The sequence below is a fragment of the Hemiscyllium ocellatum genome, chromosome 26 (genome assembly GCF_020745735.1).
Source record: "Hemiscyllium ocellatum isolate sHemOce1 chromosome 26, sHemOce1.pat.X.cur, whole genome shotgun sequence".
NCBI lineage: Eukaryota > Metazoa > Chordata > Chondrichthyes > Orectolobiformes > Hemiscylliidae > Hemiscyllium > Hemiscyllium ocellatum.
Window position 1 is genome coordinate 2760096 of NC_083426.1, and position 72089 is coordinate 2832184.

General features: G+C 45.5%; 1 protein-coding gene across 2 annotated transcripts; it reads left to right on the forward strand.

Moving 5' to 3' along the window:
* Positions 1 to 1645: 1645 nt before the first annotated feature.
* Positions 1646 to 57513, forward strand: LOC132828292 (serine/threonine-protein kinase TBK1-like). Of its 2 annotated transcripts, none has more exons than XM_060845270.1 (21): positions 1646 to 1736; positions 3717 to 3821; positions 6032 to 6172; positions 7816 to 7945; positions 11526 to 11707; positions 13870 to 14030; positions 14579 to 14689; positions 16489 to 16668; positions 25044 to 25240; positions 26813 to 26871; positions 28147 to 28238; positions 39105 to 39206; positions 40341 to 40401; positions 41252 to 41364; positions 43621 to 43697; positions 44565 to 44604; positions 46289 to 46390; positions 50560 to 50656; positions 52225 to 52331; positions 53446 to 53517; positions 56064 to 57513. In XM_060845270.1, exons 2-21 carry the CDS (start codon positions 3735 to 3737, stop codon positions 56092 to 56094), a joined length of 2142 nt encoding a protein of 713 aa, XP_060701253.1. In that variant the 5' UTR covers positions 1646 to 1736; positions 3717 to 3734; the 3' UTR covers positions 56095 to 57513. The 2 variants fall into 2 exon arrangements, with proteins under 2 accessions (XP_060701253.1, XP_060701254.1); XM_060845271.1 differs by having other exon boundaries at positions 56323 to 57513.
* Positions 57514 to 72089: the final 14576 nt, after the last annotated feature.

Below are 72089 nucleotides of genomic sequence, written 5' to 3' on the forward strand. Positions count from 1 at the left end.
CCAAGTCCCTCCTCCCTACCTTTTATCTTAGCCTGCTTGGCTACTCTCTCTCATTCCTGATGAAGGGCTTATGCTCGAAACGTCGAATTCTCTATTCCTGAGATGCTGCCTGGCCTGCTGTGCTTTGACCAGCAACACATTTTCAGTGAGAGAATGACCCCCAGGATTTCCCCATAAACAGCCAGGGGCTGCCTTTCTTCACCTGAGTCCAGGAACCCTGGGTACCAATAAGAAACGGAAACTGTGAAAGGAGTTTCATTGCTATCGCACCTTCCACGTCCAACAAGACATTCCAAAGTGCTTTATAGTCAATCGGGTGTGGTCCCTGTTGCAGGAGAGGAACAATGTCCACAAACACCGATGAGATCGGTGTTTGTGGGCGGCACGGTGGTACAGTGGTTAGCACTGCTGCCTCACAGCGCCTGTAGACCCGGGTTCAATTCCCGACTCAGGCGACTGACTGTGTGGAGTTTGCACGTTCTCCCCGTGTCTGCGTGGGTTTCCTCCGGGTGCTCCGGTTTCCTCCCACAGTCACAAAGATGTGCGGGTCAGGTGAATTGGCCATGCTAAATTGCCCGTAGTGTTAGGCAAGGGGTAAATGTAGGGGAATGGGTGGGTTGCGCTTCGGCGGGTCGGTGTGGACTTGTTGGGCCGAAGGGCCTGTTTCCACACTGTAAGTCTAATCTAGTCTAATCCTGCCCATGTCAGTTATTGAAGTGAAGCTGTCAGAGGCTCGGCAGTGTGGGGATTGATGGCAATTTCACCAACAGGTTTGGGTGGACGGTGACTCTTTGGAAGATTTCATGATGAATCACTTGCCAGGGGTCAGGAAGTCCCTCTCCTACTGCAACTCCCAGGTCATTTCCTCTGCCCTGAAGCTCTTCAACCATGTCCTGAAACAAACTCGCTACCACAGCCACATTTGACTTCAACCCCGGGGCATCAATGTGGACTTCAACAGTTTCCTCATTTCCCCTTCCCCCACCTCACCCTCATTCCTAACTTCCAACTCAGCATTGTCCCCATGACTTGTCCGGACTTGTCCTACCTGCCTAGCTCCTTGTCCACCTATCCACCCCACCCTCTCCTCCCTGACCTATCACCTTCCTCTCCTCCCCCACTCACCTATTGTACTCTATGCTACTTTCCCCCCACCCCCACCCTCCTCTAGCTTATCTCTCTACCCTTCAGGCTCACTGCCTTTATTCCTGATGAAGGGCTTTTACCCGAAACATCGATTTTCCTGCACTTTGGATGCTGCCTGAACTGCTGTGCTCTTCCAGCCCCACTGATCCAGAATCTGGTTTCCAGCATCTGCAGTCAGTGTTTTTACTGGGGTCAGCACCTTGTCTAACCTCAGAAACCAGTTGAACATCTAGAGGCAGGGTGCAGGCAGACCCTGTAATGGATTGAAGTGATTTGTTCAGAGTGTTAGATGCCTGAGCCCCACACCACTCATCAGTCCATAGTGCAGAAACAAAACTGCCCGCTGCTGGAGGCTGCAGCCCGGGGTTGCGTTGATTTAACCCCCTAGTTCCCGGGAGATGGGAGGATGGAATCTGAGCTCAGTGCAGGGGAAGCTCCTACGCTGCAGTTCCCCAGAAACACACACGGAGGAGTCGGAGATGCGGAAGGTGGAAACGAAAGTGACTGAGGAGAGTTAGTTTCAGTTTGTTTTCTGCTCCGGGCCGGATGGTCCCTGAGCTCAGGGGGTTTGCTAGAGCCGCTGTATCCAGGTGAGACACATTTCCCCCCCAGGGTCAGGGCTCACTCCACACTGGGAACCACACGGGGGCCACTCCGATTCCAATCCTAGCTCAATGTGCTCCATTGTGGGGATAGGATGGGGAGTGGGCTCCCGTCGGGATGCTGAGGGTCCCTCTCGGGGTTGCTGGGGTGGGCTGGCCTCTCCTATTGACAGCTCCACAATTAAACCGGATTCTGTGAAATGGACAGAGCCGGAGGGAACCCAACACCGCAGCCTCCAGCTGATGCTCGGGAAAGGCACTGCATTTCTGTAGCGCCTTTCGCCACTTCAGGGAATTGCAAAGTGTTTCATAGAGGTGTTGCAATGGGGAGAGACACAGACGCGAAAACAAAACTAAGCAGAGTGCACAGTGAGATCCCACAAACAGCTATGTGGTCATGACCAGATCCTTTATTTTTCTCCAGTGAGGACGTCAAACCCTTTCAACAGGGATCACTCCAAGGATAGACGGGTCTCGGCTTTAACATCTGATCTATAAGGCAGCTCCTCTGACAGTGTGGCACTCCCACAGCGTTGGAATGGTTTGCCTTCATGGCTCTGGGGGTGTAGCTCAGACACAGGACCTTAGAGGTGGGAGTGCCATCTATTCAGGGAGGTTATATAGGTGCAGAAAGGGGTTAGTTAGCTCAGTTGACTGGATGGCAGGTCTGCATTGCACTGACTGAGGTCACCATGAGGAACTGTCCTCCTCAATGTCTCGGTGGCCGTTTGGAAAAGCTATGTGTCCAGTTCTGAGCCAACAGTCTCTTCTGGAGTTAAACCACCACCTGTCCTCTCTCTCTTTCTAATGAGAGAGTTGCACTATGGTCCAGTAGACTATGGTGATTTGATCTGTTATAGATGCAGAACATTTTCAACCATCAAAAGGGTAGAGAACAAGAGCACCTGAAGGTGGAGTGAAAAAAGATTTAGAACAGAGAGATAGCAGCTTCTCATACACAGCGTTGAAGGAATATGAAATTCAGTTTGAGGGTTAATGGTTAAAATAGAAACTGCTGATGTTTGAGACTGCACCTGGCAATGGTGCAGGGTGTGGGGAGAGATGGGATAGGAATGAAGGGTAAGGATTGAACCGATGTGCAAACACTAATCATATGCAACTGACTGTAAAATTTGGACATTGACTGGGTCAAAATCATGGAATTCGCTCCGTAGGGGCATTGTGGGTCAACCCACAGCAAATGGACTGCAGCGGTACAAAAAGGCAGCTCACCCCCCCCCACCCCACCCCCCACCTTCTCAAGGGGCAACTAGGGATGGGCAATAAATGCTGGCCCAGCCAATAATAACCATATCTCATGAGTTGAAATCAAATTCTGAAGTTGTGAAAGGTGCTATAGGAATGTAGCTTGTATGTCTTGACCATCCATCTTAGAAACAGCAACAGCAAGACGATCTTTTTTTTGATTGTGCGTGGTTGATCCATGACATTGGAAGGACATCCTGTTTACCCAACATCTTGCCGAGTGACCATTGTATGTGCGTGAATGCAGGTTGGTCACAGTCAGCACCACACCAGAGCCTGGCTTTCTCTATGTCTCAGGGACTGAAGGGTAGAGGGACTGATCTTGGCTGTTTTCACCTTGTAGGAGAAAGTGAGGATTTGCATATCAGAGTCAAGAGTGTGGTGCTGGAAAAGCACAGCAGGTCAGGATGAAGGGCTTATGCCTGAAACGTCGATTCTCCTGCTCCTCTGATGCTGCCTGATCTGCTGTGCTTTTCCAGCACCACTCTCTTGACTCTGATCTCCAGCATCTGTTTTCACCTTGGGTCATCCAGGGATGTATATGTTAGTTATCGTATGTCTCTCATTCTCCTGGGTAAATCTGGGCAATTATTCAACACCAAACATTCACTGCTTTAACTGACCCACGGCACAGATTTAGCAGAAAGTTTTGGGTTTTGGCTCCAGTCCAGTCACTGTTGTGATTTCTTTTGGATTTGACAGGCTTTTCTGAGAGCAGGAATGCAGAGCACCGTTAATTACCTCTGGTCACTCAGTGACATCCTTGGACAGGGAGCAACTGCCTGCGTGTACAAAGCACGTCACAAGGTAAAACCTCTGGTTGAGGGGTTCAAACAGCACAGACTATGAAGAAGTTAGGATGAAGATGTGAAGTTGGGATAATTCTTCACCTGGTTGATAATGGAATAAAAAAAGTTTTGAGACTGGATATATAAATTGGGTCGAGAAACCAATGTTATATTTGAGGATAATAAATAGTCGACAGATGCAGGAGTAGGCCATTCGGCCCTTCGAGCCAGCACCACCATTCATTATGATCATGGCTGATCATCCTCAATCAGTATCCTGTTCCTGCCTTATCCCCATAACCCTTGATTCCACTATCCTTAAGAGCTCTATCCAACTCTTTCTTGAAAGTATCCAGAGACTTGGCCTCCACAGTCTTCTGGGGCAGAGCATTCCACACACCCACCACTCTCTGGGTGAAGAAGTTTCTCCTCAACTTTGTTCTAAGTGGCCTACCCCTTATTTTTAAACAGCGTCCTCTGGTTCGGGACTCACCCATCAGCGGAAACATGTTTCCTGCCTCCAGAGTGTCCAATCCTTTAATAATCTTATACATCTCAATCAGATCCCCTCTCAGCCTTCTGAACACAAGTGTATACAAGCCCAGTCGCTCCAACCCTTCAACACATGATAGTCCTGCCATTCCGGGAATTGACCTCGTGAACCTACGCTGCACTCCCTCAATAGTCAGAATGTCCTTCCTCAAATTTGGAGACCAGAACTGCACACAGTACTCCAGGTGTGGTCTCACCAGGGTCCTGTACAGCTGCAGAAGGACCTTTTTGCTCCTATACTCAATTCCTCTTGTTATGAAGGCCAGCCTGCCATTAGCTTTCTTCACTGCCTGCTGTACCTGCATGCTTGTTTTCATTGACTGATGTACAAGAACACCCAGATCTCATTGTACTTCCCCTTTGCTTAACTTGACTCCATTGAGGTAGTAATCTGCTTCCTGTTCTTTCCACCAAAGTGGATAACCAGATATTTATCCCCATTAAACTGCATCTGTCATGCATCCGTCACTCACCTAGCCTGTCCAAGTCACCCTGTAACCACATAACATCCTCCTCACATTTCGCCCTGCCACCCAGATTTGTGTCATCAGCAAATTTGCTAATATTACTTTTAATACTTTCATCTACATCATTGATGTATATTGTAAACAGCTGCAGACCCAGCACCGAACCTTGTGGTATCCCACTGGTCACCGCCTGCCATTCCGATAGGGACCCGTTTATCACTACTCTTTGCTTCTTGTCAGTCAGCCAATTTTTAATCCAAGTCAGTACCTTGCCTCCAATACCACGTGCCCTAATTTTGCTGAGGTTTAGTGTTTGGAGTGACCAGTGTGCTGACAGGTTGGCTATGACGCACAGCATGATCCCACAAATTGCCATAAGATGGTGACCTATGGCTTGTTTAGTTTTGATGGGTAAATATGAGCCAAAACAGCACTGAAAACCTTCTTGCTATTCTTCAAATGTTACTCTGGATATTCTACATCCACCTGAGAGGCCAGAGAGAAAGAGAGAAGGGGAAAGTTCATCATCTCTGTCACTGGATCATTTATAACTCGGGGAATTTGCAATGAGCTTTCCTGGTCATACCTTCAATAAGAGGAGGCAATGATCTAGTGGTATTTCACTGGACAGTTAATCTAGAGAACCAGAGAATGTTCTGGGGACCCAGGTTTGAATTGCACTGAGGTAAATGGTGGAATTCAAGTTCAATAAAAATCTGGAATTATGAGTCTAATGATGACCATGAATCCATTGTTGATTGTCAGAAAAACCCATTTGGTTCACTAATGTCCGTTAGGGAAGGAAACTGCCATCCTTCCCTGGTATGGCCTCCATGTAACTCCAGACCCACAGCAATGTGGTTGACTCTTAATTGCCCTCTGGGATGAGCAATAAATGCTGACCCAGCCAGTGACGCTCACATCCGTGAATGAATTCAAGAAAGATCTAGTTACCTGTGATGACATCTAATCTATCTTCCCATGGAACTTTACAAGTAAAAGAGCAAGTTTAAAACAAAATAGCAATATAAATGAAATGGAAACTCTTCTCTTGGTCAGAGTTCAGTCAAAGTTACCGGGGAGAGAATGGGGAGGAATGTGGTGATTGATTTTGTGAGTTTCTGCAGAGAGAGAAAGATGATGAGAACATGGGGTTGATAATTAAATTGCTCTTAATGCTTATACGTGACTGTTTCAAACTGCTTTACAGAAAACCGGTGATCAGTATGCTGTCAAAGTATTTAATCATGTCAGTTACCTGCGTCCTTATGAAGTGCAGATGAGAGAATTTGAAATGTTACGGAAATTAAACCACAAGAATATTGTAAAGCTGTTTGCAGTGGAGGAAGTGGTAAGTATCTGCTCCTGTCGTTAACATAAACAGGTTACTACAACTCGTTAGAGACCCCTTCCCCCATACCCAGCCTCAACACCCACACACAGAGTCATATTTCCCCATGAACCTGGAGTAAAGCGAGCCTTCCCCACCCCTCGAGCCGAAATCCTCCTCCCACCTCACCCAGAACCGTTGGCAGTGCTCACAGCATCCAGCTCCCCCATCACCCTCCATCAAATCCATCCAGCAAGTCTATCCAGACCCCTCCCAGATCCATTAAAAAAAAGACCTTCACCAGGAACACACTGGCAAAGCCAAAGGCCTTTATTGCAAGGTAATTGTAATATGGGAATGAGGACATCCATCTACAAAGATGAGAAAACATGTGCTGTCTTTCACTTCATATTGAGAGAAGGCTACATTTGCAGTGGAGCATGTGCAGAGAAAATTCACTCTGTTGAGTCCTGGGATAATGGGTTTTCCTATAATGGTCATTGGGCCTGTTTTCCCTGGATATTGAGAAGAGATGGCATTCTGAGGGGATATGAAAGGGAAGGAGCAGCAAGGCTGATTCTCACTAACTCAGAAATCTAGAATGTGAGAGCACTGTCTCAGGTTAAGGAGGGCAATGTGAGGGCACTGTCTCAGGTTAAGGAGGGCAATGTGAGGGCACTGTCTCAGGTTAAGGAGCCAATCATATAGGATTGTCACAGAGAGAAATTCCTTCAGTCCAGGGGCTGTGAATCTTTGGAGTTCCACATGCAGCAGGACTTAGACAGCATCTGGGTTTGGCTAATAGGTGGCAAATACTATTAATGCCACACAACAACCATCACCAATAAGAGAGAATGTAACCATCGTTCCTTCATACTCAATGGCATTGTCACTGAATCCTGCACTAACAACATCCTGGGGGTTACCATTAATTACTCAACTGGACCACCACATAAACACAGTGGCTACAAGAGCAAGTCAGAGGCTATGAATATTTGAATAACTCACCTCCTGACTCCCCAAAGCCTGTCCATTGTCAACAAGGCACAAGTCAGGAGTATGAGGGAATACTCCCCACTTACCCCTGGATGGGTGCAGCTCCAACAACACTCAAGAAGCTTGACACCATCCCTGACAAAGCCATCCCGATAAGCACCACATCCATAAACACCCACTCCCTCCACCACCGATGCTCAGTTGCTGGAATTTGTACCATTTGCAAGATATACTGCAGTAACTCACCTCAACTCCTTCAACAGCACCTTCCAAACCCATACCCACTACCAATTTAAAGGATAAGGTTGGCATGTACATGGAAACACCAGCAAACTGCACACCATCCTGGATAAAGTTATCGACCGTGATATATACACCCATCCAGAGCTGCCCTGCATGTTACTCTCTCTGCTGTATGTTATAGGTTTGAGTTGTTTCTGAGTGTGGCTGAAAATGTGTTGCTGGTTGAAGCACAGCAGGTCAGGCAGCATCCAAGGAACAGGAAATTCGACGTTTCGGGCCAGAGCCCTTCATCAGGACGTCGAATTTCCTGTTCCTTGGATGCTGCCTGACCTGCTGTGCTTTAACCAGCAACACATTTTCAGCTGTGATCTCCAGCATCTGCAGACCTCACTTTTTACTTGTTTCTGAGTGTGCCTGTTCTCTAGGGAACCAGTAAACAGAAGGTGCTGGTAATGGAGTACTGTGCTGGTGGGAGTTTGCTCAATGTTCTGGAAGAATCAGAAAATGCATTTGGATTATCAGAAGCTGAATTTCTGATTGTCCTGGAAAGTGTTGGTAAGTTTCACACTGTCTCCACATTTCCTGATTACACCAAAGGAGGTTACTTCATTAATCTGTGCTATTGGGGGAATTTGGGAAACGGTGGGTTGTGTTGGGGGCAGTGGTGGGGTCTGAATTAGTCAGTATCCCAGCAGAATGCCCAAACCCGCACCCACCAATCAGCAGCCCTCTGGCTCCAAGGAAGTTACAAGGCACAAGTCAGGAATGTGAGGGAATACTCCCATCACGTATCTAAGTGTCTGAAGAAATAAAGTTACAGGAATAAAAACAGAAAGCTGTGGAGAAACTCAGCAGGTCTGGCAGGATCTGTGAAGAGACAAACAGAGTTAATGTTTTGAATCCAGTGACACTTTTCAAATCTGAAGAAGGGTCATCAGACACAAAATATTGACTCGGTTTCTCTGCTGCCAGACCTGCTGAGTTTCTCCAGCATTCTCTGTGCTAGTCTCAGGTTTCCAGCATCTGCAATATTTTGATTTTATTTGAAACTGTATAATAGCCCAGTCAGGCAGAGTCACCATCTGGGGCTGGGGAGGGGTCGAAAAGTGTGGCGCTGGAAAAGCACAGTGGGTTAGGCAGCATCTATCACCCCTCAGTTTAAAGCTATGTCCCCTCAGGCTAGCCATCACTATCTGAGGAAAAAGGCTCTCACCTATCTAACCCTCTGATTATCTTATATGTCTCAATTAAATCGACTTTCAACTTTCTTCTCTTTAGTGAAAACAGCCTCAAGTTCCCTCAGCCTTTCCTCGTAAGACCTTCCCTCCATGCCAGGCAACATCCTACGAAATCTCCTCTGCACCCTTTCCAAAGCTTCCACATCCTTCCTATAATGCGGTGACCAGAACTGGACGCAATACTCCAGGTGTGGCCGCACCAGTGTCTTTGACAGCTGCGGCATGATCTCATGGCTCTGAAACTCAATCCCTCTACCAATAAAAGCCAACTTACTATATGCCTTCTTTTTTTATAAGAATTTTTATTGAAAAGCTTTTTAAAATCTTTTACAAAACATTTATATATAAAGAAAAAGAATAACACCGTCAAAACAGAAAAAAAGGTAGTACAAAATAACAAGGCCATAACATAGTACTATTGTTAATAAACAACCCACTATTCTACCAAAACACCTATATCTACTTAACTAAACTACAAACATATTAAATAAATACTAGTTTAAACTACATTCAGATAACTTTAATAATATCTCACGACTTTAATCTGTCTGACTCATCACACTTTCACTGAGGCTCCCATCCCTGGGAATACCCTCTACAGTTTTCCTTCTGGTCTCCTCTTCCCAGGGCCCCACATACACCCACAAAGATTCCCACGGCTATACCACAGCCCTGGCTAATATTGCCGACAAGTCAGTGTCAATATTATTTAAAAGGGGCCACCACGTCCTATAGAACGGCTCCGTTTTGTGGTGCACCATGTTTGTGAGGTAGTCTTGGGGGAGATGCTCCGTCTCCAGCCTACGCCACCCCAAATGCCAAAAGAAGAATTATCAGATCCATGTTAATTTCAATTCCCAGGATGTCCTTTAACTCCCTTATTATAGTACTCCAATATCTTTGGATCTTGCAACATGACCAATAACAATGTGTGAGAGTGCCTATATTAATTTTACATTTGGGACAGTCTGGTGACACTGCTCTCTTAAACTTAGCTGGCCTTTCTGGTGTCATATGAGCCCTGTGTAAGATCTTCAATTGCATAGCCTGTGCTCTGTTACATACTGAAACTTTCCTTACACTCCCCCAGATATCTTCCCATTTCTCTGGTGAAATGTCCTGTCCTAACTCTTGGTTCCATATCTTACAGAGTCCTTCCAATATCCCCCAGAGCACGGCCTTTCAGTCTAGTCTAATAGCCTCTGATCTCAGTATTCTCCTTGACCAAATAGTCTTTTTCTAGTGTGAATACTGATGAAAAGTATTCACTTAATGTTTCCCCTATCTCCTCTGACTCCACATACAATTTCCCACTACTATGCCTGATTGGCCCTAATCTTACTGTAGTCATTCTTTTATTCTTGATATACCTATAAAAAGCCTAAGGGTTTTCCTTGATCCCATCCCCCAATGACTTCTCATGAACCCTCCTGGCTCTTCTTAGCTCTATCTTTAGGTTTTTCCTGGCTAACTTGTAACTCTCAAGCACCCTAACTGAGCCTTCACATCTCATCCTAACATAAGCCTTCTTCTTCCTCTTGACAAGAGATTCAACTTCCTCAGTAAACCACGGTTCCCTCGCTTGACCACTTCCTCCCTCCGTAACAGGTACATACTTATCAAGGACCCACAGTAGCTGTTCCTTAAATAAGCTCCACATTTCAATTGTGCCCATCCCCTGCAGTTTCCTTCCCCATCCTATGCATCCTAAATCTTGCCTAATCACATCATAATTGCCTTTCCCCCAGCTATAACTCTTGCCCTGCGATATATATCGATCATCGCTAAAGGAAACGTAACCAAATTGTGGTCACTATCACCAAAGTGCTCACCTACATCCAAACCTAACACCTGGCTGGGTTCATTACCCAGTACCAATTCCAAAGTAGCCTTGCCCCTTGTCGGCCTGTCTACATACTGAGTCAGGAAACCCTCCTGCATGCATTGGACAAAAACTGACCCATCCAAACTACTTGAACCAGTCCAGTCAATATTCGGAAAGTTAAAGACCCCCATTCCTATTGAGAATCATCTTTGCTATCCTTTCCTCTAGATCTCAGGAACTACTCAGAGGCCTATAGAAAACTCTCAGAAGGGTAACCTCTCCTTTCCTGTTCCTAATCTTAGCCCAGACAACCTCCGTAGACGAGTCCTCAAACATCCTTTCTGCAACCATAATACTGTCCTTGACTAACAGTCATTCAAACTCTCGCAATGCAGACTACTACAAGGTGCTGGAATTCTGAAATGAAAACCAAAAAATGTGGGAGATGCTCAGCAAGTCTGGAAGTAGCTGCTCGGGGGAGAGTGAGAGAGTTAATATTTTATCAGGGGCCTTCAATCAGAATCTAGAGCCTATCACCTACCTTCATCACTTAACTCTTTTAGATTTAACGGCAGAGTAATACGGATGTGTAATATTCCTGCCAACAGAAGACTTTGATCCATTGATTTCTGAAGATTCTAATGGCTTTGTGTCAATCTCACAAGGAAACTTGGTGAAAATTACCCAAATCATTTTCAATTTGGAGCAGTTTGGAATCAGCGCAGAAAGGAAGGCTCGAGTCTGTTTATGGCATCGTTTGGTGATCCCAGGATCTCGTGTAGCACTGTGTCACCAATGAAACAATCTTGGCACGTAGCCACTGTTGTAATGTTGGAAACACAGCAGCTTAAATGTGCACAGCAAGATCCCACAAACACCAATGTGTAAATAACCAGATGATCTATTTTGTTTTTTTTTAAATTGGGGTTGATTGAGGGTTGCAGGTTGGGTGAGATACCAGTTTATCAGGCAATGCTGACTCAGCATCTGAGAGAGTGAGATCCCAGACTGATATCTGTACTGGAACACTTTTCCTGCACCTATCACAATCCCCTCTTTCCTCTGTTACCAGTTGGTGGAATGAACCAGTTGAGAGAGAATGGAGTGGTCCATCGAGATATTAAACCAGGGAACATCATGCGTGTGGTTGGGGAAGATGGCCAATCCATTTATAAACTGACAGATTTCGGAGCTGCTCGGGAACTCGAAGATAATGAACAGTTTGTCTCATTGTATGGGACTGAGGAGTATTTGGTTAGTACCCTTGCCAGATCCATCAGATATTACGGAATCACTGGACAGTGTTATCACCAGTGAGTCAGCAGGAAGTGGTCCCGCCTTCGACAGTTCCGGAAGGTTCTTGATTTCACCCAACGGCTTGAAGTTGCTCAATGTCAACCTACAGCCACTGGAGGAAATGGACAGAGGGGTGGGGGTGGGGGGGTGTGGAGCCGGTGGTGGCTGGGGTGGTATGTGTCAGGGTGTGGAGGGTAAACATGAGGGTAGGAGTGCACGTGGGCTTGGTAGGGGCAGGGATTGTTGGTGTGTGGGGGAGTTTGGTTCAGGGGGTCTACGTGTTGGAGTGGGGGAGGTTAGTGTGAGTAGGGTTGTTGTGGGGGAAAGGACAGTTGGGGTGTGGGAATGTTGGTGTGGGGAAGGGGTTTTGGTGGAAGAGGTGAGGGTGTTAGTGTGGGAGAGGAGTGTGGGTGTGTTAGTGTGGGGTGTCAATGTGGGGGTGTTGGTGTGGAGGGGAGAGAAGTGTTTGGGCTGTCAGTGTAGGGGGAATTGGCATGGCAAAGGATATGGGGAAGGGGGTGTCATTATTGGGGGGTTTCACTGTTGGGGAGGGATGTTTAGGGGTATTGATGTCGGGGAAGGGGTGTCAGTGTTGGGGGGATCAGTGTTGGGGAGGGATGTTTAGGGGTGTCGGTATCGGGGGGATGTCAGTGTTGGGGGTGTTCAGTGTTGGGGAGGGTTAGTCAGTGTTGGGAGGTTCAGTGTTAAGGAGGGAGTGTCAGTGTTGAGGGGTTCAGTGTTGGGGAGGGGTGTTTAGGGGTGTTGGTGTGGGGGAGGGGTGTCAGTGTTGGGGGTTCAGTGTTGGGGAGGGGGTGTCAGTATTGGGGGGGTTCAGTGTTTGGGAGGGATGTTTAGGAGTGTTGGTGTGGGGAAAGTTGACTTGGGGGAGGGTGTGTGGAGGACGTCATGTCAGTTTTGGGGAGAGGTAATGGGGAAGGGGATATTGGATTGAAGATGGGTTGTGGGGGAGGGGGAGTGTTGGTGTAGGGGGTAGGGGTTGGTGTGGGGGAGGGTTGTTAGTTTGGGGGAGGTGTTGCTGTGAGGAGGGGGTGTGGGAGATGGGGGTATTGGCGTGATGGAGGGTGTGTGTGAAGACGGGGTATCGGTGTGGAAGGGGGGTATGTAGGGGAGGGGGTATCAGTTTGGGGGAGGGTTACTTGGTGTGAGGAGGAGATGTGGGGGAGGGGATTGTTGGTGTGGGGAGAGTTAGTGTAGGGGAGGGGCTGTCAGTGTGGGGGTGTTGCTGTAAGGAGGGGGTGTGGGAGATAGGGGGTTTTGGTGTGGGGGAGGGGATGGCATGGGGAGGGGATTGTTGGTGTTGGGGGGGAGGGGCTGTCAGTGTGGGACTGGAGGAATGTGATGGGGTGGGTTGTTGGGGAGAGGGGTAGTTGGTGTTAGGAGGGGATGTGGGGGAAGGGCTGTCAGTTTGTTGGGGAGGGGTGTTGGTGTAAGTAGGGGTGTGGGGAGGGGGTGTCGGTGTAAGTAGGGGTGTGGGGAGGGGGTGTCGGTGTGAGTAGGGGTGTGGGGAGGGGGTGTGGGGAGGGGAGTTGTCAGTGTGAGTAGGGGTGTGGGGAGGGCGTGTCGGTGTGAGTAGGGGTGTGGGGAGGGGGTGTCGGTGTGAGTAGGGGTGTGAGGAGGGGGTGTCGGTGTGAGGAGGGGTGTGGGGAGGGGGTGTCGGTGTGAGGAGGGGGGGTGTGGGGAAGCGGGATGCGGGGTGGGGGGTGTTGGTGTGAGTAGAGGTGTGGGGACGGGGGTGTGGGGAAGGGGGTGGGGGTTGTCGGTGTGATGTAGGGGTATAGGGAGGGGGGTGTGGGGAAGGAGGATGCGGGGTGGGGGGTGTTGGTGTGATGTAGTAGGGTTGGATTGTGGCCATGACAGTGATGGGGATTCAGTTCCTGACCGGTGCTTCCCTGTAAACATGGAGATTCACTGAAGCCTGGGTCACTCCGAGCTAAGATCCTTCTACGTTGCAGAACTTCCTGATGCTTGTTGGCCTGAATCTCCCCTTGAGTTAATCCCAGGGACAGCCAGTGTGTCTCCAGGCACAGGGGGAACAATTGAACTGAGTGTTGCTCCCACTGCAATCCTCAATATTCACTCTCTGGTTATGTGCCTGGCAGCACCCAGACATGTATGAACGTGCTGTTCTTCGGAAACCTCAGAAGAAGGCGTATGGAGTTACGGTGGATTTGTGGAGCATCGGTGTGACATTCTACCAAGCTGCCACCGGCAGCCTACCCTTCATTCCATATGGTGGACCACGCAAGAACAAGGAGATGATGTAGGTTACTTGCAGCAAGGCCTTTAAATCTCTCACTTGCTTTAATCCATGCAATTTTCCATCTACAAATGTGTTCATCTTTTGATATTTTCCCACCTCACTCTATCTGTTTTTAAATTCCACCTCTCTGTATCCAGTTCATCCCACCCCATCTCTGTGATTTATGTTTACATCAAGATTATAGTTTTAAATCCCTGAATCTCATCTCCTTCTTTAATCACATCCCAGTGTCTCCACCCTGCTCAATTCCTCAGCCAGACATCTGTCCTGTTCATTTCCAGAAGTCACAGGGCACCAGGTTATAGTCCAACAGGTTTCTTTTAAAATCACAAGCTTTCAGAGCGCTGCCCCTTCATTTGTTGACACAGCAGCAATGCTCCAAAAGCCTGTTATAACCTGGTGGTGGTGGCATACCTTCTGAGATTGTCCATCCCAATCAAACACTAGCATCTCCACGTCATGGCTATTTATTTCCCACCTAACCCTCCCATCAGCAGACCTTGGATGTTGCCCAGTGCTTTTATCAGCTCAGCATGGTTTCATTGCAGGTATAAAATCACAACTCAGAAGCCGGAGGGAGCGATAGCAGGGGTGCAGCACAGAGACGAAGGGTCAATCGAGTGGAGCCATGAGCTGCCAGTCAGTTGTAGACTGTCCCGGTAAGTCCTGCCAATGAAGGGTCACATGGAGCAGGGTCAACTCGAAGTGTATGATCCCCACCTGGCTGGATTTGCACAGCTATCTAACTGGGAAAGTGGTAAAGTGATCACAGCAAGGAAGAGGACAAAGGAGTGAGCATACAAGAAACCCTAGAAGATGTCCCAGACAATGGGACAAGGTGAGGTTATTCAGCCCATTGATCATGGGGCAACTGATCTCTGCCATAAAGATCAAAGTTTATAATTTGATGTGTCAGTGAGTCAGGAGATATTGGGTTTGAATCCCAGTCTGGGATTCATACACACAGCAGATTGCCACTGCACTGATGGAGTGCTACAGTGTTGAAGGTGTTATCTTTACCGCGATAGCAGGCTGAGCACAGGGCCTCTTCAGCTGGTTGGTAAATATATGTTCAAAAGATGACATCCTAGTCTACAGTCCTCCTTCCAGCAACACTGCGATAAAGATCTCATGTGCTGTTGTGGGCTCGGATTATTTATTTGCAAAATTAAATGATGTTGATTCATATATATCAGTTCTGTATTATAAGATTAATTCATTAGAATTACTGGGATACAGTTCCTGAAGGGGCTGACTCCCACTGGGACACAGTTCCTGAAGGGGCTGACTCTCACTGGGATACAGTTCCTGAAGGGGCTGACTCTCACTGGGATACAGTTCCTGCAGGAGCTGATTCTCACTGGGATACAGTTCCTGAAGGGGCTGTCTCTCGCTGGGATACAGTTCCTGAAGGTACTGTCTCTCACTGGGATACAGTCCCTGAAGGGGCTGTCTCTCACTGGGATACAGTTCCTGCAGGTGCTGTCTCTCACTGGGATACAGTCCCTGAAGGTGCTGACTCTCACTGGGATACAGTCCCTGAAGGTGCTGTCTCTCACTGGGATACAGTTCCTGAAGGTGCTGTCTCTCACTGGGATACAGTTCCTGAAGGGGCTGCCTCTCGCTGGGATACAGTTCCTGAAGGTGCTGACTCTCACTGGGATACAGTTCCTGCAGGAGCTGATTCTCACTGGGATACAGTTCCTGAAGGGGCTGTCTCTCGCTGGGATACAGTTCCTGAAGGGGCTGACTCTCACCGGGATACAGTTCCTGAAGGTACTGTCTCTCACTGGGATACAGTCCCTGAAGAGGCTGTCTCTCACCGGGATACAGTTCCTGAAGGTACTGTCTCTCACTGGGATACAGTTCCTGAAGGGGCTGATTCTCACCGGGATACAGTTCCTGAAGGGGCTGTCTCTTGCTGGGATACAGTTCCTGAAGGGGCTGACTCTCACCGGGATACAGTTCCTGAAGGTACTGTCTCTCACTGGGATACAGTTCCTGAAGGTACTGTCTCTCACCGGGATACAGTTCCTGAAGGTACTGTCTCTCGCTGGGATACAGTTCCTGAAGGGGCTGACTCTCACCGGGATACAGTTCCTGAAGGTACTGTCTCTCACTGGGATACAGTCCCTGAAGGGGCTGTCTCTCACCGGGATACAGTTCCTGAAGGTACTGTCTCTCACTGGGATACAGTTCCTGAAGGGGCTGTCTCTCACTGGGATACAGTTCCTGAAATTGTTTCTGAGAGCAGGAACATGGTGCTGAGTTAGAAGATCAGCCATGAGCATTTTGAACAGTCTCACAGGTATGATGGGCCAGATGGCTCGTTCCTGCTGCTGTCTGTTTATTGAGTTTGTGGTTTCTCCTGTTACTTTGGTGAGCGACCTCTGTATTTACCATTGACGAGTGTACCTGATCTTCTGCCTCCTTTTCCTCCTTTGCTGTGTTCCTCCAGGGGTTTGAAGAACTTGTTAGTTCCCATCCTTGCCAATATCCTGGAGGTGGATCAGACCAAATGTTGGGGATTTGACCAGTTCTTTGCAGAAGCCAATGACATTCTCCACAGAACAGTGATCCACATCTTCTCCTTGCAGCAGGCTCTGATGGTCAAAACCTACATCCAGTCCTACAACACGTAAGCCTTTGTGTTTGTCTGTGTCCTCTCAGATCTAATGATCCCAGGTGTAGCAAATTCAGAAAATATTTTGAGCTTGAACAGAGGGACACTGCTTCATTCTCAGCATCTTTTTGCTTTCCATGATCATGTAAATTCACTGATTCCCCAGTTCCAATGGGTTGGTGTATTGGAGGGTGCAAGAGAGACAGAGAATTAATTTCAAACCATAGAAAGCTGCTTTCCTCTGATTGCAGGCTTGTTGAAATTGTCTCTCTTTAATTTGCCTGAATTTATATAATGTTGGAGTTTGAACATTCTTTATTTTCTGCATAAAACTAAGGTCTGCAATGTATAATTTTGAGTTTTATTTCATATGTTTTACCCTATACTATAATTACTGCAATGTTTAGCTTTTAACATTGTTCTTTCTTTCTTCCTCGTTCTTACCTTGGTGCTTGGAGCTGAAGTAGCGCCTTGAGTGGGGACAGTATACATTTTTCACTGTCCCCCTGTACTTTCCTACTTCAGTACATTTGACAATCAAATCAATCAGTTTTCAGTAGCTGCTGAACAACATGTTTTTTCTCGATTAGTGGTGCTGGAAAGATACCTGCCTTGAAGAAGTTTTCCTCCTCTCTCTACATTCCAGCACGATAAATCCAGAATGTGGTTTCCAGCATCTGCAGTCAGTGTTTTTACCAAGATGTTTTTTCTAGTCTTGCCACTTATTAAAGATGACAGTTGAGTCATAGGGTCGTACAGCACGGAACAGACCCTTCAGTGTAACTCATGCACGTTGACCAGGCATCCCAAAATCTTATCAACCATAGAATTATTATGGTATAGAAGGAGGCCATTTGGCCCATTGTGCCTGCACTGGTTCAATTTTCTAGTGACAATCATCTGCCTTTTCTCTACGTCCCTGCACACCATTGCTGAATCATCATCCCATTCCCTCTTGAATACCTCAATGAACCTGCCTCTACCACATTTCCAGGCAGTTAATTCCATACACTAATGACTCACTGTGTGAAAAAGCTTGTTCTTGCTTCAATATGGCTTTTGAATCCACTCCCAGTGTTTTTTATTCATTCCATGAGGGTGGGCTTCGGCAACTGGACCTGCAATGATTGGCCCTGGGGCAGTGGTGAGCTGCCTGTTGCAGTCCATTTGGTGTGACTGTACCCACCATATATTAATGACTTAGAGGAAGGAAGTGAATATTCTGTTGCCAAATTGGCAGATAACACAAAAATAAATGGAAAGGCACGTTGTGAGAGGGATACAAACAGTTTATAGAGAGAGAGATGTCTAGGTTAAATAAGCGGGCAAAAAGTTGACAAATGGAGTTTAATGTAGGTAAATGAAACACTCATTTTGGAAAGGAGAATGAATGGATACAATATTATTTAAGTGGAGAAAAACCTCAGAAAGCTGCATCACAAAGCGACTTGGGGAGAACCTGTGCATGAAACACAGAAAGCGAGCACACAGGGGCAGGAGGGGATCAGGCAGGGCAATGGAACGTTGGCCCTGATTTCAAGAGGGTTGGAGTGTAAGAATAGGGACGTGTTACTGCAAGGTGCTGGGGGGACCACATAGAGTTTTAGAGTCACAGAGATGTACAGCATGGAAACAGACCCTTCGGTCCAACTCATCCATACCGACCAGATATCCCAACCCAATCTACTCCCACCTGTCAGCATCTGACCCATATCCCTCCAAACCCTTCCTATTCATATACCCATCCAGATGCCTTTTAAATGCTGTAATTGTACCAGCCTCCACCACTTCCTCTGGAGCATATTCCATGCACATACCACCCTCTGTGTGAAAAGGTTGCCCCTTAGGTCTCTTTTATATCTTTCCCCTCTCACCCTAAACCTATGCCCTCTAGTTCTGGACTCCCCCACCCCAGGGAAAAGACCTTGTCTATTTATCCTATCCATGCCCCTCATGATTTTGTAAACCTCCATAAGGTCACCCCTCAGCCTCCGATGCTCCAGGGAAAACAGCCCCAGCCTGTTCAGCCTCTCCCTGTAGCTCAGCTCCTCCGACTCTGGCAACATCCTTGTAAATCTTTTCTGAACCCTTTCAAGTTTCACAACATCTTTCCGAGAGGAAGGAGACCAGAATTGCATGCAATATTCCAACAGTGGCCTAACCAATGTCCTGTACAGCTGCAACATGACCTCCCAACTCCTGCACTCAATACTCTGACCAATAAAGGAAAGCATACCAAACGCCTTCTTCACTATCCTATCTACCTGCGATTCCACTTTCAAGGAGCTATGAACCTGCACTCCAAGGTCTCTTTGTTCAGCAACACTCCCTAGAACCTTACCATTCAGTGTATAAGTCCTGCTAAGATTTGCTTTCCGTAAATGTAGCATCTCGCATTTATCTGAATTAAACTCCATCTACTACTTCTCAGCCCATTGGCCCATCTGGTCCAGATCCTGTTGTAACCTGAGGTAACCTTCTTCGCTGTCCACTACACCTCCAATTTTGATGCCACCTGCAAACTTACTAACTGTACCTCTTATGCTCGCACCCAAATCCTTTATATAAATAATGAAAAGTAGTGGATCCAGCACTGATCCTTGTGGCACTCCACTGGTCACAGGCCTCCAGTCTGAAAAACAACCCTCCACCACCACCCTCTATCTTCTACCTTTGAGCCAGTTCTGTATCCAAATGACTAGTTCTCCTTGAATTCCATGAGATCTAATCTTGCTAACCAGTCTCCCATGGGAAACCTTGTCGAATGCCTTACTGAAGTCCATATAGATCACATCTACTACTCTGCACCCATTAATCTTCTTTGTTACTTCTTCAAAAAACTCAATCAAGTTTGTGAAACATGATTTCCCACGTACAAAGCCATGTTGACTATCTTTAATCAGTCCTTGCCTTTTCAAATACATGTATACCCTGTCCCTCAGGATTCCCTCCAACAACTTGCTCACCATCAATGTCAGGCTCACTGGTCTATAGTTCCCTGGCTTGTCCTTACCACCCTTCTTAAACTGTGTCACCACGTTAGCCAACCTCCAGTCTTCCAGCACCTCACCTGTGACTATCGATGATACAAATATCTCAGCAATAGGCCCAGCAATGACTTCCCTAGCTTCCCACAGAGTTCTAGGGTACACCTGATCAGGTCCTGGGGATTTATCCACCTTTATGCATTTCCAGACATCCAGCACTTCCTGTAATATGGACATTTTTCAAGATATCACCATCTGTTTCCCTACATTCTATAATTTCCATGCCCTGCTCCACAGTAAGCACTGATGCAAAATATTCAGTATCTTCCCCCATCTCCTGCGGCTCCACACAAAGGCCACCTTGCAGATCTTTGAGGGGCCCTATTGTCTCCCTAGTTACCCTTTGTCCTTAATGAATTTGTAAAAACCCTTTGGATTCTCCTGAACTCTATTTGCCAAAGCTATCTCATGTTCCCATCTGGAGCACTGTGAGCGGTCTTGGTCCCCTTAGCTAAGTTTCCTTAGATTGCTTCATTGGAGGCAGTTCAGAAAAGGTTCACTGGGATGATCTCTGGTAGGGAGGGATTGTTTTATGAGCAAATGCTAAACAGACTGGGACTCTACTCACTGGAGCTTAGGAACATGAGTTAAGAAGAATATCATTAAAATATATCAGATTCCTAAGGGGTTTGACAGGGTAAATGCTGAGAGAATGTTTCCCATCATGGGAGTGTCTAGGACCAGAGGACAGAGTCTCAGAATAAAGGGGCACCATTTTAAACTGAGATGAGGAGGGATTTATTCTCTCAGAGGGTTGTGAGACTTTAGAAATCCTTGCCACAGAGAACTGTGGGAGCAGGGTTGCTGTGTATATTTAATTCTGAGAGAGAGAGAGTCTTGATCAGTCAGGGAATCAAGGGTTACAGGGAAAGAATGGGAAAGTGGACATGAGGAATGTCAGATCAGCCATAATCCTGTTTAGTGGAGGACCAGGCTCAAGAGGCTGAATGGCCTCCTTCTGTTCCTATTCCTTATGGTCTCATGTTGTTAGGGAAGGAGTTCCAGGATTTGGATCCAGTGACATGAAGGATGGTGAATGGCTGGGAGTTGATCTTGCCGGGGTGGTGTTCCCATGTCCAGCTGTCAGTGTTGTATTAAGTGTACTGTATTTACTGAAAATACACCCAAGGAAACAATACTTGACACTGTCTTAGATGAGTGATTCAGAGTTGTTACAGTTCTGAGTTATGTGTCTTAACTCTTCACAAATCTGAAATACTAGTTGCAGTCTCCATAAGACATAGGAGTGGAAGTAAGGCCATTCGGCCCATCAGGTCCACTCCACCATTTAATCATGGCTGATGGACATTTCAACTCCACTTACCCGCACTCTCCCTGTATCCCTTAATTTCTTGCGAGATTAAGAACTTATCAATCTCTGCCTTGAAGACATTTAACGTCCCAGTCTCCACTGCGCTCCGTGGCAATGAATTCCACAGGCCCACCACTCTCTGGCTGAAGAAATGTCTCCTCATTTCTGTTCTAAATTGACTCCCTCTAATTCTATGCCCATGGGTCCTAGTACACCCGCCTAACAGAAACAAATTCCCAGCATCCACCCTTTCTAAGCCATGCATTATCTTGTAAGTTTCTATTAGATCTCCCCTCAACCTTCTAAACTCGAATGAATACAATCCCAGGATCCTCAACCGTTCATCGTATGTTAGGTCTACCATTCCAGGGATCATCCATGAACATGCTCAGTCAGTTTAAGACATTTCCTGTACCATCCATCCTATAATCTATACAATTCTGCATCACATAATAGTTTGAGCACAACTTCAAGAGAAAAGAAATTAACATTTATTCTTCATCGATAGCTTTAATTTTCCTTACTTACTGTGCGTTATCTTTGAAGATAGCAGGGTAGATTTTTAACATTTGTTTCTGGGAAGAGAACATTACTGGCCAGACCGGTATTTATTACAACAAAGACAGAAGTTGCTGGTGAAATTTTGCAGGTCTGGCAGAAACTGTGGGGAGAAAACAGAGTTAATGTTTCGGGGTCCAGTGACTAATTTTACCATCCTTCCTAAGGACCCTTGAGAAGAGGGTGGTACATTCTTGAGTTGCTGCAGTCTTACTGGTGTATCTAACCAGAGTGTCATTGAGAGAATGATTGGCAAAGCTTATGGGATCTTTGACCTCATAACTAGAAGCATTGAGTACAAAACTAGGGAAGATTTGATGAATATTCAGTTGTGACCTGACCAGAACTTTATAAAAACATCTCTGCAGTTCTGGTCTCCACACATTTTAGGAAAGATACGAGGCTGTTCAGGGATGTCTGCTGGATTGGTTCCAGGGATGAAGGATTTTAGTAACAAGGTTAGGTTGGAGTTAGGCCAGGGTTGTTCTCTTTGGAGCAAAGGAGATTGAGGAAAGATTTGATTGAGGTGCACATGATTATAACAATAACAGATAACATCAATAAAAAAAAACAGTTTCCATTAACTGGTCATCCAAGGACCAGGAGGCAACACTTCAATGTTCTGGGCAAAATATATAAGGGGATATGAGGAAGATACAGGGGATCTGAAGAAGAGTGAAAACTGGCCACATTGATGGGGGATGTAGAGACAAGCAATTCTTCTTAAAAGTAATTGGATGGAGATTTGAAGGAGATCGACTTTCAGGCTTACAGGGATCAATGGCCAGTTCTCTGCGGAACATTCCATATACTTGATGGGCTGAATAGTCTCCTTCTTTACCCTAATGATCCTGTGTTTCCACAACAAACACTTGCCCCCTGCAAGGATCATGACTCATCACATGTCATTGTTTTTACTAGCAAGCCCGTTGTTTCAGAATGAGACTAACATGATCGTGTCCTTAACCAGAAACCCCAGGTAAAAGGGATGATCATTCCTTGTGCCAAATTGGTTTCCTTCACCGTTATCAAGTGATTCGATGCTCGTCTTTAATTGAAATTGTGACTTCATCCTGGAACGGACCGTAGTTGTAGTGTCAGCTCTTCGGATCTGAAATTGTCTTAAACCTCTTTGTTTGACAGCAAAGTCTCAAAGTGAGCAATACTTAAAAAGAAAGTTGAATTATTAATCATGTAAAAGGAATCAGCTTTAGAACAGTCTAATCTTCCAGAATTACAAGTACTCCTTTTTCAGGTACAGCGTATCCATTTTTATGGGCTGTGAGCCCATCATTTTGATCCTATCCCTAATTGCCCTTTATCAGGTGGTGGTGAGCTGCCTTCTGGAACCACTGCATTAGGAAGGAAGTTGAGGATTTTGACCCAGCAATACTGAAGGAACAGTGATATATTTCTAATTCAAATGTCATTTGGAGGGGAACCTGCAGGGGGTGGTGTTCCCGTGTATCTGCTGCCTTTGACCTTCCAGATGGTAGTAGTCGCTGCTTCGGAAGATGCAGTCAGTGGACCTTTGGTGAGTGACTGGAGCACAGCTTATAGATGGTATACACTGTTGCCACTCTAAGTTGCTGGTGGAAGGAGTGAATGTTGAAGGTGGTGCCAATCAAGAGGACTACTTTGTCCTGTGTGGCATTGATCTTCTTGAGTGTTGATAGAGCTGCCCCCATCCAGGCAAGTAGGGAGTATTCCATCACACTCCTGACTTGTGCCTTGTTAATGGTGGAAATGCTGGAGAGTCAGGAACTGAGTTACTCCCAGCAGATTCTGAGACTCTAACCAGCTCCTTGCAGCCACTGTATTTATATGGCAAGTCAAGTACTGTTTCTGATCAATGGTAACCCTCAGGATTTGATTCTGATTGATTCCATGTTGTATTGCGATTTGAATCTCAAGGAGAAGTGGTTCAATTCTCTCTTGTTGAAGGTGGTCATGGTCTGGCACCGGTATGTTGTGAATGTTACTTGTCACTTACAGCTGGCGGCTGGATGTTATCCTTGCCATGTTGCATTTGTACAAGGACAGTTTCATATCTGAGGAGTCACAAATGCTGTTAAATATTATCAGCAAATATCCCCACTTCTGATGTTATAATGGAGGATAGGTCATATATTCATAGAATCCTACAGCACAGAGAGAGGCCCTTTGGCCCAAATTGGTTCATGTTGACCATCGATGAAGCAGCTGGAGATGGTAGGTTCTGGGACACCACTTTGAGTAACTCCTGCAGAGATATTCTGGAGCTGAGTTGATCAACCTTCAGTAACCACAACCATCTTCCTTTGTTCTCGGTGTAACTACAGTGAGTGGAGAGTTGTCTCCTGAATCCAGTTTGGTTAGGATCCTTGATGTCACACCCTATCAAATGCAGCATGGATGTTCAGGGAACTCCCTCTGATTTCATGCCATAGATGTGATGTAAAGTTCCTTTTGTTCTGCCATAACGTGCATCAATAACACTCAAAGATGAGTAACTTTGATGAAGTAATTGTTTAATGTAGACATTGTGCGCTGCCTTTGTCAAAAAAAGTTCTCTTGGAAACTGTTAGGACAGGACTTCTGTCCCCGTGTTCGTTTGGAGGAGAGAGACACCGGGTCTGATTAAAATACGAGCAGGTTTAATGAGAGAGAATCGTACACAGTACAGTGAGGTGTCTAGCTCACTGGAGAAGGCGCGTTCTGACTATATTTTAATTTGTCTATCCTTTTGTTCTCTCACATTCCAGAGTTACATTCTTATTTGGTAAAATGCAGAATTTTAGTATGTCATTGGTTCTCACCTGATAACGTTCTATTACCTCAGTTTGAGCTACGTGCATTTAGACACGGCTCCAATGTCCTGTTATCTCTCACCCTCCCTGGGGCCTCTTCAGGCTATGCCATCAGCTTTTCAGTCTGTTCTTAGTGTAACATAATGGCTTACTGTTGTCTAGTGAAGCTAACAAGTTCCAGACTTGCTAATACTGCCTTACGTGAGCACTACCTAACAATAAAGTTTCTTACACTACCTAACCTTAATAATGGATCCCAACAAAACACAGTCTAAAAAAAATTTTGATCTCTATGCCCCTCTCTGTTCAACCATCATGTTCCCTCCAGACCTGCTGGCTTTAATTTCCAACCTCGTTAATGACTAACCATCTGCTATTTGGTTAGACATAATACTTTCCATTGCTATGGAGCACTTTGATTAAGAACCAACCTGCAATTAACTTTCAGGCCTGGCATTATAAACAAAAAAAACCAGCCTGTTGGTCCACTTTTTAAAACTCAATCTGCTACAGCCAAAGGTCACCTTCAGCTCAAAGTGCGCAGTTTGCAGCTCCAAACCAAAACTGAGAAAATAAAACAATAAAGGTCATGAAAAATCAGCGAGGATTCTAACAGAAGTAGAGATGTTAGTGTCTACCATCTCATCATCTCTGCATCAAAATCTTGCCTCCTTGTTTTTGCAGAACCAACATATTGATGGACGCTCTCTTCATACAGACAGACATCTCCCCTCAGAATCAAGAGTTTATTTATGAGGGTCATCGCTTGGAGTTGGAATTGTCTCAACAGGTGCAGTTACTTCCTAAAACAACAGAAGACAGGCCCATCATCCTGGTGAGCACCAAGCCTGAGGCTCTCATTGGAGTTATCTACAAAGAGCGTAAGTGGCTGGATTTCCCATGTCTAGATTGTGTGTGGCCTCTCGGATTGAGTGAGGTAGACGAGGTTTTCACATCGGCTTTGGTGATGATCCCAAACTCAGCTTCAGTTCCATGGTCATGACCAGAGGTTCCAGTGTAAATGTTCAGAGTCTTCTGCACAAATCATTTGATTTGATCAAAGTTTTTGAAATAACGAGCAGAGCACACTGGGAGAAGTCATCTTCTTTGCCTGGGCAGTCAGTCAAGGAGCAGAGTTTAAGATGAAAGCCAGGTATTTCAGAAGTGAAACGACGAAACGTGACTCAGGATAGGGCAGGAGCAAATAGCAATTATTGCTGGATGAATTCTTAATTTTAAAGCAGAGGTTGATTGATTTATTTGGTTAACCGAAGATAATAAGGGTTGTGGAGCTGGGAACCATGATCTCATTGGAGGGTGGAACAGGCTTGATGGGCTGAATGGCTTCCTCCTGTTCTTGCGCTCCTCAATGTGTGGGAGAAAGTTGCTGAACAAAGCATCAGTTTCTGTGGAGCTGATGATGGTTCACTGTCTTTAAGCTCTCCTCATTTCTGTTTTGGAAACCTCAGGACTCTGTCATCAACATTTGCTGCAATCCATTAGGTGGGATGTGTTATTGGACCCAAAGGGGAAATGCTATAAGATTAAAATTGGCAGAAGGAGAATAACAAGACAATTTGCCTCCTATACCTGAGACAGTGCCCACTCCCTCAGCATTGACCCTCCAACAGCGTCCACTCCCTCAGTACTGACCCTCCGACAGTGCAGCATTCCCTCAGTACTGTCCCTCCCACAGTGTCCACTCCCTCAGCATTGACCCTCCAACAGTGCCCTCTCCCTTACACTGACTCTCCGACAGTGTCCACTCCCTCAGCACTGACCCTCTGACAGTGCCCTCTCCCTTAGCACTGACCCTCCAACAGTGCCCACTCCCTCAGCACTGACCCTCTGACAGTGCCCTTTCCCTCAGCACTGACCCTCCAACAGTGCCCTCTCCCTCAGCACTGACCCTCCGACAGTGCCCTCTCCCTCAGCACTGACCCTCCAACATGTGGCACTCCCTCAGCACTGACCCTCCGACAGTGCCCTCTCCCTTACACTGACTCTCCGACAGTGTCCACTCCCTCAGCACTGACCCTCTGACCGTGCCCTCTCCCTCAGCACTGACCCTCCAACATGTGGCACTCCCTCAGCACTGACACTCCAACAGTGCCCTCTCCCTCAGCACTGACCCTTCGACAGTGCCCTCTCCCTCAGCACTGACCCTCCAACATGTGGCACTCCCTCAGTGAAGGTTTTCTTATTTAAATCTCTAGAGTGAGATATGAGTTTTGACAATTGCACAGAGCAGACTGTGAAAATTCCTAACCTGAAAACCGTGTTTGAAGATGTGTTTCTGTTTGTTGATGTGATTTATGATACTCCAGGAGCTGGAAAGTCTTTGTCTCGTGTGAGGTGCAGATCAGAGGATGTTTCAAATGAGCTCTAACTGACAGCAGTAATTCTCAGAGACTCTGATTCTAACCAAGTGCTGCCGTTTACTTTGTTTGCAGCTGAGATACCACTGTTTCCTCCAAAATTTGATGTTATCAATGATGCAAGTCTCGCAAAGGTAACTGTCGTCATGGAAAATGAGAGAAGGGGTGGGGACAGAGAGTAGGGAGTGGGTGTAGGGAAGGAGAAAGTGGGGAGGGGGTGGAAGAGGCAGGGGAGTGTGTGGGCAGAGGGAGTGGGGGTGTGTGTGCAGAGTGGGTGGGGGTGTGTGGGTGGAGTGGGTGGGGGTGTGTGTGCAGAGTGGGTGGGGGTGTGTGGGTGGAGTGGGTGGGGGTGTGTGTGTGGAGTGGGTGGGGTGTGTGGGTGGAGGGAGTGGGGGTGTGTGGGTGGAGTGGGTGGGGTGTGTGGGTGGAGGGAGTGGGGGTGTGTGGGTGGAGGGAGTGGGGGTGTGTGGGTGGAGTGGGTGGGGGTGTGTGGGTGGAGTGGGTGGGGGTGTGTGGGTGGAGGGAGTGGGGGTGTGTGGGTGGAGTGGGTGGGGGGGTGTGGGTCAAGTGGTTGGGGTTGTGTGGGTGGAGTGGGTGGGGGTGTGTGTGGGTGGAGGGAGTGGGGGTGTGTGGGTGGAGGGAGTGGGGGTGTGTGGGTGGAGTGGGTGGGGTGTGTGGGTGGAGTGGGTGGGGGTGTGTGGGTGGAGGGAGTGGGGGTGTGTGGGTGGAGTGGGTGGGGGGGTGTGGGTCAAGTGGTTGGGGTTGTGTGGGTGGAGTGGGTGGGGGTGTGTGGGTGGAGGGAGTGGGGGTGTGTGGATGGGGGTGTGTGTGTGTGTGTGGAGTGGGTGGGGGTGTGTCAGTACAAACCGAGGGGGGTCTTGCTGAATGTAGTGGTCTGATCCTGCCGCACCCTCCTGCCTGAGCAGGGTGCTTCAGTAATAGCTTGGTCTGTTGGGGCACGGCCTGTAGTCTGTGTTCGGTGGGGGAGGGGGGTTGTGACTGGTGTCATTTACATGACGGGACAGACAACCGTGGCTCATCTAACGGGTGTAGCTGGGGCGCCGTATTGTGACAGCGGTGGAAGCTACACTCTGTACGTCAACCCGTGTCATGGCTGCCCGGCACTAGGACCAATGGAAACACAGGGAGTTGTCCACTCCTCGTCACTAACTTTGGTGTGTGTGTGTGTGTGTGTGTGTGTGTGGTGTGTGTGTGTGTATGTGTGTGTATGTGTGTGTATATGTATGTGTGTGTATGTGTATGAATGTGTGTATATGTATGTGTGTGTATATGTATGTGTATATGTGTGTGTGTGTGTATATGTTTGTGTGGTGTGTGTGTGTGTGTGTGTGGATGTGTGTGTGTGCGTGTGTGTGTGTGTGTGTGTTGGGGGGTGCTTTATATTTCAGACGGTGGCCAGTGCTGTTCACCAGCTGCTGAGGATCACAAAGTCTCTGATGAAATGTCAGGACCTGATTCTGCGAGGGACCTATTGGTTAATGTGAGTAATTGGGGAAGGCGCGAAACGCCTCTCACTGAGATACACTCCCTGCTGGCTCTGTCATTGTCTTTACTTTGTTCAGTGCTGTGATATTATTACCATAATTATTTCCCACTCACAGCTAGGGAATGGATTTCATAACCTGAGGAGGTATTTGATGTTCCTACTGTCATACTTTCCCACTGTGCAGTGTCTGAGATACTTTGGAATCTTTTACTGTATTGAAAGTGCCATTAACACAAGATGAGTGGATTGTATCTGAGTACCTTTAACATAGTAAATCATTCCAGATGCATTACCAGAAAACTCTAACCGCGTGCTGTCCCTTCCTGGGAGTGTTTGATGGGACTGCGTAAAGAGGAGGTGGAACAGTTCATCCACTTTACTAACATCTTCCACCCCGACCTCAAATTTACCTGGACCATCTCAGACTCTTCCCTCCCCTTCCTAGACCTCTCCATTTCTATCTCGGGCAACCGACTCAACACGAACATTTACTATAAACCGACCAACTCCCACAGCTACCTAGATTACACCTCCTCCCACCCTGCCCCCTGTAAAAATGCCATCCCATATTCCCAATTCCTTCGCCTTCGCCGCATCTGCTCCCAGGAGGACCAGTTCCAATACCGAACAAACCAGATGGCCTCCTTCTTCAAAGACCGCAATTTCCCCTCAGACGTGATCGACGATGCTCTCCACCGCATCTCCTCTGCTTCTGTTCCTCAGCCCTTGAACCCCGCCCCTCCAATCGCTACTAGGACAGAACCCCACTGGAGAATCGACGTTTTGGGCATAAGCCCTTCTTCAGGAGACGTCGATTCTCCTGCTCCTTGGATGCTGCCTGACCTGCTGTGCTTTTCCAGCAACACATTTTTCAGCTCTGATCTCCAGTATCTGCAGACCTCACTTTCTCCCACTGTGTAAAGGGAGTTTTACTCAGTGTCTAACCTGTTCCAGCAATGTTTGATGGGGACAGTGTATCTAACAAGATCTGATGCCAAGCTACTTAAAGGAACATAATGGCAAGTTAGCAAAAGAGAGATTTGTTTGGGTAACTACAAGGAGATGTTAGAGTGGGATAAAAGTTCAGGGAGGGAAGGTTCAGGGAGTTTAACATCCAGACAGTAGAAGACACTGCTGCCATTGGGAGGGATTAAAATCATAGAATGTTCAAGAGTCCAGAATTCAAGAGCACGATATCTTGCTGGAGAGGATTACAAAACAGAGAGGGGTGATTGCATGGAGAGAATTGAAAATAAAGGGTACGTTGAAAACTAAGCTTAACCAGGAGCCACAGGACTAGAAGTGATTGGAATCTGGTCAACAGAGATGAGCTTAAGTTTCTGGAATGTGGAATATGGGAGGTCGGCCAGAACTGATTAGGATGAATTGTCCTTCCAACTGGTTTTGTGGCCGTTAATGATCAATGTTGGTCCTCCAAGAACTCTGTTATATTAATCACTTTGTCCAGAGAAGACCTAAGATAAAGTCAGCAGGTTTTGGAGAAACTCAACAGGTCTGGCAGCATACAAGGAGAGAGAGAAACAGAGTTTAGATTAGATTACTTACAGTGTGGAAACAGGCCCTTCGGCCCAACAAGTCCACACCGACCCGCTGAAGCGCAACCCACCCATACCCCTACATTTACCCCTTACCTAACACTACGGACAATTTAGCATGGCCAATTCACCTGACCCGCACATCTTTGGACTGTGGGAGGAAACCGGAGCACCCGGAGGAAACCCACGCAGACACGGGGAGAACGTGCAAACTCCACACAGTCAGTCGCCTGAGTCAGGAATTGAACCCGGGTCTCAGGCGCTGTGAGACAGCAGTGCTAACCACTGTGCCACCGTGCCGCCCCAATGAGTTGATGAGTTGAATCCAGACTGACCACTTGGGGATGGAAAACTAATGTGTTTTCTGCTGCTGATAAAGGTGGGGAGGGACAATTAGAACATCCTGGAAGGTTCAGAATAGACTGAAGGATTCAGAAGATTACAGCTCAAGGGCAAAGGGAGTGGGTACAGAGGGTCAAGAAAAGGCAAAGCATAAATCCAGAATAGGTGTTAATAGCAGAGTGTATTTCAGAACCTGTCTGAATTGAAAATCAGGAAAGCACCACACTGGGTGGGAGTGTGGGGAGCTTAAAAAATCAAACTGGAGGATAAAGAAGGTCTGTGTCTGATGTTCAGTTTGCTGTGTTCACTGCACTTGGTCAGATCTGTGATTGGGGTGATGGCCAAAGTGTAAGGAGATTGAAAATCAACTAGTAATCTCTACTTGGAAAGTTCTTGTGTGTTTGGAGAGCGCGGTTGATGTTGTTTACATGCACTTTATTAAAGCCTTTGACAATTCCCTCATGGCAGACTGGTACAACAGGTGAAGTCAGATGGTATAAGGCTGAGCTGGCAAGATGGATACAGAACTGGCTTAGTTACAGGAGACAGAGGATAGCGGTGGCAGGATGCTTTGCGGAATGGAGGGCTGTGACTAGTGATGTTCCACAGGGATCAGTGCTGGGACCTCTGCTGTTCATGCTCTACATAAATGATTCAGAGGAAAATATAACTGGTCTAATTAGTAAGTTTGCGAATGATACCAGGATTGGTGGAGTTGTGGATAATGAGGAGGACCGTCAGAGGATACAGCAGGATATAGATCAGTTGGAAGCAAGGGGCAGAAAAATGGCAGATGGAGTTTAATCTGGATAAATGTGAGGTGATGCATTTTGGAAGGTCAAGTACAGGTGGAAATTATACAGTGAATGGCAGAACCTTTCGGAGTATTGATATGCAGAGGGATCTGGGTGTGCAGGTTCACAGATCACTGAAGATGGCAGTGCAGGTAGATAAGGGAGTAAAAGAGGCCTATGGCATAGAACATAGAACAGTACAGCACAGAACAGGCCCTTCAGCCCACGATGTTGTGCTGACCACTGATCCTCATGTATGTACCCTCAAATTTCTGTGACCATTTGCATGTCCAGGAGTCTCTTAAATGTCCCCAATGACCTTGCTTCCACAACTGCTGCTGGCAACGCATTCCATGCTCTCACAACTCTCTGTGTAAAGAACCCGCCTCTGACATCCCCTCTATACTTTCCTCCAACCAGCTTAAAACTATGACCCCTCTTGTTAGTCATTTCTGCCCTGGGAAATAGTCTCTGGTTATCGACTCTATCTATGCCTCTCATTATCTTGTATACCTCAATTAGGCCCCCCTCCTCCTCCTTTTCTCCAATGAAAAAAGTCCGAGCTCAGTCAACCTCTCCTCATAAGATAAGCCCTCCAGTCCAGGCAGCATCCTGGTAAACCTCCTCTGAACCCTCTCCAAAGCATCCACATCTTTCCTATAATAGGGCGACCAGAACTGGACGCAGTATTCTAAGTGCGGTTTAACCAAAGTTTTATAGAACTGCAACAAGATCTCACGACTCTTAAACTCAATCCCCCTGTTAATGAAAGCCAAAACACCATATGCTTTCTTAATAACCCTGTCCACTTGGGTGGCCATTTTAAGGGATCTATGTACCTGCACACCAAGATCCCTCTGTTCCTTCACACTGCCAAGAATCCTGTCCTTAATCCTGTACTCAGCTTTCAAATTCGACCTTCCAAAATGCATCACCTCGCATTTATCCAGGTTGAACTCCATCTGCCACCTCTCAGCCCATCTCTGCATCCTATCAATGTCCTGCTGCAGCCTACAACAGCCCTCTATACTGTCAATGACACCACCAACCTTTGTGTCATCTGCAAACTTGCTGACCCATCCTTCAATCCTCTCATCCAAGTCATTAATAAAAATTATAAACATTAGAAGCCCAAGGACAGAGCCCTGTGGAACACGACTCACCACTGACTTCCAGGCAGAATATTTTCCTTCTACTACCACTCGCTGTCTTCTGTTGGCCAGCCAATTCTGTATCCAGACAGCTAAATTTCCCTGTATCCCATTTCTCTTGACCTTCTGAATGAGCCTACCATGGGGAACCTTATCAAATGCCTTGCTGAAGTCCAAATACACAACATCCACAGCTCGACCCTCATCAACCTTTCTAGTCACATCCTCAAAGAACTCGATAAGGTTTGTGAGGCATGACCTGCCCCTCACAAAGCTGTATTGACTGCATTTAATCAAGCCGTGCTCTTCCAGATGGTCATAAATCCTATCCCTCAGAATCCTTTCTAACAACTTGCAGATGACAAACGTGAGACTGACTGGTCTGTAATTGCCGGGGATTTCCCTATTTCCTTTCTTGGAGAGGAATTACATTTGCCTATCTCCAGTCCTCAGGTACGACTCCAGTGGAGAGCGAGGATGCAAAGATCTTTGCAAGTGGCAAAGCAATTGCATTTCTCGTTTCCCAAAGCAGCCGAGGACAAATCTGGTCTGGGCCTGGCGACTTGTCAATCTTAATGTTTGACAAAATTTTCAGCACATCAGCTTCTTCTATCTCTATCCATTCCAGCATGCACATCTGCTCTTCAAAGGTTTCATTCACTACAAAGTTCATTTCTTACGTAAAGACTGATGCAAAAAACTCATTTAGGGCTTCCCCTGCCTCCTCAGACTCCACACACAAGTTCCCCATGCTATCCCTGATTGGCCCTACTCTTTCTTTGACCATCCTCTTATTCCTCACATAAGTGTAAAATGCCTTTGTGTTCTCCCTAATCCGTTCTGCCAAGCCTTTCTCGTGCCCCCTTCTGGCTCTCCTCAGACCATTTTTGAGCTCCTTCCTCGCCTGCCTGTAATCCTCCCGAGCTGAGCTTGACCCTAGCTTCCTCCACCTTATGTAAGCTACCTTTTTCCTTTTGACGAGATGCTCCACCGCTCTCGTCATCCAAGGTTCCTTTATCTTACCCCTTCTTGCCTGTCTCAGAGGGACATATTTATTCATCACTCGCAACAACTGTTCCTTAAACAGTCTCCACATGTCTATAGTGCCTTTACCATGGAACAATTGCTCCCAGTCCATACTTCCTGACTCATGTCTAATCACATCATAGTTTCCTCTTCCCCAATTAAATATCCTTCCATTTTGCCTAATCCGGAAGTGGGTGGCACGGTGGCACAGTGGTTAGCACTGCTGCCTCACAGCGCCAGAGACCCGGGTTCAATCCCTGACTCAGGCGACTGACTGTGTGGAGTTTGCACATTCTCCCCGTGTCTGTATGGGTTTCCTCTGGGTGCTCCGGTTTCCTCCCATGGTCCAAAAATGTGCAGATTAGGTGAATTGGCCATGCTAAATTGCCCGTAGTGTTAGGTGAAGGGGTAAAGTAGGGGCTATGGGTGGGTTGCGCTTCGGCGGGTCGGTGTGGTCTTGTTGGGCCAAAGGGCTTGTTTCCACACTGTAAGTAATCTAATCTCTCCTTCTCCATAGCTATGTAGAATGTGAGGCAGTTGTGGTCACTATCACCAAAATGCTCTCCCACCACAAGATCTGATACCTGCCTCTCCCATCGTCGGCCTGTCAACGTACTGAGTTAGGAAACCCTCCTGAACACACCTTACAAAAACAGCTCCATTCAAATCTTCTGCTCAAAGGAGGTCCAATCCACCCATTACATCAATCCTACTACTTCCACACTTTTCCAAAATCTGCTGACCTGTGCTTTCTTCCATCTCCCTGCTGCTATTGGGGGGCCTGTAGTAAACCCCTAACGAAGTGACTGCTCCCTTGCTGTTCCTAATTTCCACCCATACTGACTCGGTAGGCAGATCTTCCTCAACAATGGAAGCTTCTGTAGCTGTGATACCCTCTCTGATTAGTAGTGCTACACCCCCTCCTCTTTATCCCCCCTCTCTATTCTTTTTAAATGCTCTAAACCCTGGAACATCCAGCAACCATTCCTGCCCCTGTTATGGCCACAACATCATAGCGGCAGGTACTGATCCATGCTTTAAGTTCATCATTTTTATTCCTGATACTCCTTGCGTTAAAGCAAACACACTTTAACTGATCCCTTGGTTCCTTCCCAGGAAAATCCTTCCCACTAGCTGGTCTATTGCCTCATCTGCATCAACTCTCACCCCTGGTATATAGCTCAGGTTCCCACCCCCCTGCCACACTAGTTTAAATCCTCTCGAACTACTCGAGCAAACCTTCCACCCAGGACATTGGTCCCCTTCCAGTTCAGATGCAACCCATTCTTCTGTACAGGTCCCACCTTCCCCAGAAGGCATCCCAATTATCTACATATCTGAAGCCCTCCCTCCTACACCAGCTGTGCAGCCACGTGTTAATCTGTGCCCGCTCCCTGTTCCTCGCCTCACATGTTTGTCTTCATTGGAAGGGGCATGATTTATAGGTGGGTGTCATACTACAGGTGACCCCAGTGCAACACACACACACACACACACACACTCTCTCACTCTCACAGACATTCATACCCTCCCACACATGCACACACACACATACCTTTGTGGGGTGAATTTGTACTTGCAGAATTACATTTTATTTTGCTCAAAAACTGCATGAATCCATATAAGATTCTGTAAATCCCTTTTTTAGATTAGAATGAGTCTGAACATTGGGGTACTGACAGCCTCACACAGGGCACCTCACACCCTCAATGCATTATCTGGGCCAACATGGCACCTAGTGTTCAAGTTCACTTGAGAATGTAACTTTAAGAAAGTTTTGGGATTTATATATGAAAGAACTGAAGCCAACAGGCCATTCTAAAAGATGAGAGACTTAACAAAAAATCCAGGTCTTTTTCAATATATAATTTCAGTTACATCACATTGTAAGCTTTTGTTATAAATTCTGTGTCCTACAATCTTATACTCACAACTACATAGAGTCATAGAGATGTACAGCATGGAAACAGACCCTTCGGTCTAACCCGTCCATGCCGACCAGATATCCCAACCCAATCTAGTCCCACCAGCCAGCACCCGGCCCATATCCCTCCAAACCCTTCCTATTCATGTACCCATCCAAATGTCTCTTAAATGTTGCAATTGTACCAGCCTCCACCACATCCTCTGGCAGCTCATTCCATACACTTATTACCCTCTGCGTGAAAAAGTTGCCCCTTAGGTCTCTTTTATATCTTTCCCCTCTCACCCTAAACCTACGCTGTCTAGTTCTGTAATCTGAGGTAACCTTCTTTGCTGTCCACTACACCTCCAATTTTGGTGTCATCTGCAAACTTACTAACTGTACCTCTTATGCTCACATCCAAATCCTTTATATAAATAATGAAAAGTAGTGGACCCAGCACTGATCCTTGTGGCACTCCACTGGTCACAGGCCTCCAGACTGAAAAACAACCCTCTACCACCACCCTCTGTCTTCTACCTTTGAGCCAGTTCTGTATCCAAATGGCTAGTTCTCCCTGTGTTCCATGAGATTTAACCTTGTTAATCAGTCTCCCATGGGGAACCTTGTCGAACGCCTTACTGAAGTCCACATAGATCACATCTACCGCTCTGCCCTCATAAATCCTCTTTGTTACTTCTTCAAAAAGCTCAAACAAGTTTGTGAGACATGATTTCCCACACACAAAGCCATGTTGACTATCCCGAATCAGTCCTTGCCTTTCCCAACACATGTACATCCTGTCCCTCAGGATTCCCTCCAACAACTTGCCCATCACCGAGACCAGGCTCACTGGTTTATAGTTCCCTGGCTTGTCTTTACTGCCCTTCTTAAACAGTGGCACCATGTTTGCCAACCTCCAGTCTTCCGGTACCTCACCTGTGACTATCGATGATATAAATATCTCAGCAAGAGGCCCAGCAATCACTTCTCTAGCTTCCCACAAAGTTCGCAGGTACACCTGATCAGGTCCTGGGGCATCCAGCACTTCCTCTTCTGTAATCTGGACATTTTGTAAGATTCACCATCTATTTCCCTACAGTCTATATCTTCCATATCATTTTCCACAGTAAATACTGATGCAAAATATTAATTTTGTATCTCTCCCATTTTCTGTGGCTCCACACAAAGGCTGCCTTGCTGATCTTTGAGGGGCCTTATTCTCTCCCTAGTTATCCTTTTGTTCTTAATATATTTGTAAAAACCCTTTGGATTTTCCTTACTTCTATTTGCCAAAGCTATCTCATGTCCCTTTTTGCCCTCCTGATTTCCCTCTTAATATACTCCTACTGCCTTTATACTCTTCTAAGGATTCACTCGATCTATCCTGTCTATATCTGACATATACTTCCTTCTTTTTCTTAACCAAACCCTCAATTTCTTTAGTCATCCAGCATTCCCTATACCTACCAGCCTTCCCTTTCACCCTGACAGGGATATACTTTCTCTGGATTCTTGTTATCTCATTTCTGAAGGCTTCCCATTTTCCAGCCGTCCCTTTACCTGCGAACATCTGCCTCCAATCAGCTTTTGAAAGTTCTTGCCTAATACCGTCAAAATTGGCCTTTCTCCAATTTAGAACTTCAACTTTTAGATCTGGTCAATCCTTTTCCACCACTATTTTAAATCTAATAGAATTATGGTCGCTGGGCCCAAAGTTCTCCCCCACTGACATCTCAGTCACCTGCCCTGCCTTATTTCCCAAGAGTAGGTCAAGTTTTGCATCTTCTCTAGGAGGTACATCCACATACTGAATCAGAAAATTGTCTTGTACACACTTAAAAAATTCCTCTCCATCTAAACTATGGCAGTCCCAGTCGATGTTTGGAAAGTTAAAATCCCCTACCATAACCACCCCATTATTCTTACAGATAGCTGAGATATCCTTCCAAGTTTGTTTCTCAATTTCCCTCTGACTATTGGGGGGTTTATAATACAATCCCAATAAGGTGATCATCCCTTCCTTATTTCCACCCAAATAACTTCCCTGTATGTATTTCTGGGAATATCCTCCCTCAGCACAGCTGTAATGCTATCCCTTATCAAAAATGCCACTCCCCCTCCTCTCTTGCCTCCCTTTCTATCCTTCCTGTAGCATTTGTATCCTGGAACATTAAGCTGCCAGTCCTGCCCATCCCTGAGCCATGTTTCCGTAATTGCTATGATATCCCAGTCCCATGTTCCTAATCATGCCCTGAGTTCATCTGCCTTCCCTGTTAGGCCCCTTGCATTGAAATAAATGCAGTTTATTAGTCCTACCTGATCCCTCCCTGGCCTGACTGTTTGACTCACTTCTGTTCTCAGCTGTACCCATCTCAGACCGATCTCTTTCCTCACTACCTCCCCGGGTCCCACTCCCCCACCTTACTAGTTTAAATCCTCCCGATGAAGGAGCATTGCTTCGAAAGCTAGTGTGCTTCCAAATAAACCTGTTGGACTATAACCTGGTGTTGTGTGATTTTTAATTTCACTGAAAGAGGCATTGTGTATAAGGATAGACAAGTTATGCTGCAGCTTTACAGAACTTTAGTGAGGCCACACTTGGAATATTGTGTACAGTTCTGGTCACCACGCTACCAGAAGGGTGTGGCTGCTTTGGAGAGGGTACAGAAAAGGTTTACTAGGATGTTGCCTGGTCTGGGGGATTTTAGCAATGAAGAAAGGTTTGATAGACTGAGTTTGGTTTCACTGAAATGCAGGAGGTTGAGGGACGACCTGATAGAAGTTTATAGGATTGTGAATAACATGGATAGAGTGGGAAGTATGAGGCTTTTCCCAGGGTGGAGGGGTCAGTTACTAGGGGACACAGGTTCAAAGTGCGAGAGGGGATGTTTAAAAGAGATGTGTGAGGCACGTTTTTCACACAGAGGGTGGTGAGTGTCTGGAACATGCTGCCAGAGGAGGTGGGGGAAGCAGACACAACAGCAGCATTCAAGAAGCAGCTGGATGAGTACGGGAATAGGAAGGGAATAGAGGGATATAGATCCTGTAAATGAAGACCGTTTTAATATGAAAGGTTTAAATGTGGCAACACAAGCTTGGAGGGCCGAAGGGCCTGTTCCAGTGCTGTATTATTCTTTGTTCTTCTTCTTTGGTGAGAGGGTAAAGTTTGACCATTGTTATGTTTAGATAGTATGCTGTTGCACATTAAATTCTCACATACTCGTCAAATTAATTTTGATTGAACTTGTCCCCTGTTCTAGATAGACAATATCCTGAATGTTCAATGCTGTTCTGGTTGCCAAGAAACAGGGGCCACATTTGATCCATGGAAACAGGATGGGAAGAGGGAGATATATCCCAGTGTCAAGGTCTGACAAGAGTCTCAAGGAACTTTGGGTCTTAAGCCAAGAGAGAAGGCTTTGGAGACCTGTGTATGGGAAAGCTTACTGTGCAGTACTGCTTTAAAGCAATCAGATCAGTGAGCCCTGGTTCAAACAGTACGGTTACCAGTACAATGAGCACTAAGGCATGACAGTGACAATGTTATAATGAAGGAACTCTGAATGGATAACTTAAGATGGATTGAAAGGCTTTCCTCAGCTGTGACCATCCTGAGGTTCATAACTGGGTGGTTTGTGTCCCAAACTGTTTGGAAGAGAGGCCATGGTGCAGTGACGGTGCCTCTATGCTCAAGGTTCTGCTCCATGGGATGGGTGTCATACTGTGGTCAAACAGGACGACAGTAAATAATCGGTCATTCCCTCTGAGCCTACGAGAGTGGGTATGTTTGGGAGAGTGGGTCCTAACTGAAACTGCAGCAGAACATCCTTCCTGCATTAAAAGTCTCCTTATGCAGGTTCTTGCCTTGACTAAGTGTCACTCGTGTTCCGAGCGATAACTCTGATTTAAACATCGTGAACTTGTCTCGTTACAAATTCGGCAATTGATGTTTTAATCCCACAATGGGATAATTGGCAGATCATGGATTTACTGATTGGAGATGGAGACAATGCTTTGGGTTCAATAATCGATGCGTTTGATGAATGATCCGATCGACTTTGTAAATATTGCATTTTCTGTTCCAGTGCAATTTTGAAGAAAGAATGTGGGACAATCCATCAGCAATTGACAATGTTGAATCTGAAGCTAAGTTTCTGTCAGAACACCATGGTGCAAGTCCACAAACTGTGAGTACTCCCTGAGATTGTCATTCCTAATCAGGAATATCACACTGTTACTGGATAGTAAAAGGCTAGTATACATCAAGTTCCAGATTTTTTTTGGCAAACTGTTCAAATGCTTTATTGTGGACTCTGGACCTCAGTACTGACCCTCCGACAGTCCGGCCCTCCCACAGTACTGACCCTCCAACAGTGCAGCACTCCCTCAGTACTGACCCTCCGACAGTCCGGCCCTCCCACAGTACTGACCCTCCAACAGTGCAGCACTCCCTCAGTACTGACCCTCCGACAGTCCGGCCCTCCCACAATACTGACCCTCCAACAGTGCAGCACTCCCACTGTACTGACCCTCTGACAGTGTGGCACTCCCTCAGCAATGACCCTGTAACGTGAGGCACTCCCTTAGCACTGACCCTCTGACAGTGCAGCCCTCCCACAGTACTGACCCTCTGACAGTATACCACTCCCTCAGCACTGACCCTCAGTGTGGCACTCCCTCAGTACTGACCCTCTGACATTGCAGCACTTCCTCATCACTGACCCTCTGACAGTGCAGCACTCCCTCAGTACTGACCCTCTAACAGTGCAGCACTCCCTCAGTACTAACCCTCCGACATTGAGGAACTCCCTCAGCACTGACCCTCTGACAGTGCAGCACTCCCTCAGCACTGACCGTCCGACAGTGCAGCATGTGATAGTCTGTGTTCTGAACTCAAACCTCTCTGGGCTTGAGCTGACTCGATGAACTCTGACTGAAAGGGGATTGTAATCTTAACTGATCACAGGCCGATTACAGAGTCATAGAGTCATTAACACAGAAACAGACCCTTCGGTAAAACCAGCCCGTACCATACATAATCCCAAACCAAAATAATTCCACCTACCTGCTCCTGGCCCATATCCCTTCAAACCTTTCTTATTCATGTACCTATCCAAATGTCTTTTCAACATTGTAATTGTACCCACATCCATCATTTCCTCAGGAAGTTCATTCCACACACGAACCACCCTCTGTGTAAACCATTTACCACTTATGTCTTTTTAAAATCTCTCTCCTCTCACCTTAAAAATATGTCCCCCCCCCCACCTCCATCTTGAAATCCCCCATCACAAAGCTGATTGATTAACTTTCCCTTACAGATATGGGCCACTGACTCAGGATCTGACGGAAATGGGAGTTCTTCATGTTAAGCTGCAGTCAGTAAGTTATTTGATCATTTTTGGTTTCTGACCCTTAGAGCCCCGCACTCATTCTCTTTGAGCTCTGACTGGTGCCAGGTTATTGGGAAAAATCTTCTCAATCACTTCCTTGCTCAGTCACAGCAAGGTCTCTCCAGACCCTGATGTTCTGCCATTTAAACTGAAGTCAGGTGTTCACAGGAAGGGTAATGGAGCAACAGAACTTCCCCATGGCCATCCACCCTGCCTCCACCTTCCCCGTATCATCTCATCCTGCGCAGAATCAATTGATTTATTTTAACTTGAGGTCAGCCAAGACAGTTTGCATTTAGGGATATCAGCAGGGAGATGGAGTTAACATACAAGTCAACTGTGATGTTGTTGAAAGATGGAACAGGTTCAGTGGGCCGAAAGGCCTCGTTCTGTTCCTGTATCTAGGAAAAGTATGTGGAATCTTGTTGATGGATTTTAAATATTAATAGATTGTGAATATAAATACCTTAATTAATCTTTCAATGATGATCAGAAAAGCTGAACGAAGGAGGTCAGTAGGGATAATGCTTTTATTAGTGAAATCAATTCTTCACAGATACGGATCAGTTACATAAAGAGAAACCATGCCATTATCTGGAATATATTTGGAAGCAAAATTGCAAATGTTCATATGCTGGAGGGCTCTACTGTTCCTGTCCAAGGGACATTTGACAGAGAACTTGTAGAGTCAGCCTTACTCTTAATTTAACCCCTGACCTGGGAGTGTTTAATGGGGACAGTGTAGAGAGAGCTTGATTCTAACTCGCACTGCAGTTATGCTGGGTGACTGGGCCAATAGACAATATAAAAAGTGTAAGTTAAATCATTTTGTGTTGCAGGCTCAGGAGTTTATTGTTACCGGCTCCCATAGTGTTCAAAGCGTTCAGAAGCAATTGGAGCAGATCACAACTGAATGGTGCCAGTGCCGAGACTTACATCATGCAGACAGCACGTGAGCACGGTTTACTTCAGACGCTGGACCCAATGAGGATTATGGCACTGACGGAGGTCATTTGGCCCACCCTCTTTCTGCTGGCCCTTTGCTAGACTCCTAAACTAATTCCAATCCCTTGCTCTTCCCATCACCCTACGTCAAACTCAATAAATTACTCTGACCATGGAACAGATGGAGCAGTGAGAAATGTGGGAAGTCATTCATTTTGGCCATAAGAATGAAATAGCATTGTTTTGAAAGGAGTAAAAATTGGAAATATTCATGTCCAGATAAAAGGAAAAGAATATTAGTGTGAAAGTAACAAAGAAGGTCAATGCCATATCAGCCTTTATTGGCAAGGAGTCGGAGTGCAGGAATAAAGAACTCTGGAGCATTGTACAGGGGCTCTGGAGAGACCTCATGCGGGATAGTGTGTGCGGTTTTGATCTCCATATCTAAGGTTTGCATTAGAGGCACATCAGCAAAGGTTCACTAAGTAGGTGTCTGGGATAAGATGATTGTTCGATAATGAGAGGCTGAGTTAATTGGGTCTGTATTCTCTAGAATTTATAGGAATCAGAGGAGAGTTCTTTGAAATATCCAAGATTCTGAAGGGACTTGACAGGGTCGTCACTGAGACTATTTGCCCCCAGATTGGGTTATCTGGAAATGGGTCACTTTCCAAGTTCAGGGGCAGATCATTTAGGACTGAAGCGAACAGAACTTTTGAAAAGGTTGTGAACATTTTGAATTTTCTAATCCAGAGAGCTGGGGATGTGTTATCATTGAATATATTTAATAGGGAGATGGATAAATCTTTGGTTTTCAGGAAATTGAGGAATATGGGGAGTGGGTGAGAAAGTGGAGTTGAAGTCCAAGATCAGCCAGGATTGGATTGAATGATGTAGCAGATCGGATGGGCTGAATGGTCTACTGTTCATATTTCTCATGTTTGTAAGTCCTAACCCAATTTTCTTGTGATCTTTCTGTAGCCCAGTATCAATCCCAAACTAATCCTGCTCCCTGCTGACCACCCTGAATCATTCCTACATCCATTCAGGTCTCCACCATTGTCCTCCACCAATCCCCAACTAAACCCACTGCCCTGCTGTATCCCACTAACCCTATATCCATCCCAAATAGGTAACATTGGGTATATACCACTCCTGAATTCGCCTTACTTCCTCTGATTGACATTAACTGTTCCAGAAGGATAGACAAAGTTGGTATTGTCCTTCCTTGAAATTACCCACAAAGTTCTCTCAATCAGTAATTAGCTGACAACCAAGAAACTCCCAACTGTAGATTAAAGTGAATTTCTTAACAACGTGACTGATACGTAGTGACTTCATTCAGTTTTAAACAGAATATCTCTCTTTCTTTAAGTGCCTTTAAAAGCACAAACCAAAATTCACACCTGTGTAACTGGTTGGGTTATGCTGAGCAGGAATTCCTGCTACAACTGCTTTCAGTGCCCGAGGATTAGGGAAGAATAGAATCAGCCAGATTTTCCGTTCCTGATAGTGGCTGCCTTGTAATCAAAAGGTTCTGGGTCCACATCCCACTGTAGTGTCTGAAGCATGTAAACCGCACCAATACACCTGCAGCAGTACTGAGGGAGTGCTGCACTGTCAAAGTGATATCTGTTGGATAAAATATTAAACAGAGGCCCTGCCAGTCCTTACAGGTAGATGTGAAAGATCCAAAAGCACTATTCTGGGGTGTTATCCCTGATGTCCTGCCAATACTGAAGCCTCAATCAATTTGGTTCAGATAGATAGACCATTCTCACATTGCTGTTTCATGTGATCTTGCTATGCAGCTCACCACCACCACCAGTTCAAAAGGACAACCAGAGACAGGAAATAAATGCTGCACCAGATAATGACACCCAGGTCCCACACGTGAATTTAAAAAGTTAAAAATTGGCAGCTGCATTTGCTACATTACAACAGTGACCTGTGCTTCAGAACTGCTACACTGGCAGGAAGGTGTTCTGGGGCAGTTTGATCTCACAAAAGGGGCAATATGAGTGCAAGTTCTTCATTTGATTGTTTTTCACTCTATGTGAAGCTGTGTTCCTGTGTTGATGGAGGGTGAGGACACGGTCACATTGGTTATGGTGCTTCAATAACTCTCTATCTAAACAGACTCACAGAGAATGAGTCAGATTCTGACAACCCCATGAAATAAAACAGCGGTGAGAATTAAAAATGGTAACAATAGTTGAAAATGAAGAATGATTAACGTTTCTGTCATCTAATTATTTTGTAGAGTTGGAAAAGTGGAAGTTTTACTGAAGAATGTTTCTTCTATTCACCATCAGCTCAGAAAGGACCGAGTGAAGATGAGTAAGGAGCCAATTCATTACTAGTTTGTATTCCTAACAGTGGAGACATGTCACAGTCTCAAATGGGGTTCAGAGGCTGTCACTGAACATGAAGCAGCTAGTAACTGCTCACTCTCTCCTCTGATGCAGGAGGTTGTGAGGCTGTCCACTGCACAGATTTAGCATAAATCCCAGGTGGCAGCATTGAGAGAGCTCTGCACACACACCAGTGTCAACTTTCAGATGTAACGTGAAGGCCTTTTACCTTGTTGAATTGACTTAAGAGTGCCTGTGTGCCTCATAAAGCAGAGGAGTTCACTAAGAGTCCTTGTAAACATTTATCCTTCACTGAACGTCACCAAAGCTGAAAATGTGTTGCTGAAAAAAACGCAGCAGGTCAGGCAGCATCCAAGGGGCAGGAGAGTCGACGTTTCAGGCATGAACCCTTCTTCAGGAATCAGGAACGTCACCAAAGGCAAACTAGCTCAATATTTTTATTCCATTGCTGTTTGTGGAATCTTACTCCAGTGTCTGCAGTACTCACTGAACCCCACCCTGATCCCCACATCCACCCTTATAGCTCATTCTGGGGTATGCTTCCACAATGACTGGCTGCTCTTCCCATTGGCCAGGCTACACTTGGAAGACGTGCTGATGGATATTTGACAGCACGGAGCAGGGGTGCAGTGAAGAGAGCAGGGCATGAGGCCAAACCCAAACTTGGCTTTCATTCAATGTCTTGACACGTGCCCCCATTCAACTGGAAATCAGTGAATGATTCCAGCAGGTGCCCAGTTAAATGGTACCTAAGTATTAAATACAGACGCTGCTTGCATTAAGCACTGAAAATCACAGTGATCCTCACCATCCAATACTTGTTCTTTTTCAGAACTTCAATACAATGATGAGCAAATCCATAAATTTGAGAAGTAAGTTGTTTTTATAACTTGTCTCGCTTCAGTTAAAAAATGTCAGTTTGACTCAATGGATAGCAATCCTGCCTCTAACTCTGAAGTTTGTGAGTACAAGTCCCACAATGGAAACTGAACACATTGTCTTGGAATGCTGCATTGCCAGAGGCACCATGCTGAACAGAGGTTATTTTGTGGTTCAGTTATATATCAAAAATCTCATGGAATAATTAAAATGACTTGTGTTTCCCCTGAATCAACATTAAATGTAGTTCTGCAATTGGACAGAAGTTGCTGAATAATCCTGTCAGTCAGACTCACATTGGAAGCCAGATACATTGAATATGGGGTCCTGATCCTGTCAGGCGGAAGGATCCTGAACACAGTGTAACTGTTACAACTCCACACAGCCATTTGCTGATTTATTTTTCAGGGCAATGCTTTGACCAATCAGAGTCAACCTGCCTGATTTAAAATTTAAACAAAGCCTGGCTGTTAACTGTTAGTCATCATTAATTTGTGATTCTACATGGCAGTAATTCTACAAACCAGAGTCCACTTCCAACCAGTTAGCCCTGTCCTCTGTTCCAGTACAAATGTTAGGTTTTTGATTAAGTTGATGTTCTTGCAAAATGTCCTGATGGAGCACAAGTTGAAAAGCTTGAACAAAATGCATCTTGTTTTCAGCAATGCTCACATTCTGTTCTACCAAACAACTATCAACCAATTGCTCAAAAACGGATGGATTTCATCCACAAATTCTTTGCTGGTTGTAAGATTTGGGGTGTGAGCAAATTTACTGTAAAAATGCCTCCATAAGGTGTTAATACAGTGAAGTATTGTATAAATTTAAACTCCTGCTATTGCAGAAGCAACTTGACTCCTAGTGACGTGACCAATTCTAGCAATACGGCACATTTCATAGAAAGTACAATATAACAGAATGCCATTCAGCTTTTTTATCTGTGCCTCTATAAAAGACCACACACCACTGACCCTCAACATTGTGCTGCAATATTTCCCATTCCAAATAATTATCTAATTCTCTTTTGAAAGTTGTAAATGAAATCTCAATTTAATACCCTTTCAGACAGAATATTCAGATCACAGTTTGTTGCGTTTGTATATTTCAAAAAACATTTCTAATTTCTCACCTGGTGGAGGTTTTCTGAAACCTTAAATTTGAGCCTTCTGATAATCCATCCTTGTGCCAGTGGAAATCAAGTGGACCAGGACAAACAATCAAAACCCTTCTTAATTGTTAACATTTCTGTTAAAACCCTGCTGAACCCTTCTTATGCAGAACAATCCCAGCTTCTATATCTCCACATTCACTGAATTCCCCATTTCAGCAAATCTCCTCCAAGGTTTTGACATCTTTCTGGAAGTGTGGAGCCCAGAATTGAACACAATGTTCTATCTGGGACCTAGACAGTAATTTATCAAAGATTTGCCATTGTTGTTCCATCTGCCAGCATGATGAGTATCTGAAAATCTAAATGAAGTGAGTTAGATTTGCAAAAGTGTTTAAATTTGCAAAGCACTACTCTATAATGCCTTTATAAATTAGCACATTCTTATTGTAAAGCCTTTTGCATATATTTTAACACGTTCCTAAATTCTAGACCTTGGAATTTCCCTGGTGTTTATATTGCCCACCCTAAGGACATCTTGCATTCGTGGTATTTCTTTAATGTTCCAGGATCAAAATGGGAATGCATACAAAGAAGGTGCAGAAGTTAGTCAGAGAGGATTGTGTCCAGAAATATCAAAAGTTGTTGGCTTCTACTAAAGACTGGATGAGGTATGTGAGTAAGGCTCTACATGTGGCTGAGGGTTGGTTAACATGGATTACCAGTGGAGATAATGGTTGAAGCTTGACACCCAAATTGGGTAAATGTCTAAAGGTTGGCATGATGGTAATTACCCCAGGACTGGTGTAGGTGACTCAAGGCCAGCAACATAGTAATGAAGAACAACTGGAGGTTAGAGTCTGGGGGCTGTTGTGGGGGTTAGTATCTGAGAGCTGGTTGATATCTGATGGGCAGTTGGATGGTTATCTCGAGAGAAAATTGAACCTTGTCTGCAGTCTATTGTCGAATAGTTCTTTATAAGAGCATTGGCTTCCCAATGCACTTAAGGTTGAGTTCAGGAGACAGTATCTTCACTGATTCTGAATTCTGCCCAACATGAGATGTTCAAAATTCAAATTTTGTTTCTACCGTCCAGAAATAGGTTTGTAAAAGGACTGAGTTTTCACAGGAACACACATTGATCACTCATGAACAGAGGAGCTGGAAATGTAGGGAAGGAAACCTGTTCTACCCTCCTAGGAATGGAGCAACAGGGGTAGGCCATTCAACCCCTCTAACTAATTCAATGAGATCACGGCTGATCTGTGGCCTAACTCCATATACCTGGCTTTGACCCATATCCCTTAATACTTTTGCTTATCAAGGATTTATCCATACAAAAACCAAAAGTATGCTCTAAAGCAGAAACAAAAACAGAAATTACAGGAAAAGCTCAGCAGGTCTGGCAACATCTGTGGAGAGAAATCAGAGTTAATGTTTCGGGTCTAGTGACCCTTCCTCAGAATCGACCTGTCTCAGATTTACAATTTACAACAAACCTGGTTTGCAGCTGTGTAACAGCCAGGCTTTGTAGGCCTTGCCAGTGACACTGATCCCGAGAACATAGAACATAGAACATAGAAGGATACAGTGCAGTACAGGCCCTTCGGCCCTCGATGTTGCGCCGACCGAATCCTACCTAACCTATACTAGCCCAATAACTTCCAAATGCCTATCCAATGCCCGCTTAAATGACCATAAAGAAGGAGAGTTCACCACTGCTACTGGCAGGGCATTCCATGAACTCACAACCCGCTGTGTGAAGAATCTACCCCTAACATCTGTCCTATACCTACCACCCCTTAATTTAAAGCTATGTCCCCTAGTAACACCTGACTCCATTAGCGGTAAAAGGTTCTTAGTATCTACCCTATCTAAACCCCTAATCATCTTATACACTTCTATCAGATCTCCCCTAAACCTTCTCTTCTCCAATGAGAACAGCCCCAAGTGCCTCAGCCTTTCCTCATAAGATTTTCCTACCATTCCAGGCAATATCCTGGTAAACCTCCTCTGCACTCGTTCTAAAGCTTCCACATCCTTCCTATAGTATGGCGACCAAAACTGCACACAATACTCCAGATGAGGCCGCACCAGAGTCTTATACAACTGCAACATGACCTCAGGACTCCGGAACTCAATTCCTCTGCCAATAAAGCCCAGTACACCATATGCCTTCCTCACAGCACTATTTACCTGGGTGGCAACTTTCAGAGATCTGTGTACATGGACACCAAGATCCCTCTGCTCATCCACACTACCAAGTAGCCTACCATTAGCCCAGTAATCCATCATCTTGTTATTCCTACCAAAGTGAACGACTTCGCACTTAGCTACATTGAATTCCATTTGCCACATTTCCGCCCAGCTCTGCAACTTATCTATATCCCGCTGCAACCTACCACTTCCTTCCTCACTATCCACAACTCCACCGACTTTTGTGTCATCCGCAAACTTGCTTACCCAGCTTTCAAGTCCTTCCTCTAGATCATTTATAAAGATAACAAAAAGCAATGGTCCTAAAACAGATCCTTGTGGTACACCGCTAGTAACTGCGCTCCAAGATGAACATAATCCATCAACTACTACCCTCTGTCTCCTTCCAGCCAGCCAATTCCTAATCCAAACCTCTAATGTATCCTCAATGCCATACCTCCGAAGTTTTAGCATTAGCCTACCATGGGGAACCTTATCGAACGCCTTACTAAAATCCATATACACAACATCTACTGCTTTACCCTCGTCCACTTCCTTAGTCACCTTCTCAAAGAACTCAATAAGGTTTGTGAGGCACGACCTGCCCTTCACAAAACCATGCTGGCTATCCCTGATGACGTTATTCCTACCCAGATGTTCATAAATCTTATCCCTTACCATTCTCTCTAAGACTTTGCCCACCACTGAAGTCAGACTCACTGGCCTATAGTTACTAGGGCTATCCCTACACCCTTTCTTGAACAATGGGACCACATTCGCTATCCTCCAGTCCTCTGGTACTATTCCCGTTGACAATGACGACATAAAAATCCAGGCCAATGGCTCTGCTATCTCCTCCCTAGCTTCCCATAGGATCCTGGGGTAAATGCCATCAGGCCCAGGAGACTTATCTATATTCATCCTTTCCAATATTCCCAAAACCTCTTCCCTGCATATTTCCAGGGCATCCATTCTAATTATTTGTGATTCCATATTCACATCAGCAACAGTGTCCTGTTCCTGAGTGAATACTGATGAAAAGTACTGATTTAATGTCTCTCCAATCTCCTCCGCCTCCACACACAACTTCCCACTACTATCCTTGACTGGACCGATACCTACCCTAGTCATCCTTTTATTCTTGACATACCTATAGAAAGCCTTTGGGTTTTCCCTAATCCTACCAGCTAAAGACTTTTCATGTCCCCTTCTCGCTTCTCTTAGCTCCCTCTTTAGCTCCTTCCTGGCTACCTTATAACTCTCAATCGCCCCTACTGAACCTTCACGCCTCATCTTTACATATGCCGCCTTCTTCCCTTTCACAAGGGACTCCAATTCCTTACTAAACCACGGCTGCCTCACAAGGCCCTTTACACCATGCCTGACTGGTACATACCTATCGAGGACACGCAGTAGCTGCTCCTTGAACAATCCCCACATCTCATTAGTGTTCTTCTCTTGAAGCCTGTTTTTCCAATCCACACATCCTAAGTCATGCCTCACAGCATCATAATTTCCCTGCCCCCAGCTATAGCTCTTGCCCTGCGGCGCACGATTATCCCTCTCCATCACTAAAGTAAAAGTCACCGAGTTGTGGTCACTGTCCCCGAAGTGCTCACCTACCTCCAAGTCTAACACCTGGCCTGGTTCATTACCTAGAACCAAATCCAATATAGCCTCCCCTCTTGTTGGCCTGTCGACATATTGTGTCAGGAAACCCTCCTGCACACATTGGACAAACACCGACCCATCTAATGAACTCGAGCTATAGCTCTCCCAGTCAATATCTGGGAAGTTAAAGTCCCCCATAACAACCACCCTGCTACCTTCACTCTTTTCCTGAATCATCCTCGCAATATTATCCTCTACTTCTCTAGGACTATTAGGAGGCCTGTAGAAAACACCTAACAGGGTGACCTCACCTTTCCTATTTCTAACCTCAGCCCAAACTACCTCAGATGGCAAGTCCTCTTCCATCGTCCATCCCACTGCTGTGATACTGTCTTTGACAAGTAATGCCACGCCTCCCCCTTTTTTACCCCCATGTCTGATCCTACTAAAACATTTGAACCCTGGAACGTGCAACAGCCATTCTTGTCCCTGTTCTACCCACGTCTCTGTAATGGCCACAACATCGAAGTCCCAGGTACCAACCCACGCTGCAAGTTCACCTACCTTATTCCTTATACGAAGGTCCTTGGGACTGGCAGGGATTTGGAGAGCTGTAAATAGCATCTAATAGGGGGTGTGTGCATGAATAATGAGTCAGTGGGCGGCACGGTGGCACAGTGGTTAGCACTGCTGCCTCACAGCGCCTGAGACCCGGGTTCAATTCCCGACTCAGGCGACTGACTGTGTGGAGTTTGCACATTCTCCCTGTGTCTGTGTGGGTTTCCTCCAGGTGCTCCGGTTTCCTCCCACAGTCCAAAGATGTGTGGGTCAGGTGAATTGGCCATGCTAAATTGCCCGTAGTGTTAGGTAAGGGGTAAATGTAGGGGTATGGGTGGGTTGTGCTTCGGCGGGTTGGTGTGGACCTGTTGGGCCGAACGGCCTGTTTCCACACTGTAAGTAATCTAATCTAATCTAAATAAGGGGTTGTGGATGAAGGTATGGGCTGGATTGATAACCACAACACATTTTGCAGGATATGCTGTGAGACCCGAAAGCAACTGATTACCTTTAAAAACCAGAGTGTGAACTGCAGTCAGGAGCTGGAGAAACACGAAGTTCATTTGAAAAAGGTACCTTCTCTGACCCTAATAAATACACTGATAATTAAAGGGTGCTTTAAAAGACCGTCATGTCGGCAGACAGACCAGTTCCGACAGGAATTGGACTCCACAAATGCAAAAAAAAACGTTTGCTGCTCAAATGATGAGTGATCTAACTTTGTAAATGTGCGTGATCCTGACTCCCAAATGTGTGGTCAATTTGGAATATTGGGTAAGGTCATGATTAATTTATGCACTGGAAGAACATGGGGTTAAGAAAAGACTGAGGGAGTGAAAAATTATGTTGTGAACCTGAGAAATAGTGGGGGAAAAGCTTTAATTTCTGCACAGCACACTCACAGGGACAACTAGGTATCTGAACTTCACACCAAAGAGGAAGAAAAGTACAGCATATAAATGTTTGATAAAACATGTGAGAGATGTCAGTTTCGATGGTGGTTTGAAGGTGAAGGATTATCAGTAAACACAATTATATCTGATTGAATATTCTGAGCTGTAGTAATTAAATGGAATGGAAAGTGGTTTGAACTGATTGGCATTTCATAACACAATTCTGATGAAGCGCTTTTGCTCGAAATGTCGATTTTCCTGCTCTTCGGATGCTGCCCTGACCTGCTGTTCTTTTCCAGCAGCACACTCTCAAGTCTAATGTCCAGCATCTGCAGTCCTCACTTTTGCCTATTTCACAACAAAACCACAGTTATTTTTGGTTTAATTACACACTCATTTGTCATAAAATTAAAATAATTAAAAACGCTATAGATTCTCCAAAACAGAAGCAAATCAAAACCAGAAGCAGAAAATGCTGGAGAAAACAACAAATGCTGGAGATCACAGTGGGTCAGAGAGCATCCATGGAGAAAGAACAAGCTAATGTTTCGAGGCTAGATGACTCTTCATCAGAGTCATTTGTTCCTAAATGCTGGAGAAACTCCATGAGTCTGGTAGCAACTGTGGAGAGTGAAACAGAGTTAACATTTCAAATCAATATCAGTCTTCTTCATAACTGAAAGAAGCTGGAAAATGGTAGTTTTTCTTAAAATGTTGTTGACAGAGAGAGGAGGAGGAGCAAGTGGAACAGACGGTGAGGGTGCCCAGAGCAAAACACAAAAGGAGTACTAATAGTGATAAGGGAGTGGCTGAGATGTAAAGTAGGAGTTAATGATAGGTGTGAATAGTGAAAAGAAAGGATCCACTCTGTTGAGGTTAAAGCCAATAAATACACAGTAGATAAATTGAGTCTTTCTGTAGAGCTGTGAGTTAGTATTTAGCACTGTCTACTAAAACGGAACTTAATTGAAGTTATTTTTTATTAAATGAAAGAATAACCAGAATGTATCCCCCGTGAATGTTCTTAACTCTGTCAGAAATTTCACAAATAGAGTTCTGTTGCTGTAACCCCATCACCTCGAACAGTGCGAGTGAATACAACAATCACGTCTTAGTTTCAATAGAAGAACATCAAAAAGCTGTTGAGTGCCTTTACTCGAGTCTAAACCCAAAGTCACCAATTCTCTGTTTGTCTGGGAGTCTCCAGGTATTGAAAATGACAATCTTCTCTTTCTTTGTAATTGCAGATATTAGACCAAGGGCTGCTGAGGCTTCAAGCAGAACAACAATCTGTGACTAAAATACCAGCTCCTAGTGATGGCTCTGAGCAGAAATGCATGGATATGACAATCAGGTGGGGAGCAGGTATTCAGAGGGAGGTCCCTGAATTTGAAGAGTACAACATTTTGCCAAAACAGAAATATTCTGTGACATTGTCCCTCTGGGAATCTCGACATCACGGTCAACCTGAAAAACCTGATTCAAAACCTTAAAGACTCACCAACAGTTACAGTAGCTTACCCTCCAGGCAGTGGGATAGTAAGCAGCAGGATTAAGGTTCACCTGGATCACTTCCAGCTTTGAAAATGACCTATTCCTCCCAAACACTGTGCACTCAGCACACAGCTTCTCTCCAATTACCCTTGTACATTTGCAAACAGCCATGTGGTTGTACTCTCGATCAAGCTGCCAGGTCACTGGAGACCACTGTCTCTGAGGGATGACAATGAAATCCAAGAAGCATTGACATGATTAACCTTTTCCAGTAATATCCCACTGATGGCGCTGACATCAGTGGTGGAGATGTCACCAAGGGAGTGGGGTTTGGACTTAGTGGCATTGTCAGTGGACCAGTAATCGAGAGGTCCAGGCTTAATGTTCTGGTAGGAAAAAGTGAGGACTGCAGATGCTGGAGATCAGAGCTGAAAATGTGTTGCTGGACAGGCGCAGCTGAAAATGTGTTGCTGGAAAGGCGCGGTTCTGGTAATGTTCTGGTACATGGGTTTGAATGGTAAGCAGTGACATTTCAATTCAATAAAAAATAATCTGGCATTGAGAAGCTGGTCTAATAGTGACCATTGACAATTACTGCAAATATCCATCTGGATCAATGCTTTAGGGAAGCAAACCTGCTGTCCTTACCTGGTCTGGCCTACACGCGACTCAGGACCTACAGCAATGTGGGTGACTCTTAACCCTACCTCTGGGCAAGTTAACATGGACAGTAAATGTTGGCCCAGCCTGTGATTCCCATGTCTTGTGATCTTAAAAAAAAACACTGCAAAGTGAAGCAGTGCAGATCATTACTTAATAGTACACAGTTTTGTTTTACATCGTCTCAAAAATATCATTGAGCTTTGAATGGGGACTGTACAGAAATCTCACAGTCATGTTTGGTCCAGTTCATTGAAGGTGCAATTCTTGAGCAGCAAGGATGAAAAACTTTGAACTTATCTGTGTGTTAACAGAATGAAGCAGCTCAAAAAGGAAATGGAAGGTGTGCTGTGGGAATTGGAACAGAACAACTTGATCATCGAGAGGTAAACAATGTCCTTCAGTATAGTAAAGGTTGGAAAGAAGTTTAAAGCCTTGGTTTTCAGCTTCACTCTCAAACTCTCACCCCAATCCCAACCCCTGCCTCCGTTTGAACCAGGTCTTCCCCAGCCTCAGTGTCCTAGATGATCTTGACATGAGGGTCTGCCTATTTCTCCCTCCATTTCATCACCTGACTCTACCCCTGCCTCAGCTCAGTTGCTGCAGAACCTCATATCTATGCTGTCATTACCTTGCAGATGAGAAGATGGGAGTCTTGCATCTTATCTTCCATAGTCTATAAACTAGAGTTTAAAAGCATGCTGTCTGTATCCTATTCTGCAGCAAGTCCTTCTCAGTCAGCAAAAACCCAAGCATATTGGTTCACCTTGAATCTATGTTGTAGAATAGAATGTTTGAATAACACAACACAGAAGAAGTTATTTAATCTAGAACATTTAGTTCTGTGCCTCTTCCCTTACCCCGTAGTTCTGTAAAGGTGCATATTCAATGAAACACTTCCCTTTTGAAGGTTATCAAACAGTCTCCAATGCCTCAAATTGAGCGTTCTCACCTTTCTGTTTAATGTGTTCTGTGCCTTGCCTCTCCCTGCCTCTAATGTTCACCAGGCCCACAAATTCCCGAAAGTATCTATATCTCTGATTCTTAGCCATCACGCATCCCAAACTCTCATGTCTCACTTTGGTGACTCTCTCTTCAGCCACCTTGCTTTAGAATACTCCCCCACCCTGACCCACCTATTTAACCTCCCTCCTTACAATTACTCACATTGACAAATCTTTTGGTCACTCATTGATTTAGTTCAATGTCAGTAATTTTCTCTTTGTGCATATGGGCAATGGTGATGCAGTGGTAATGTCACTGGATTAGTTTAACTAGATGCTGAAGCTAATTCTCTGGGATGTAGGTTCAAAACCTACAGCATCTGGTAGAGTAAGCCTGAGATATGCAGCTAGTCTCGGTAATGGTAATCATGATAACTATCAGTTTTTGTTTAAAAAACCCCCGAGTTCACTAATGTCCTTTTGGGAAGGAAGTCTACTGTCCTTACCTGGTATGGTCTACACATGACTCCAGACCCACAACAATGGGGTTGACACTTAACTGGCCCTTGCATAGCAAGCCACTCCATCCAGTAACAATAAAGGACAGCCAATAGATGCTGGCCTTGTTGGTGATGCACTCATTCCATCAGAGAATTCTTAAAAACCTATACAACAGTTTGGGACATTCGTCTACCTAAAGGAGTGACATAAATGAAATTGATTATTACAATAGCAAACTGTGTTACTGGATACAGTGCTATTATATGTCACTCCTGTTACTAAAAAGATCATTGTGCATGTTATATATAGTACCATATGTTACTGGGTATAATACTGTCACATTGGCAACTCTCCTTCATATTCAATGGCATTACCATTGTTAAATTTCCATTATCAATATCGTGAGGGTCACCATTGACCAGACAAAAAACTGGACTTGTCATATAAACACAATAGCTCCAAGAGCAGGTCAGTGGGTGGGAATTCTGTAATGAGTCTCCTGACTCCCCAGATTCTGTCCATCATCTACAAGACACGAGTCAAGGGTGTGATGTAATATTCCCTGTTTGCCTGGATGGCTGCAGCTCCAACAACACTCAAGATGCTTGACACCATCCAAAATAAAGGAGCCCTTTCGCTGGGCACCACATCTGTAACCTTCAGCATTCAGTCCTTCCATTCCCCACCACAGAGTGGCAACAGTGTGTACCATCTATGAGATGCATTGCAACATCTCTCCAAGGGTCTCTCACACAGCACCTTCCAAACCAGTGACCTCACCACCTAGAATGTCGTGGGCATCCAGCATAGGAAAACATCATCACCCACAAGATCCCCCCCAGCCACCCCTCCCCAAGCCTCTCACCATCCCAACTTCGAAATATATCACCGTTCCTTCAGGGTGACTGGGTCAAATTCCTGGAATTTCCTCCCTCACGGCATTGTCAGTCCAAGTCGAAAAGTGTGATGCTGGAAAAACACAGCAGGTCAGGCAGCATGCCGAGGTTCAGGAGAGTCAACATTTTGGGCATCAGGAATGAAGAACTTATTCCCGAAACATCAACTCTCCTGCTGCTCGGATGCTGCCTGAGCTGCTGTGATTTCCCAGCACCACACTTTCCAACTCTGACTCTCCAGCACCTGCAGTCCTCACTTTCTCTCACTGGCATTGTGGGTCTACCCACGGCACATGGACTGCAGCGGTTCAGGAATGAAGCTCACCCCCACCTTCTCAAGGCCAACTAGGGACGGGCAATAAATGCTGAACCCAGTTAATTTTATTTACTCATTCATGGGTGTTGTTGGCTAGGCCAACATTTATTTCCCATCTCTAACTCTCATTGGACATTGGTAGTTGGTATAACACTGTACACATTCTATCATAACAGCCACATGTTTCTGTGTGTAAAACTCCCGTATATACTGTATCAGGTGGTGGTGCATTATCAGTTAATGCTGTGCAGTAACGGAGTGTGTTTCATCACCAGGCTCAGTGTCCAGAAGCCTCACTGTGTCTGAGACCCACGCATTGAAGATAGATGTGATGGGGGCGTGGTGTCTTTTGTGCTGTCACTTTATATTTCATTGCCACGACATTTGAAGGATCATGATGTGGCTGAACTAGTACCAAAAACTTGCTGGATATACTTATTAAAGAGCAAAATAATGGTCAAACTGCACCCTCCCACTTCCTGGATTGTGTAAAATAGACAACTGAGTTTACATCTCTCTGCAATTTCATTTCAGCAACTTATTGGAAAGATAAATCAGGAAAAATGGCTCCTGCCTTGCTAACATCCATATCAAACTATTGAAGAAAGGAACAATCTATTGCACTGTATGAGTAATCGCATCAGAAACGCTTATAGCTAAACCTAATGAAAATCAATATTTGTGAGTATATGTGACTCAATTTGTACTCCCTCACCCTTCAGAATGGGGACATTGTGAAGATTAGCTTCATTATTGAATACTCAGGGAAGCTAATGACATTGAACATTAAATGGAGGTTGCTTCTATCAGCAATAAAACATCAAATGACTCTACACTATCAATACAAAGTGAACAATCTTCCTCTCTCCTTTCTCGATCTGAATCAGTCACCCTACAACACAATCGTCATCGATTCCTGGATCCACTGAATCTCACTTGACTCCAGGTCCACGGATATTGGCTCCTGTCCCAAATCAGATCACATGGTCATTCTGCATCAGTGTAGACAGCGAGTGTTGGAGAGATGTGCATCTCTAGGAGCTACAGTGATCAAGTGTTGTCCTCTCCTGCTATCAATGCACATTCAGAAGACACTATGGTACAATGCATCGCCTAGTTGTACCTGTCCAACTACATTCTGTGTGTTGTTCAGACCAGAATCAATCCTGGGATCTTCCTAAACTCCATAGTTCAACTTCACCAAGAAATGCACTGTAGAACAAGAGGAGTCCCTACTGTTCCATTCTATCAGATCCTGGCTGAACTGTGCTCCGGTCCCATTTTCCTACCTTTACTTCATATTCCTCGATGCTCTTGTCTAACAAAATCTCTCATCTCAATCTTGAAAGTTACAGCTGCCACCCAGCACTTGCAATCTTTTGGAGATGTGTCCAATATTCAACTCTTTTAGAAGACTGATTGCTGTTTTCAATTCTTTATGACCTGGCTCTGATGTTAAAGGTCCTGCCCCTTGTTTTGGGTCCCAACACCACAAGCAGGTGAATCACCCAAACACATGGGGATACCAGCTCTGTCCATACAACGGTGTGGTCATAATTGATACCTCAACGTTAATCAGCTCATATCGCACTGATTCCACTCATATCATTCCTGTCCAGAAATTGAAAGGTGGTTCTCCAAATAGGGTCTGACTAAGGCTGTGTACAAATGAAGCATTTTTGAAATAAAAACCATTAATCAATTAAAAAACAAAGTACTGTAAATTCTGGAGACTTGAAATCAAAATAAATATTTGTACACAAATGCAGCAGGTCCTTTCTAAAGAAAGGTCATGTGTAACTCAAAACATCAACTCAGTTTCTTTCTCCACAGATGCTGGCAGACCTGCTGAGTCTCTGCATTGTTATATTACCTTTCTTGACTATTCTTTTCAGACAAGTCCATTCGTGATTTTTGCACACGAACACCTAGATCCCTTCGCCATTCCCAGTCTTTCACCATAAAAGAATGCTTTGGTCATTCCCTGACCCAGACTGGATGATCTCACATTTCTCCACATTAAACTGCATCTCCCACAGTTTTGCCCACTCATTCAGGTTGGCAATGGCCCTGTGGTAACACCTTTCCCCTAGCCCGTGTGCTGTACCTCCCCGTGTCATTTGTAAACAGGAATGTGCAGGTTGGCTACAGAAAGCTCATTTGTGATAATGGATAACTTTCAGTCCCTGACTGCTCCTCCTGATTAATTCCTGCTCCCTCCTCCTAATGCAAACAGGCCAGTTGTGGGACCCTTGACCTCACCCATAATTGGACCCAATGTGACTTGGGTTAAGACTCCGCCCGGGGTAGGGCTGAATTTCATATTAGTGATAAATTCATCCAATGAGCTAATGGGACAACTGGAAATTTTTACACAGGAATATACAAGAGTGAAACACATCTATTTGTTCTCAAAAGTTCAAAGTAAGAAATTGCATTCACATGGCACCTTTCACAACTTCCAAACTAAAGGATTTTGTAGAGAGCAAAGTATTGTTGAAGTGCAACCAATGATAAAATGTTGAGAGAGCAAAGATGCGCAAAGTAAATCCCACAAGCAGCAATGACATTTTTGAGTGACAAACCAGTTAGCACAGGATGATAACATTTGACCAAGCAATCCAATGTTAGCTGCTTGGGTTGAATGAGTTTCACTTCTTCACCCTGCTCCTTACCATACTGACGGGAAGAAACTGCTGTTTCTTTTGCTAATTATCGATAATAGTGTTAGTAATGCTGGTGGAGACGTGAAAGTGCAGAGGAGCCCTTTACATCATCAGAGGACAGGAGAGACTTCAGTTTAATATTCTCATTAAAATGCCCAACATTCCGATGCTGGAGTGTGAATGAGATCACACACTCATTCCCAGAACACTGTAACCCGGTGTCATGGAAAGGGTGTCATTGCCACTGGACCAGGACAGGCTATCTTCCACCATTTCCAGTTATCAGCCTATTACTGGATGTAGCTCAGGCCATTTCTCATCAACAGTCTTGGTGGGAAATCTCAAAACTGAGCTAATTCCTGCCAAACTATACACATTTAAAGCTGTAGCTGCAGTTTATTGTTGTGCTGACCCAGCTTGTCTGTTTTAGTGAGAGAGCAATTGGGTGTTAAAGCATGGATGGAGGCCTTTCGGTCCATTGTGTTCATGCTGGTCATCAAGCACCTACCTATTCTAATCCCATTTTCCTGCACATGGCTTGTAGTTTCGAATGCTCATCTAAATGCTTCTTATGTGTTAAGATGGTTCCCACTGTTGGTTGAGGGAAAAATATTGGTCCAAAACTCTGAAGAGGATTTCCCCAATCTTCTTCAGAGAATCATTTAGATCCACCTGAGCAGGGACTTCTGGTCAAACACATCACCAACAGCTGGCCATGCTCTTTCAGGATTAGCATGCCACTCTGTCTGGATCCTATGCTTCAGTCTCTGGAAAGAGCACAAAGCCTTATCCTAAACCATCCGAATTACACCATTTATCCCCTTCAACCCACTCCATCATTCAATAAGACAAGGGATTTTAGATAGAGGAAAGATTAGAGAGAGATTGGGCTTATTCTCCTTGGAGCAGAGAGGAATTAGAGGTGATCTTATTAAGGCGTTCAAAATTCTGAATAACTTTGACAGGATAAGGAAAGATATTCTGTTTCCACTGGTTGGTAAGTCAGTAACTAAGGGTCACCATTTCAAGATTGTCAGCAAGTGAGATGGGGAGAAATGTCTTTACTCAGAGTGTTCGGGTAAAAAATGAGGTCTGCAGATGCTGGAGATCACAGTTGAAAATGTGTTGCTGGTTAAAGCACAGCAGGTTAGGCAGCATCCAAGGAACAGGAAATTCGACATTTCGGGCATAAGCCCTTCATCAGGAAACTGATGAAGGGTTTATGCCCGAAACGTCGAATTTCCTATTCCTTGGATGGTGCCTAACCTGCTGTGCTTTAACCAGCAACACATTTTCAACTTTACTCAGAGTGTTGTTAGGATTTGGAATGCGTTGCCTGGGAGAGTGGGGGGAGTGGGCTTCCATTGGAGGGTTCAAAGAGAGTTGGAGATATATTTGAAAGGGATGGATTTAGAGGGTTACAGCAATAGAGCTGGAGAGTGGGACTAGCTGGGTAACTTGTTCAGGAGCTAGCACAGACATGATGGGTCGAATGGCCTCCTTCTGTCCTGTGAAACTCTATGATTCAGTGATTCTACCAGGCTGATTGGATTACTTTACGCTCATGCCTACCTCGATAACTGCCTTAAAAAGAAGTCAAGGCCTCAGCTTTCTCTGCTGCCTTCATTCACAAGTGAGAGAGCTGTCGCTGAGCCACAGCTAATCACTCTGTTTGGACCCTCCCACTTCCCAGCTCAAAGCACAATGTTAAGAATTTGTCACATCGCTCCTTCCAGGTGGAGTTAGCAATGGCCTCCCCCCTTATTCAAAAAAAATCCCAGAGCAGAGGAGGGAACAAGAAGCATCATGGAATAGCGTACGGAGATGGATCAGGAGGTTTTATTATCAAATCCCTGGGTCTTAACTGTGAGATAGCTGAGCAGGAGCTGCCAGATGTAGCTACGTCAGGAAGAACCAAAACCGGCAGAGGCCAAAGATCTGGGATTCAAACAGAAATGCACAGGAACGACAAAGCAGCTCTGACAGCAATGGAAAAGAATTTTCTCAGATCCCCTCGAAACCACTTTCTCCTCATCATAAACTGATGCCTTCTGGTCTTAGACATGTCTGCCATGGGGAAAAGGTTCTCACAATCTACCCTGTCTCTGCCTCTCATAATTTTCTACATCGCAATCATATCCCTCTCAGCCTTCTCTGCTCCAGGGAAAACAACCCCAGCCTACCCAACCTCTCCTCGTAATTGTGACGTTCCATTTCAGGGCAACATCCTGGTGAATCCCCTCTGCACCTGCTCCAGCACAATCATATCCTTCTGATAATGTGGCGACCAGAACTGCACACGGTATTCCATCTGGGCCCTAACCAATGTTTGAGAAAGCTCTAACAAGACTTCCTCACTCCTGAATTCCATAGCCTGGTTAATGAAGGCAAGCATCCTGTATAGCTTCTTCCCCACTCTGTCTCCCTGTGCTAACACCTTCAGTGATCGATGGGTTTGTATACCAAGGTAGAAATGTCCCTCAGTACTCCTGAGGGACCTACCATTCATTGTGTATATTGTTAGACCTCCCAAAATCCATCACCTCACACTTATCAGGATAAAATTCCATTGTTCTGCCCAATTGACCAGCTGATCAATATCAGACTATCGTGTGAAACCATCCTCCTCACTATAAACAACACCCTCCAATTTTCATGTCCTCTGCAAACTTAAAGAATTATACCTTCTATATTGACATCCAAATTGTGAATGTACACAACAAACAGTAAGGGTCCCAGCACCGGTCCCTGTGGTACACCACTGGTCACCAGCTCTTCATCACAAAACCATTCCTCCACTGTCATCCTTTGCCTCCTATTTGCAAATCAAATTGTAATGACCAACTTGTTCACAAGCTCCCAACATAACATTGTACACGACATTGGAATGAGCAATGGCATAAATTACTAGAAATAGTAATTTAGTTGTACTGGTTAAATGATTTGACCAGAAAGACTGGGGAGAATGTCCCTGCTGGCCATGCAAATATTAACCATGAGATATTTTGCAAACATCAGGGACACCTACAGTTTAATGTATTTAAAAGGCAGCACATCTGACAGCTCAGCACACCCTCAATATTGCATTCAGAATGTCAGCCTGGATTATAGACTCGGACTTCAGGAGCAGAGTTTGATTCTCAATATGATCAGTCAATAGGATTAATCCCATACAGTCCTTCTCTACTCCAATTTGTGTTTTGGAAATACCTCTACTGTTTGACTTAATTGAACCTAATGTTATTAACACCAGTCTCGCAAAAAAAAGGCAAGGTTTGTCCGATCTCCACCCCCCCAACTTTCTACTCCTGAAGCAACTTTGCTGGGAGTTGCTGGAAAAACTCAGCAAATTTGGCAGCATCTGTGAAGAGAAATCAGAGTTAATGTTTCGGGTCGAGTGACCCTTCCTCGTTCTGAGGAAGAGTCACCGGAACCAAAATGTTGATCTTGATTTCTCTTCACAGATGTTGCCAGACCTGCTGAGCTTTCCCAGCAACTTCTGCTTTCATTTCTGATTTACAGCATCTATCGTTCTTTTGGTTTTCATTGACTGTTTTGGGACTGGGAGGAGCATGCAGCAGAGCAGCACGGTGGGGGTGGATGCCTGCCTCATTAACCTGGACCAGGAGGAAGCCTTTGATAAGATATCACACACCGACATGGGTGTTGGGGAGGGAATCTGCAATTGGATCCGACTGCTCCACACCATCATCATGAGCGCAGTTTCAACCAATGGGTGGGAATCAGAAAGTTTCCCAACCAGATCTGGAGTCAGGCAGGCTGCCTTGTTTGTGTGTTGGATAGAAACCTTTGCTGAGGCCATCAGGAGTATGTGAACCTGAGATGGGGGACTATTTCAGGAGACCTGCAGGTTAAAGCCTCCCTGTAAATGAATGAAGTTGCTATTTTCTGCTGTGATCCGCTGTCAATGCACAGATTCAGGGCGGTAGGTGCCTGGAACGCATTGCCAGCAGAGGTAGTACAGTCAGCCACAGTAGATTCATTTACAGTGTGTCTAGACAGAGGCATGAGTAGGTGGGGAGCAGAGGGATGCAGATGCTTAGGAATTGGGTGATAGGTTTAGACAGTGGATTTGGATCGGCTCAGGCTTGGAGGGCCGAAGGGCCTGTTCCTGGGCTGTAAATTTTCTTTGTTCTTTGTTTATGAGCATCGTGACCAGTTCCAACTGGCCTCTGAAGCCAAGGTGAACCAAGGCAAAAACAAGGCCATGTTCATTGGGACCAAGCCTTCATTCCCTTCACCATCAGGACAGATTATCGGAATATTCTGGGAATATGGTTCAGGAAAAGGAGAGGGTGGATCCTGGTGGGTGGTTCCCTGAGCAGACTGTCAAAGTCATTTGGCAGAACGCCTCATTGCCAGAACTTACCAAAAAGCACCAAGACATCTGTCGGCTGGTTGCGAGGACTCTGCCTGTGAGATCATTCATGTACGCCTAGACTCTGTGTACCATGACAAGCTGCCCTCAAAGCTGCTGGGGTGGGGGGTGGAGACACTGTCACACACCTCCTGCTGGAACGTGCCTTTGCAAAGGAAGTCTGGAGGGAGATGCAGTGGTTTTTGTTTGAGGTTTGTCCTGAGCAGTTCCGTGATGTGAGATTCTGTGCTCCATGATCTGTTCCCCGGGACACAAACATCAACTGTGCCCAGAAGACCATCAACTCAGTGAGTGATGCTCTTTGGTCTGCCCGAAACTTGTTGGTCTTCCAGAGCAATGAGTTGTCCCTGACCGAGTGTTGCAGACTGGAACATTTCACGGTCTAGGACAATGTGCTGAGGGATGCACTAAGGCTTGGGGCAGCTGCCATCAAGGTGCAGTGGGGAAAGACCACTGCCTGAAAGCTTCCTGCTGATGGGAAATGGGAGTCCATTCAGTTACTGGACCCTCTATTCCTGATGAAGGGCTTTTGCCCGAATTGTCGATTTTTCTGCTCCTCGGATGGTGCCTGAACTGCTGTGCTTTTCCAGAACCACTCTAATCTAGAATCTGGTTTCCAGCATCTGCAGTCCTTGTTTTTACTTAGTTACTGGACCCTCCCAGTGTCTCAAATATATGTAAATATAGTCTTTTATAAGTAAGAAATGCCTTTGTTCTCCATATGTGTAAAGAACCAAACTGCTTCAACCACTATGTATGTGCATAAAAATTCTTTTATGAATGAAGTATATTTTTTGAAATAAAATAAGGTGAAGCAGAGCAGGAGCAGTGAAGCTGATCAGTATCACTGTGAAACAGACTGGGAGAGCAAACCCATGTGGTGCTAGCAATGACAGAGAAAGATATGAGAAACCCTTCAGCTTGTTTTGACATGTCAGAACCAAGGTGTGATATTACAGAAATGCAGATTGGTGGAAATTCATGGGTTGATACTGTGTAGAAAAGGCCCTTTGGCCCATCAAATCTGCACTGACATAACTCCCACTAAAGGTGCTTTAATCGTAATTTCCTGCAATTGTCCTGTATCCTTGAATGTTATGATATTTGAAGTACTCATCCAAATATTTTTTAAAGGTTGTAAGGTTTCCAGCCTCCACTACCTACCCAGGTAGTGCATTCCAAACTCCCACACACCCCCTCTGAATCTCCTGCCCCTTACCCTGAAACTTTGCCCCCGTGATTGACCTCTCAACCTGTCCATGCCCCTCATAATCTTATACACTTTAGCCATATCCCCCCCCTCAATCTTCTCTGCTCTCGAGAAAACAACCCAAACCTATCTTGTCTCTCAGTTCAATTTCTCCATCCCAGGTGACCTCCTAGTGAACCTCCTCTGTACTCCCTCTAGTGCTATCACATCCTTCCGGCCATAGGTGACCAGAACCGCACACAGTAGTCCAGTTGTGGCCTAACCAACACTCTGTATAACTCTAATGTTACCTCATTGTTCTTATACTCTTTACCGCAAGTGTCTCATGTGCCTTCTTAACTATCCTATTCGTGTGCTCTGCCAACTTCAGGGACCTGTGTATAGTTACCCCGTGATCCCTCTGTTCCTCTGAGCTGCCCAGTATCCTACCATTTATTAAATACTCCCTCATCTTGTTTCTTCTTCCAAAGTGCACCACCTCACACATATCAGGGTTAAATACCATCTGCCACTGGTCCTGCTCATCTGACCAACCCATCTATATCTTCCTATAACCTATGACCAGCTTCTTTATTATTAACCACTCTACCAATCTTATGTCATCTGCAAATTTGCTTAATATTCCCCCCATATTTTCATCCATATAATTTATGTATATCACAACAAGAAGGGTCCCAGTACTGATCCCTGTGGTACACCACTGACACCGGTCTCCAATCACTCAAACAGTCTTCCAGCATTGTCCTTTGTGTCCTGTGACGAAGTCAGGTTCTGATCCATCTTCCCAAGTTTCCCTGAATTCCACGTGCTTTAACCTTCTCAAGCAGTCTTGTGGGATCTTGTCAAAAACTTTGCTAAAATTCATATAAACTACAATTAAACTTCCTTCATTTACACACGATCACACTTTCAAAACAATTCTAATGTGACCTCTCCCTGCTGACTATCTCGAATGAACCCATGCTGTTCCAAAAGAGTATTAATTCACTCCTTCAGGATTTTATCTAATAGTTTCCCTAGCACTGATATAAGACTCACTGATCTGTAATCTCCACCAACCCTCTTTAAAAGTGGAACCACATTAGCTGTCCCCGAATCCTCTGGCACATGCCCCATGGCAAGAGAGGAATTGAGATTTGTCTGTATATTTTTTGATTGACCAAATGGTTTGAATTCAGAAATATTATTACAGCTGAAAAGTGGAGTTAGTAAATTCATTTTCTATATATTTAACATCTGAACTAATGAATTAAATAGAATAGAGATGGCTGGGCAGGCAATAGGTTGCAGCTATAGTGTTTGGAGCTGGTGAATACTGGTGTGAGGGTTGGTGGAGATGAACATTTCAGTCCATCAGCAGCAAGTACTAGTCACTCTCAGAACTTCAGGTCTGAGCCTGTGAGCTGGAGCGTGAGTTGCAGACAATGTGATACATTAGGGATGGAGGTTTTGAGGTTCTTGGTCACAGTCTGTCAATCCTGCTCCACCACTGATTAGGATCATGGCTAATCTGTTTGTGTTTCCAATTCCACATTCCGATCTATCCCTCTTAGCCTTTGGTTTTCTTGCCTAACTGGAATCTTCTTCCTTTGTCTTAAAAATATCTAATGATCTACCTCCACTGCCTTTTGAGGCAGAGGATTCCAAAGTTGCACAAATCCTTGAAGAATTGTTTTCTTATCATCTCTGTCCTGAAAGATAAATCAAAAAATTTTACAACACTGCCCTTTAGTTCTGGATTGACCCACAATAGGAAACATCCTCTCTATTTCCACCTGGTCAAGATCATTCAGGATCTTATACACTTCAATCAAATCACTCCTGATTCTTCTAAACTCCAGCGCAAACACATCCAGTCTGTCCAACTTTTCCTCATTGGACAATCCACTCATTCCAGGTGCCAGTCCAGGAAACCTCCCGTGAACTGCCTCCTATATATTTGCAAACTTCTTTCAATAAAGGAGGCCAAAATTGCGTACTGTATTCAAGGTGTGGACACACCAATGTCAGGTGTAACTGGAGCATAACATCCTGTTATCTACATGTGCTGTAATTAAAATAAAAGACAACATCCCTCTCATTACTTGCTGTAGGTGCAGACCAATGTTTTCTGACGCACGCACTTAAACAGGTAAAGCCCTCTGCATCTCAGAATTCAGTCATTCTCAGCTTTTACATCTGTTATGCCAAGTTCACATTTTTTCACATTATACTCCGTCTGCCAGAATTTGCACATTCCCTCAACCCATCTATATCCATCTGGTGCCATTTTCACAATGTACTTTCCTACCTATCTTGAGCAGCAACTGTAATCACACCTTCCATAAGACATCGATGTAACTACCACACTCTCCCTAAGGCATCAATGTAACTATCACACCCTCACTAAGGCATGGATGCAACTACCACACTCTCCCTAAGATATCGATGTAACTACCACACCCTCCCTAAGGCATCAATGTAACTACCACAACCTCCCTAAGGCAAGGACATAACCACCACACTCTCCCTAAGGCATGGATGTAACTACCACACCTTCCCTAAGGCATGGATGTAACTACCACACTCTCCCTAAGGCATGGATGTAACTACCACACCCTCCCTAAGGCATCAATGGAACTACCACACCCTCCCTAAGATATCGATGTAACTACCACACTCTCCCTAAGGCATCGATGTAACTACAACACCCTCCCTAAGGCCTTGATATGACTACCACACACTTCCTGAGGCATGAATGGAGCTACCACACCCTCCCTAAGATATCGCTGTAACTACCACACCCACCCTAAGGCATCAATGTAACTACCACACTCTCCCTAAGGCATGGATATAACTTCCACACCCTCCCTAAGGCATGGATGTAACTACCACACACTCCCTAAGGCATGAATGGAACTACCACACCCTCCCTAAGATATCAATGTAACTACCACAATCTCCCTAAGGCATCAATGTAACTACCACACCCTCCCTAAGGCCTGGATATGACTACCACACACTTCCTAAGGCATGAATGGAACTACCACACCCTCCCTAAGATATCGCTGTAACTACCACACCCACCCTAAGGCATCAATGTAACTACCACACTCTCCCTAAGGCATGGATATAACTTCCACACCCTCCCTAAGGCATGGATGTAACTATCACACCCTCCGTAAGGCATCGATGGAAATACCACACTCTCCCTAAGGCCTGGATATGACTACCACACCCTCCCTAAAGCATGGATGTAACTACCACACACTCCCTAAGGCATGAATGGAACTACCACACCCTCCCTAAGATATCGATGTAACTACCACACCCACCCTAAGGCATCAATGTAACTACCACACTCTCCTTAAGGCATCGATGTAACTACCACACTCTCCCTAAGGCATCAATGTAACTACCACACTCTCCCTAAGACATGGATGTAACTACCACACCCTCCCTAAGATATCGATGTAACTACCACACTCTCCCTAAGGCATCAATGTAACTACCACACTCTCCCTAAGACATGGATGTAACTACCACACCCTCCCTAAGGCATCAATGTAACTACCACACCCTCCCTATGGCATGGATGTAACTACCACACACTCCCTAAGACATGGATGTAACTACCTCACTCTCCCTAAGGCATGGATGTAACTACCACACTCTCCCTAAGGCATGGATGTAACTACCACACCCTCCCTAAGGCATCGATGGAACTACCACTCCCTCCCTAAGGCATCGATGTAACAATCACACTCTCCCTAAGGCATCGATGTAACTTCAACACCCTCCCTAAGGCCTGGATATGACTACCACACCCTTCCTAAGGCATGAATGGAACTACCACACTCTTCCTAAGATATCGATGTAACTACCACACTCTCCCTAAGGCATGGATATAACTTCCACACCCTCCCTAAGGCATGGATATAACTTCCACACCCTCCCTAAGGCATGGGTGTAACTATCACACCCTCCCTAAGGCATCGATGGAAATACCACACCCTCCCTAAGGCCTGGATATGACTACCACACCCTCCCTAAGGCATGGATATAACTACCACACACTCCCTAAGGCATGAATGGAACTACCACACCCTCCCTAAGATATCAATGTAACTACGACAATCTCCCTAAGGCATCAATGTAACTACCACACCCTCCCTAAGGCATGGATGTAACTACCACACCCTCCCTAAGGCATGGATGTAACTATCACACCCTCCCTAAGGCATCGATGTAACTACCACACCCTCCCTAAGGCCTTGATATGACTACCACACACTTCCTAAGGCATGAATGGAGCTACCACACCCTCCCTAAGATATCGCTGTAACTACCACACCCACCCTAAGGCATCAATGTAACTACCACACTCTCCCTAAGGCATGGATATAACTTCCACACCCTCCCTAAGGCATGGATGTAACTATCACACCCTCCCTAAGGCATCAATGGAAATACCACACCCTCCCTAAGGCCTGGATATGACTACCACACCCTCCCTAAGGCATGGATGTAACTACCACACACTCCCTAAGGCATGAATGGAACTACTACACCCTCCCTAAGATATCAATGTAACTACCACAATCTCCCTAAGGCATCAATGGAACTACCACACCCTCCCTAAGATATCGATGTAACTACCACACTCTCCCTAAGGCATCAATGTAACTACCACACTCTCCCTAAGACATGGATGTAACTACCACACCCTCCCTAAGGCATCGATGGAACTACCACTCCCTCCCTAAGGCATCGATGTAACTACCACACCCTCCCTAAGATATCGATGTAACAACCACACTCTCCCTAAGACATGGATGTAACTACCACACCCCCCCAAGGCATCGATGGAACTACCACACCCTCCCTAAGGCATCGATGTAACTACCACACCCTCCCTAAGGCATGAATGGAACTACCACACCCTCCCTAAGATATCGATGTAACTACCATACCCTCCCTAAGATATCGATATAACTACCACACTCTCCCTAAGGCATCAATGTAACTACCACACTCTCCCTAAGAGATGGATGTAACTACCACACCCTCCCTAAGGCATCGATGTAACTACCACACCCTCCCTAAGGCATGGATATAACTACCACACACTCCCTAAGACATGGATGTAACTACCTCACTCTCCCTAAGGCATGGATGTAACTACCACACCCTCCCTAAGGCATCGATGGAACTACCACTCCCTCCCTAAGGCATCGATGTAACTACCACACCCTCCCTAAGGCATGGATGTAACTACCACACCCTCCCTAAGGCATGGATGTAACTACCTCACTCTCCCTAAGGCATCGATGTAACTACCACACCCTCCCTAAGGCATGGATGTAACTACCGACCCTCCCTCAGACATCATGTACAATCACACTCTCCCTAAGGCAGGGATTTAAACTGAAAGAAGATGAGTCCCCAGCCCACGCTCCTCTCGGGGATTACTCTGAGGTTTATTGAAATGCCTTATTACATTCAATGTACCTTATAACGGCGAGATATTGTTGTACAGTGTGAGGGTCTGAATGTGTCCGGGATCACTCGTGTCCTGACCTTTTCATTCACTGAGTGTGCTCATGTCTGGACACAGCCTCTCTCTGTTTTAACTCCAGGTAACTGATAAATGCAGACCTGAATGTTTTGCGTCATTCACCAATGAGGTAACAGCATTTCAACCGAACCTCAAGACCTTGCAGAAGTCACACAGGATGAACCAGTGTGGGAAATATAAACACACAAAGACCTGGGCTAAACAGCCAGGGAGCAGATTGTGATGGCGGCAAACGTCACTTTACAGTGACTGCAATTTATGACAAACACTTTCTATGGGGAGAAACGTATTCTGCACTCAGGCTGTGTGATCCATTCTTCTGAAGCTAACGTGATGAGTCTGACCCTTTGCAAAGGGATGGGTAATAGGATTTAGCAGATAATAATCCACATTTACATGGGACAGTACTCCAGGTGAGGATCATAATATTCATGGCTCATTATGAATCTGCCAATGTCATGAAAAACAAATCGTTAAAATGGTTTCACGACTTGCTACAATATCTGTAAGAGATCGCTATAAACATACTGCAGGATCAGGAGGAGCCAAGGGATAGTGTTAGTGTTTACAGGGGTCCCCGATGGATAGTGTTAGTGTTTACAGGGGTCCCTGACGGATAGTGTTAGTGTTTACAGGGATCCCTGACGGATAGTGTTAGTGTTTACAGGGATCCCTGACGGATAGTGTTAGTGTTTACAGGGATGCCTGACGGATAGTGTTAGTATTTACAGGGGTCCCTGACGGATAATGTTAGTGTTTACAGGGGTCCCTGACGGATAGTGTTAGTGTTTACAGGGGTCCCTGATGGATAGTGTTCGTGTTTACAGGGATCCCTGACGATAGTGTTAGTGTTTACAGCGATCCCTGACGGATAGTGTTAGTGTTTACAGGGATGCCTGACAGATAGTGTTAGTGTTTACAGGGATCCCTGACGGATAGTGTTAGTATTTACAGGGATGCCTGACAGATAGTGTTAGTGTTTACAGGGATCCCTGACGGATAGTGTTAGTATTTACAGGGGTCCCTGACGGATAGTGTTAGTGCTTACAGGGATCCCTGATGGACAGTGTTAGTGTTTACAGGGATCCCTGACGGATAGTGTTAGTGTTTACAGGGGTCCCTGACGGATAGTGTTAGTGTTTACAGGGATCCCTGACGGATAGTGTTAGTGTTTACAGGGGTCCCTGACGGATAGTGTTAGTGTTTACAGGGATCCCTGACGCATAGTGTTAGTGTTTACAGGGGTCCCTGACTGATAGTGTTAGTGTTTACAGGGGTCCCTGACGGATAGTGTTAGTGTTTACAGGGGTCCCTGATGGACAGTGTTAGTGTTTACAGGGGTCCCTGATGGATAGTGTTAGTGTTTACAGGGATCCCTGACGGATAGTGTTAGTGGTTACAGGGATCCCTGACGGATAGTGTTAGTGTTTACAGGGGTCCCTGATGGATAGTGTTAGTGTTTACAGGGGTCCCTGACAGATAGTGTTAGTATTTACAGGGGTCCCTGACAGATCGTGTTAGTGTTTACGGGGATCCCTGACGGATAGTGTTAGTGTTTACAGGGGTCCATGACGGATAGTGTTAGTGTTTACAGGGATCCCTGATGGATAGTGTTGGTGTTTACAGGGGTCCCTGACGGATAGTGTTAGTGTTTACAGGTGTCCCTGACGGATAGTGTTAGTGTTTACAGGGATCCCTGATGGATAGTGTTAGTGTTTACAGGGATCCCAGACGGATAGTGTTAGTGTTTACAGGGATCCCTGACGGATAGTGTTAGTGTTTACAGGGGTCCCCGACGGATAGTGTTAGTATTTACAGGGGTCCCTGACGGATAGTGTTAGTGTTTACAGGGGTCCCTGATGGATAGTGTTAGTGTTTACAGGGGTCCCTGACGGATAGTGTTAGTGTTTACAGGGATCCCTGACGGATAGTGTTAGTGTTTACAGGGGTCCATGACGGATAGTGTTAGTGTTTACAGGGATCCCTGATGGATAGTGTTAGTGTTTACAGGGATCCCTGACGGATAGTGTTGGTGTTTACAGGGGTCCCTGATGGATAGTGTTAGTGTTTACAGGGATCCCTGACGGATAGTGTTAGTGTTTACAGGGGTCCCTGACGGATAGTGTTAGTGTTTACAGGGGTCCCTGATGGACAGTGTTAGTGTTTACAGGGATCCCTGACGGATAGTGTTAGTGTTTACAGGGGTCCCTGATGGATAGTGTTAGTGTTTACAGGGGTCCCTGACTGATAGTGTTAGTGTTTACAGGGGTCCCTGACGGATAGTGTTAGTGTTTACAGGGGTCCCTGATGGATAGTGTTAGTGTTTACAGGGATCCCTGACGGATAGTGTTAGTGTTTACAGGGGTCCCTGACGGATAGTGTTAGTGTTTACAGGGGTCCCTGACGGATAGTGTTAGTGTTTACAGGGGTCCCTGACGGATAGTGTTAGTGTTTACAGGGATCCCTGAC

Excerpts from the sequence above, each read along its gene's own strand:
- LOC132828292 (XM_060845270.1), top strand. The coding sequence starts at position 3,735 with ATGCAGAGCACCGTTAATTACCTCTGGTCACTCAGTGACATCCTTGGA. Across the intron at positions 14,031-14,578 it reads CGCAAGAACAAGGAGATGAT|GTATAAAATCACAACTCAGA; the intron begins GTAGGTTACTTG and ends GTTTCATTGCAG. Across the intron at positions 46,391-50,559 it reads TCTACTAAAGACTGGATGAG|GATATGCTGTGAGACCCGAA; the intron begins GTATGTGAGTAA and ends CACATTTTGCAG.